Below are 72089 nucleotides of genomic sequence, written 5' to 3'. Positions count from 1 at the left end.
AAACTGAGACCTCACATAAGACAGACAGACACACCAACAAACTCTACAAACTAGAGAAACGCCAGAAGCCCAGCCACCCTCCACAACAACCCATGAAACAAACAGTACATAACATATCAAACAGGATCCTCACCCCAACTGAAACCAAAGTACTCTCCAAAGGTTTCAACTTTGCAGTCGCCCCGAGACGCATCCCCACGGAAAACATCATATGCGGAGTCGAAGCTAGCCTGACCAAAATCGACCCAGATGAAGCCAATAAAATCAGACTTGAAGTCACCAACATCCTCTGCTCCAGCAAACCACCCAGAAGCAATTTACACAAAGAAGAACAGAAAGCACTCACCAACCTGAGGAAAGACAACAACATAATCATTCTCCCAGCAGACAAAGGCAACGCCACTGTTGTGATGAACACATCGGACTACCAAGCAAAACTATCAAATCTACTCCAAGACCCTACCTACCAACCTATAAAAACAGATCCCACCACCTATCTGGAAAAAACCACCAAATCCAAAATAAAAGCCTCTCCTATCAGTGAAGAAATCCAGCTAAGAATCATCCCCAGAGAAAAATCATCCAGATGCCCCAAACTCTACGGTCTCCCCAAGATACACAAAGAAGGAACACCACTCAGACCAATAGTCAGCTCCATAGGCTCACCTCTACAAAATCTCGCTAAATTTCTCGCTAAGCAACTTCAGCCCTATGCAGAATCCATCGCTTCACACGTTACTAACTCCTTCCAGTTCATAGAAACAATAAAGAAACAATACCTACATCCCGATGACCTACTTGTGAGCTTCGATGTTGTATCTCTCTTCACTCAAGTGCCCATTAATGAAGCCTTGACAGCCATTCAAAACAAATACAACCCCCCCAAATACATCCTGGACCTGACCAACCACTGCCTAACCAACACGTACTTCATCCACAATGGACAAAGATACAAACAGATAGAAGGAGCACCTATGGGATCACCCCTCTCACCGGTCATCGCAAATTTGTACATGGAACACTTTGAAACCAATGCTTTAGACAAGTCAGAACACAAACCCAAACTTTGGCTCAGATATGTTGACGACACCTTTGTAATTTGGCCACACGGGAAAGAAAAACTAGATAGCTTCCTCACACATCTCAACAGCCTACACCCCAAAATACAATTCACTATGGAAATAGAAGACAACAACCAACTCCCCTTTCTTGACGTCCTAATCTACAAAAAACCTGATGGCTCCCTAGGACACACTATCTACCGGAAAAAAACACACACCAACCGCTACTTACATGCACAATCACACCACCACCCTGCACAAATAAACTCCGTAGCCAAGACTCTCATCTCCAGAACCAAACGCCTGGCTGACAAAGACCACTTGACAACTGAGTTACAGAATCTCTCAAATGTGTTAATCGCCAATGGATACCAGAAAAACAGGGTTACGAAGCTAATCCAAAAAGAAACACCCCCCAAAAACCAAGACACAGAAGAAAACAATGGCATGGCCCTCCTTCCTTATATCAAGGGCACTACAGACAAAATCAGCAAAATCCTCCATAAACACAATATCAAAACAGCCTTCTGCACCAACCAAAAAATAGCCAATATCCTCAGAAACCCAAAAGACAAAATCCAGCTGGAAAACCAAGGGGTCTATGAAATACCCTGCAAAGTCTGCCCAGCCACGTACATTGGACAAACAAACAGACGAATAAATGCACGTATCGCAGAACACAAGAATGCCGTCAAAAAAGAAGAAAAAACTTCCTCTCTTTTCCAACACATGAAAGAAACAGGACACGAAATTAATTTTGCAGATTCCAAATTGCTCTTTAACATGGAACATCACCACAAGAGAATAATCATGGAAGCCATCGAGATAGAGAAACACCCTCACAACATGAACAAGCGTGACGACACGTCCCGCCTGCCAGACATCTGGAAATTAGCCCTCCCCACAAAAACCGACACCAGAACCAGAGGCACACAGAACGCCGTCACCAATCAACCACACCAGACCCAAACCCAGACCCTCTCCACAGACATATTACAGACTCCATCCAGTAGCCAAACTATAGTGGCACCTCCGGATGCTGCACCCCCCTGCAATCCCTACACAGATCTGGCTGGCACAAGGCACAAAACCATAGCTCGCCCCTATACACGAAGCCAAGCCAGAGCACAAGTTCCAGTAACAAGAAGCCGAAAGCACCAGCCTGAAGATGACGAGTGAGACCTCGTCGAAACGTCGCACAGACACCCCGACTCTTACACGGGAAGACACCCGAAGACACCAAAACCTGCATTCCTGTACCCGTGAAAATCTACGAAAGCATATATATATATATATATATATATATATATATATATATATATATATAGCCATTTATGTAATGTAAATTTTATCTTGATTTTTTTATCTGGAAGTTGTCAAGGCCAAGGGCTACTGCAGCAAAGTTGAGTGCAGACAACAGCTGGTTTTGCAAGTGGAAAAGAGAGGCACTTTTCTATGTCTGGGGCAACGAAATGTTGGACTGCTAGGTGTTTAGCTGAATGAAGTGGTAGAATCCTGAAGTGGTAGAATGAATCATATCACTTCAGGAAGATCAGGCTGCAGGTGCCATTCTGTCAAAAGTAAAGTAAGTTTAATGGCTGCCATTGGGGTGTGGCATAACACAAAATGGCTGCCATGAAGGCATGTCAGAAAGGCTGAGCCAGTGTAAACAGAAGTTGAGCAAGAAAACCAGTCTCTCATGAATTGTGGTTTTTTGAGGGGATATTTGGTGAGTCCTTCTGCAGGTGCCATAGGAGGCACTAGACGCAGCGGTTCTCAACTTGTGGGTCCCCAGATGTTGTTGAACTACAACTCCCATCATCCCTGAGCTCTGGCCTTGCTAGCTAGGGGTGATGGGAGTTGTAGTTCAACAACATCTGGGGACCCACAGGTTGAGAAAGGCTGCACTAGAGGGAACAAGAGCACCCATGAGCACTGTGTTGACAACCCATGAAGACATTTTACAAACATATATTCATACATATATTCACCTGAGACTTTTATTTTCATCTGCAGCTTCAGACTGCAATATTCTTTTTGATAGAAAGATTTGTTTTTAACAGCTGTGTGACATAAATCAAATAGGTGCAGATTTTTCTGGCATGAAAATGTCATGATGGGAAATTTGAACTGTTGCTATGCATTTCATGAAACTGTTGAATGTGTTGTGTGTCAATCAGGAAATAAATACACCCATGATACATCTGGTGTAAGAAATGTGATGGAACAGAAGTGTACTAAACAGCAGTGTTAAAACTTAGAATAAAAACAGTGGCAATCAACACAACCACAGTTGGTAGCACAAAGGAGTGAAAAAAAGATGTTACTGAGAGTTGCTCCTTAGCTCGGCAACTCCCTTTTTAGGGGTCCATCAAAATTTATATGCAGATCCTTAAAATGAATCACAATGCTAACTTTTCAGCAGGCATTAATGGCTAGAAATAGGAATGTGGTCTTAATGTAAGTAGTTTTAGTGTATATTGCCTGTCCTGAGCCTTAAGAAAGGGATCTTCTGGTACAGAAATCAGTGGTTGGCTTACTTTTTGAGTTTCATTGAGGTAGAGATCACAAGGCTTAGAGACATATATTATTTGTAGACCATTTGAGCTAGGCATGAACTCACCTGAACCTTACTGCATTTCCTAAAATGGAACTGCACATTCAGAATCTACATGTTTGCTAAGAGCAGAATGTCTATTAATTTGCTCATTTGGCAAAGCTGTAAGTATAGGACCACAGGAACAGCTGACACATAATCTTCCTGAAAATATGCAAATGCATACTTTGTATCAAGCGGGGAAGCAAGCTGAAAGCCTGAAGCCTAGGTTAAACCACATTCTGGTTCTCCATGAACCCTTTTCAGGTGTCTGCCTAAAGATGTGTCAGTGGAGGAGTAGGACTGTACATCCTAGCCCTGCCTCCAGTATCTCTTTCCCTGCCAGGTGTAGCCTCAGAACTTTGCCCATTGGGTAGAAGGACTGAACATTCTTTGCATGTTCTACTGAATGGATTTAGAAGACTCCCCGTGACTGGGAATGCCAACCAGACTTAGATTCCTTCATATTTTCATACTCAATTGCAGAGAGCTTGGGAGTGGAACTGGTAGGGCTGGTGGATAGTGTGGGGTATGTGAGTCTGTGTATAAACTAGCCTCTTTACAAAGGTAAACATTTGCATTGGTTGTTCCACCCACTTTTGCTTCTGGCCCCACCCACCAATGTCAGGTGATTCATTATGGAATGTGGTCTTAAGGCTGAAGAGGGTACTCCACCTCTGTTCTACAGAATATTGTAACATTGATGATTGTGCACAAATGCTTATTATAAAATAAACATCCAAATTAGTTGTTATTATCTGTGAGAAATAATAGGCACATCCCTCTGAATTATTCCTGGATCATAAAATCCCTTTTAAATTGATGGGACTTTAAAATAGACAACTGTGTCTGATTGCAAACAAAGTAGCAGGTCCCTACAAGGATCAAATTCATTCGTACCAGGAATATTGTGTAAGGAACATTTTAATAGATTCATGTGCTCCCATTCCTAGATAATTATCTTCCAAAGTGAGTGACACAAAGAATGATTACTTTCTTTTCACCCTAAACCATAATGACCATGTATGCCAGCCCATGCCCAAAGCACCAGATAATTGGGAAATTAAATACAATTAGCAAACATACTTGAAAGAAAGAAATGCAGTGTGGAAATTGAAATGAACTTGAGGCTAGGATTAAAGGTGACCTAGAGAAATCTATTGCTCTTGTACAATTTCTCTCCCCCCCCCCCGCTATGATTTATTCTCACTGTTGGCCCATTATCCCAGCTAAAGTATTTTGGCAGGGCTCCATCCAAGCCGAACAAACAAAATGGCAGCAAAGGATTTTCTTTTCTGTGTCTATAATATTAGTGTGTCTCTAATGTCACCATAACTTTTTACTAGCAAAGCACATCATAACTTTAAAAGTAAGAGACTAGATTCACTATTTTTAAAGTTCTGAAGTATGTAGCTTGCATACAACCTGCATTCTCACATGCAACACTGATATTCCCTTTAGGATCTTTTTCACACTGAGGCTTGAATGCACTCCAAAATATGGCACCCCTGGGGTTAACAATGACAAGAAAAAATAAAAAAATTCCTTCCAGTAGCACCTTAAAGACCAACTAAGTTAGTTCTTGGTATGAGCTTTCATGTGCACGAAAGCTCATACCAAGAACTAACTTAGTTGGTCTTTAAGGTGCTACTGGAAGGAATTTTTTTATTTTGACTATGGCAGACCAACACGGCTACTTATCTGTAACTGGAACCATGAATGACAAGAAAGATAGAGTGTTTTTCTGTATATAAAAAGAAGTATTAGTTTATTAATTAAAGATGCTGAAACAAAGACAACTGGCACACCAACATGTGACTTCAGAGATTCTCATAAATAAGCCTAGTCACTTATTACCCAAAGATGTACAGTGGTACCTCGGGTTAAGAACTTAATTCATTCTGGAGGTCCGTTCTTAACCTGAAACTGTTCTTAACCAGCTAATGGGGCCTCCCGCTGCTGCCACGCCACCGCCACACAATTTCTGTTTTTATCCTGAAGCAAAGTTCTTAACCCGAGGTACTATTTCTGGGTTAGCGGTGTCTGTAACCTGAAGCATCTGTAACCTGAAGCATCTGTAACCCAAGGTACCACTGTAGCCAGAACAAACACATGACATAATCAGAAATCCTGCATTTCAAAAGCATTTTGTAGGCTGCACCCTTCCTTGCCAGATGTCAAATGCAATGGGTATATAGGGGGTGGAGAGCAGATGGAATTAGTGCAACGTATTGCTGGCCTATATATTGGGTGCTAAGTTGGCCATTCTAATGTAAAAAGGAGCAGTGAAAGAAAATGTTGGCACACAAATTAGACTTGGAGGAATCACTGCAATGGCACTCAGTTAAATAGTAACAGTAATGGAAGAGATCATATTAAGGCAATGGTATTAATATGATGGCATTTCCTTGTAGGTGGCAGTGAAGGCAGCAGACATCTAGCCCTCCACAGGTCATCCTTCACCAAAATTTATAATATTGATAACACCACAGGTTGGGCAGATTGTCTCCTTCATCTTAAACAGTGACTCTTTTTAGAATGAGGTATGGAGAACAGCATGCAGCACTTGTAAAAATCAGTCACCGCATTCAATGATTCTTGGGAATATCTCCACTACTGGTAGCATCTCTAATGCAGTGCATTGTGCATTGTGTCCTAGTGTAAGGGAGTGGCAAAGAGATTACTCAAATTATTTAATCTTCTTTCCAGTTCTCTGGTGTGGTTCTGTTTCTTTCAGGCTTTAGAGTCTTGGGGAAAATAGATTACCTTTGCCTAAGATAGCCGCTGATGAAAAGAGCCCACAGGGTAATTATATAGTTTAGCCTCTTGGTGACATGGGGCTTAGCTTTATTCTGAATACAGTAAAGTCTATCCAGTCAATTGTTACATTCCTAAGAGGGACAATGGCGTTCTCATGTGGTTTCCTTATAGGTGTGCCCGCTAAGCCTATGAAAGGCTATATCATAGAGACACCAGCCTTTTAGGGGTTTGTGGGCACATTTGGAATTTTGAGAGTATAATAGGCACCACCCTCTCCTCCTTTTCTGACACACTCTTTCCCCCACTCCTCCCAACAGTCAGAAAGAGAGAAAGCGCATGAGCACACATGCACACACACATTCTTTGTTATTCCATGGCGTCTGGATATGTCAGACAATCTACTAGAATTAAAATGCATTGTCTTGAATCTGCAGGATTTTATACAGGGTCAATCCCCCAAACACCATCAAATTAAAGTTTACAGTGTTGGGAGGGCACGGTAGAACAATAGATGTGGTACTTGCCAGCACCACAACAGATCTTCATAGATCTTCACATTTTTCGATGACAAAGAAAACAACAAATCACAGAACGCGTCACTGACCTATGCTCTGATGATCGATCATTTTGAGGGGATCCCTTGTAAACAATAATAATAATAATAATAATAATAATAATAATAATAATAATAATAATAAAGAATAGAGAATTCAGAGAATAGCAACATGTGCCGACATGTTTTTGCACTATAGCACTGCTGGAAAGCACAGAATCGGTGCTTGTTTGGGTTTAGCCAATGCAGACAGGTGTGGTCTGTCATTTGATAGTGATAATGAAAAAGCTATGCAATTTGAAGCGGATCTGCTTTATCGGTTCTATCTTATGCTTATGTACTTTCTCTTTTTCTCTCTTTGGTCTCTCTCCCTCTCTCCCCCTTGCTTCTCCCCTTTGGTCACCTCATTTCCTTCTCCCTAAGGCTCCTAGATTGCAGTCACTCCATCTCCTGCTCTGACTCTTGAATAGCACAAACAATTCTTAACTGCATCAATTATTTCTAAATTTACTTTGCATCTGTGCATAGAAGTTAGCATATGCATATACTGTGGTTGTCTTTGCCCTCTTTTGTCACCTGTTCTGTTGAATAATTTCTTCTTCCCTGGTGAGGCACAAGTGTCCTCTTACCTTGAGGGCTCCACTGTGGGAGACCTTGGAAGACCTGAGCCTTCCTGGCTTCATTGCAGTCGCGGATAACTAGAGAAGGGCAGGCGCCTTTAAGGGGAGCATCATCTTGCAGCACATATGGTTCTGATAGTTAGGGTGTGCCTGGTGCTTCTGCTGTGAAAGGGTTCTATCTCAGCTTCTTCCTTGCTGGAACAACTTCACAGCTCTGTATTTCCTCAAAGCCTTGACCTGTATCTAGCCTGAACTCTGTCTTCTCTTGTGCCCAGCCTGAACTTCACCTTGATGTACACCCTGGCTGAGCATTAACACACCACAAAGCAGGAAAATGAACCTCCTTCAGAATGGATCATCACACATAATAGGGTTTTAACCATTCATCATTTCAAGCATATTGTAAACAAATATTGAAAGAATGCAGTGATTTAAAATGCAATAGAGTAGTCTGTGATTTATCCTCTTCTGTATTATTAAAAGGGTGGCAATTATTATTGCTGATGGTAATGAAACAAGTGAAATAAAGCATCAGAGTATACAGAAATCCAGGAACTGAGCAAGAGACCTTTTGCCGAAGGTTCACACAGACCATCCCAGATGACCTTGTTCCTTGTTCCTTCCTCTATTTTAGTATAGCATTTTACTTTGAAATAAAGCCAAAACTACATGTAAGGGAGGAGTGAGAACTTTTGCATAACTGGTGCTGTGGGTAAAACCTCAGTGCCTAGGACTTGCTGATCGTATGGTCGGAGGTTCAAATCCCCGCGGCGGGGTGAGCTCCCGTCGTTCGGTCCCAGCTCCTGCCCACCTAGCAGTTCGAAAGCACCCTTAAGTGCAAGTAGATAAATAGGTACCGCTTTATAGCGGGAAGCTAAACGGCGTTTCCGTGTGTAGCACTGGTGCTGGCTCGCCAGCTACAGCTTCGGCACGCTGGCCACGTGACCTGGAAGTGTCCTCGGACGGCGCCAGCTCCCGGCCTCTAGAGTGAGATGAGCGCACAACCCTAGAGTCGGTCACGACTGGCCCGTATGGGCAAGGGTCCCTTTACCTTACTACAAGATTGCTAAGTGAAAGAAAAATGGAAAAATCAGACTGTTGCATGTTGCGTGCTGCTCAATTTCTGATCAGCGAAAGACTTCATGGGTTCCAGCACTTACCTTGGGTTTAGTTTCCTTGCAATGAAGACCATGGGAGACTGTGGCATCTTTATGAGATAATGTTTTATTTACACCTCTATGCAACCTGAGCATAAGATGGAAGGGCCAACAGCATTAACTCTCCAACAGATTTTGCTTCCCCATTAGATTCCCAGGGGAATCCTCAAAGCCATAGTTTTGGATTCAGCACATAGAGCAAGCCAAGCCTCTCAGTCTCCTGTAAGGATCAGATGGAGCTAGTTTGTTGTCACAATCTAGATCTTGCCATTCCTTTACTTATTCCTTTACTTACATCTGATATCCCTAATAATTAAAACTGGTCACCACATACCTATGTAATTATTACTATTCCAGTGCTTCAGAGAATCCAAAAATATTTTGCCCAATGGATAAATCAGTGTTAATTTAAACACTGCAGATGTTAGTGATGCTAGTGATACAGGGGTTATTTAGAAAGCCCTAAAATTTCTACTTGAATCTTTTCACCATTTCCCATGTCGTAATGAGCAACATTCCAGTTATGTATTGTCAGCAGACCACATCTGGCTTCAACATTTATCCTAAAAAAAGGTTCCCTAATTAGTCACCGGGGGTTTTTTTGCTTCAGGACAGGTAAGTAATTGCAACACAATAACTTCTATCTTCCCGTTTTAATAATAAATGAAGAAACTTGGATGAAAATTATAATTACATTAGCATTCCCATAAGTGATATCTCTCCACCTCAAACATTGAAAATGATTAAGGACTAGATCATATTGTCTGGCTTCTCTTCACAGTTACATTATTTGCATCCTGACCTTAGCAGTAGTTTTGTTTCAGCCACAATCTACTCTTTGGGTTAGCATGGACACATTACAATCTATCTTAAATGAAAAGCAAAGCATATCTATATCTATCTATTTGTAAATCTGCCTACATGAAGCAAGTACATCAAATTGAAATGAGGGCAAAAATCATCATTACAGTTTACCTGTTATATACAAAGCATATCATAACCTCATTAACACCTCTTGGCTACTTTGGAAGAGCAATGAATGACCAAATTCAAGTACAGAGAATTCTTCCAACATAGAAAGCTTTGCTAAGTTTGCTGACATTTCCCCCATACTTTACATAAATAAATGACTTTCAAGTCTAATATTTCCTAAATCTGCATTGCAGCAATTCACAAAAATTGTCCACCTCTCAACAAATTTTGTGTTGTAAAGCACACCATTCCTCTTTAAAGGACAAGCGGGCGCTGTTTCTTGAGTCCTATGGACCACACAGCCATGCCGCAGGGATAGCACCAGGAGGGAGGCCACATAATGAAGGGGTATCCATCTTCATGCCTTTTAAGAGTGTCTAGTGGTCCTGCAAAAAGGGCATAGCATAGGAGAGTTGGACTTGAAGCAGATGCCCAAAAGAACACAGTCCCCCTTCGTGCCTAACTAAGAGCTACCTGTGGCACTGAACCACCAGCCTTCACTGCTGCCTTGTGGGCTCCTTGTTGGGGGTCCAAGGCAGCCCAGTTCCCCATTCCTCCCCACTTTGAGAAAATGCCTCCTCTCATCCATGCCAGCTCAGGACAAGAGGAATAGACAGCTTTGCGTATTATTACAGAAGAAAGCTTCTAATGCCGTTTCCATCTCGCTGCCTAAATGTAGCACTCTAATCAGCTAATGGGGACAGGCGCGCAATCATTTAATTATCATTAAGAATTAATATCTGCTCATAGATGTAGAGTGTCAGTTCCCATGGCTTTGTATAAATCTGTGGTGTAACAGCATCTGAAATATTCTGGACACTACTGGTTGGCTCATTTCAAAAAGTATGTTGCAGAGTTGTGCAGAAAAGAGCAAATTAAATCTTGCCCATGAGTATAGCTTAGAGTGCTCTGGCTTTGTGAGTTTAGATAAATAAGGATTCACAGGGTGGGAGAGTGAAGGGGTTTGCACAATTATGCATGATGTATGAAGAAAGGAGAGGAAGAGCCTTTTTGTCTGGCTCTCATGAAATGAAATTGATGATCACTAGCTTTGGGACAAACTAAAGAAAGTGCATCTATACACATCTATAGATAACTTGTGGAATTCACTGCCACAAGATATACTGATGGCCAGTACACAGCTTTAAAGGTTGGGTTTAAAAAGGGATTAGACAAATTATTAGAGGGGTTTGTCTGTCATCTGCACTTAGACATAATATACAGTGGTACCTCGGGTTACAAGCATCTCGGGTTACAAACACTTCGGATTACAGACTCCGCTAACCCGGAAGTAGTACCTTGGGTTAAGAACTTTGCCTCAGGATGAGAACAGAAATCATGCAGCGGCAGCACGGCAGCAGCGGGAGGCCCCACTAGCCAAAGTGGGACCTCAGGTTAAGAACAGTTTCAGGTTAAGAACGGACCTCTGGAACAAATTAAGTTTGTAACCAGAGGTACCACTGTATATAAGAAGAACCTCTGTGAAGTGACTCTCGGGGTGGCACAGAACTGCTACAATAGCTTCCCAGTAGATGAGTCATTGTTGCTAACTAGGAGAGAGAGAGAGAGAGAGAGAGAGAGAGAGAGAGAGAGAGAGAGCTGCAGAAGGGTTACTCCTATACTTCTGTAGAAGGGTTACTTCTATAGGCTGCAGTTCCTCAATTTGTCAAAGTACTTTATCTAACTGCCTTTCCCATGGAGTGAGTTTCACCAGCAATTCTTCCAGGGCTGACAATCCCTTCTGCCTTTTGGCATGGATGCCTCACCCCTGCCTCCTCATCCTCTGGTGAACCCTGTGGCTGATGATGTGGGCACACACACCCCACTGCTGCTGGGGGGGCCAGGTATCCACAGGACGGGAAAGCTTGTCCACATCACAGGCATGGCAAGGGTGTAACGTCTGAGTAGGAGATGTGGTGGTGAACAATGCACTCCTCGGCCCAGATCTGCCACCTGAGATGACCTCCTCATCTCGCCTCATGGGCAGGCCAGCCTTGGGCTGTCTTAACTGTTTAGATAGTCTGTTGGAGCCCCTGCTTTCAAAATTTTACAAAGGAAGCTATTGAATAACATCAAATAACAGAAGCAGAAAGAGTGGCCAAAAACCAAGCATCCATTCCCTCCCCCGCAATTACTTTATTCTCATGTTTGATATATTGCACACTTGCAGAACTTGTGAACTATATAGCAAGTGTAACCCACAGGTCATGCATGCCTATCCACCAGGGCCTCAATGAAGCCCCTGTTTTGCTTGCTGCAAAATGCCCATGCACACTCACAGGTTGTCAAGCACTTGGCAGACCACAATTAATGGCTGGTAAGCTATTTTTGGATTGGGGAATCACACACTTTGCAAAACTGTTATAATGCTTTTCCATTGATTTAGTATATTTTCTTTGTGGAATTTAATTTTGTTAGCTATCTTGAGAATGCTAATACAAAGGCAGGATTTTGAAAACATGAATAAATCAGATGGCTTGCTCTGTTCCTATATAATTCTACACCACCAAACAAGCGTTCCACATTTGCGAAGGGATGAGTGATGCTATTTGCCAGATTGGTAATAGTTTACCCAAAACATCTGAAAGCATTACTGGTTCTAATGTAGAAGTGTAGGGACACTGGTCTCCTGTTTGATTTAATGACCAAACTCAGTTAATTTTTTCAATGAATAACTTTAGAAAAACCTCTAAGCAAACACTTCATAATATATAAGGAAGGCTGACACCACTCCTCATCTCAGAAAGATGGATACTGGCAGATGATGCAGAGAAGGCTAAATAACTTGGTGCTTCTTTGGCACTATTATTTACAAGATAATATTTCAAATGCAGATATTGCATTTGAAAATTCATGATACTGGAATGTTTCCAGGAAAATGGATAATAGTAAATATGGTGTTGTAGCAGAAATGGAGTGTGTGTGTGTATAACTACAACCCAGTCCATTGCTCTGACAAGAGTCAAACCTAAGAAAAAGTGCTTGTTGTTTATTTAAAAGTTTGTTTAAAAGAGTTTTACAAAAGACTCCTCCCATAATTTGGAGGCTGATAGTGAACATGCAGCTTTAAACCTCCTTTCTCCATGATTCTTCCCCCCATCCTCACTTTCCACTCAATGACATGCTAAATTCTGCATCTTACATATTAAATCATTTTAGGACAGTTTGATGTTGTTTGGTTTTCTGTGCTTTAGGATTCCACTTCACTCTCAACTCACAGCACATCAGAAGGGAAAAAATACTGGGACATCCAAGGAAATACTAGATCACAGGATCCTGATGCAATATGACCCGTGTTTCTCAGCCAGATCCCTCTACTATTACCTACAGTAGGAAGTGAAAGCTGCCTCTCCCAGGGACCACACAACTTGCTGATCTTTAGTAACCACCACCCCCCCCCCAATATAGCATACTTCTATAGCATGAACCTTACAGGTGATTTCAGAGAAGAGGCCAGGCCAAAATGGTTGCTGAATAGTGGAACAGCTTCATTGCACAATGAACAGTCTAAACCGCAGCTTGACTCACACAGTGCCACCTATAGCTGAAGTAGCAGCATAATGGTTAACTCTACATCATGGAACCCAAGCAACCTACTGGCATGAGGGAGACTACAAGAATCCTTGAGATTGGCAAGTGACACACTCTTGACCCCCAGCAGCCAAGTTTTATGAAATTTTATTAAGAAGGAAGGTAAGAAGGCAAGTGCACAAAGCAGGTTTAAAGTGACAGGAGTGCTGTAGATCTATCTATGCTGGCCTCGAAAGTTGAAAACAGGTTCTCAGTCGACTGATGGGTAACAGAATGTAGATGGTTAGCTCTTGAAGGATGATGAACCAAGATGGCAGGGTGGTGGTGGCACAGACCACTTTTAAGGATTCTATTCCCCATATTGGATTGACAACTGCTGTTGAGTGACCAACTGGAACCCACACCTGACTGGGACTTGGGAAAGATGTTAGATACCATCTGGGGTAGAGGAAAGTGCTGGTGAAAATTCTCACCCAGATCTTTCCATCTCCCTGCTAATCTATAACTTGTGGACTTGGAGACATTGCAGATATTACATGTTTGGCTAGCTCAGTTTTAATGGAGGGAAGGACTTGCCTTGCTTAGGATTAACAGAGAGCAGAAGACCAGTGCTTTTTCATCCGGTGATACCCATTAACTTTATAAAGGTCCATATGGCAGCAGTTTGAGCATCATACAGTTATGCTTGCCCCACTTCTCTGAGACGTGAGAAGTTCCAGGAACTCTGCTTTTACCTAGACAACTTTTCAAAGGTCACCGGAAATTGTTGATATTTCCCATATTTGGCTTTATTTTCAAATATACAGATTGAACATAGGGAAAGGCACAGCTTAAATGTCCACTGCTCCCATATCAATATCCTGGGAAAGACAGCAAGCACCCCAAAATTCTGTTCAGCCTCTGACTCAAACTGCAGTCTTTCCAGGCAGACAGGCTCAAGTTATAAAAGCCCCAGCTGAGCGAACTGAAGAGAAAGGCATGTCCTCTTTCAGGAATGTCCTAACAATTAGTTCCTATGGAGATGCGTTTCCTGCAATTTGTGTAAAAAGCATACTACTAGGCCATTTTACCAGGTTTCCAGCAGTAGTTTTCTGAGTGGATCCATTAGCCCAGTCCAGTACAAACCTGCAGTACACAAGAGCCTCATTAGAACAGTGTCTGGACAGTGATTATAAAGCAAAGGAAGGGAGGTCAAAGAGATGGATAAATTGGCAAGAGGCTCAGGTATGCAATAATTCTTTAAATGTGTGTACACAGAATATCTGAAGCTTCTTAACCTCCACACTGGATATCAAGGGAAATCAACAATTGGCAGCAACCTTTCTGCTGTTTAACCAAATTGAATGAAATATGCAGGCACATACAGTAGATTGAAACCTATCAAGTTTCAGACAAATAGATGCAGGGGTTTTTAATGTAAGCAAGCTTTACATTTTGAGGTGTTTTGTTTTTTTTAAGGATTGCCTATAACTTTTTGAATTTTTCATGAGAATTCGAAGAAATTTGGAGTGGGGGTGGAAGAAGGGGTTAGATATTTGTTCCTGCTCAGTTGATGCTAGCCAACCATTTCCCTCTACATTGCATTACTGAAAGCAGAGGGGAAAAGGAGTGTCCAGGTAAAATGATCCCTTGGTTGGAAGCAGAGCTGTCAACCATAAAATTATACCTTTCTCCCTCCTACTCTCTGGTGCTTTCCTTACATAGAGAGCTTGCAGGAAAATCTATCAATTTTCACACATTTTCTGCCTGTGTCTCTGTGCCCTTCCAAATCTCTGAATTGGTCTCAAATGGGTTTCTGAACAGCCCAATTTGGCTTGGATGACTCCTGAATCTTTCTGAGGCAGCTTGCTTCAGTTCTTGGATTCACCTAAACTGAATGCACACCTCTGGCACATATCACACGCAGAGGCCATTGAAAAGAGGCATTATACTATTGGCTCATGTTCAGGTAATTCCTATATCCTCTTTCACCTTCTGCTTCTGTGCCAGCATTTAGCCATTTAGTGATGGCATTTATGCCATGCTCTGCAAAGATCAGCTGCAGAGCAGAGCGGATGAGCTGCTCCCTGCAGTCTATGTCCATATGTTCTTCTTGTCTCCTCAATCTCCCCACACGTTTTTGCATTTGACCCCTTCTTGTTGTAACACTGTAGGATATACGAGGAGCTATGGTAGGCCAGTCCAGATGTTCATCTGGCCTGGTAAGTTGTTTTATATTGTTTTTAGTATTGTGTTAATGTGTAACACATCCTGGGACCTGAGGGAGAGGAGCAGCAATCAATCAATCATCATCATCATAGTATTCAGTTTCCAGCTGAATACTGGTAGGGTGCGAAAACAGCAATGCTACCCACATTCATGTCTAAGCATATGGTATTTTGAAATATACCTTCTACTGTATTCAAATGTGTCCTGTCTTTATTTTGTTGTTATTAGCCAATATATCAATTTTATTTTTTTGTACCATTTCGATTCAGATTTGTTTTAAAAAATCTGTGCTCCAAAGCACTTTGCAGTGCCAATCAATTCTGTCTCATTGCTGTTGTGTGTCTTACCTAGTCCTTAATTAGGATGAGGCAGAACCCCAGAACTTGAGTGGAGCAGAGAGTTCAAGAAGTGCCACAGAGGAAACAAAGCAGATACTTTCCTCCCAGATATCATTCACTCTGTGCATCATAGGTGGTTCTTTTCAGCCAATTAGAGCAGCGAGAAACCAGTGTGGATTACAGCTTCCTATATGTATGAGCTGTAGGCATTCAGTTTTCAGAATTACACTTGGTTGAAAAAATATGGCTTAGGTAGCTGCTGACAGTCCAGTATCTGTTTTTGGCACCTGCTTGCCTAATTTCCATATATTTACGTCCCCCCTTGGGCCTTGCACGTCAAAATACGTTTTGATAGGCTTAAACGTAAATTTACTTGATGGCACTATTTGTTAGTTTTAACAAATCCCTTGAGATGTCCTGTGCATTCCTGCAAAGCTCTGCATCGCAAACTTCTTCCCGATCCCAGTGTAAGGCTGTTTCTATTTTCAGAAGGTCTCCTTCCTGCGTCTCTTTGGCTGGCTAGAATCAAGTGCTCAGAACAGAGCATCCTTTCTGTATCCCGAACTCCTTTCTTCCTTCCCAGATAGACAAGAAAACAAATACTGAGAGCAGCACGTGCGCAAGCGTCGGGTGCTGCTGCTGGATCTGCCTTTACGCTCGGCTGCCCAGCTCGGAGGTGCGCCCCGCCGCCGCGTTTGGATGATACCTTTATTTGCAAAGGCGAAGAGGCAGATCCAGCCTAACCCCCCCCACCCCCACCCCTCTCCGATCTGAAACGGACATGTCTTTGGCCATCCGCTTTCCTCGCCTCCTCATTGTTGCACGCGCGTTACGTTGTTGCCAACAAAGGCGATGTGGCAAAACCACACACAAGGGGGACAAATGATCATAGCAGCGAGGAAGGAAAAGCCCGTCTTGCGATGTGTCACACATCCATGAGGGATGCTTCTGCCTGGCTTTTGCATAACCCTGATTTGCCTGCCTCTTTTTCTCCTCCTTTTCTGAAGGAGGCAGCGCTGGAGAAGCGGGGGGCGCCGAGCGGGAGGGGAAGAAGACGGAGAGCCGAGAGCGAGCGAGCGAGGGGGCGGCCGGGGGCTCTCGCTGCCCTTCTGCCACAGAACGACCTTCCCCGCGGAAGGAGCTGCTGTGGGTGCGCGAGAAACCGAGGGGGTGGAGGCCCCTCACAAAAAGAGACCCCTCTGCCTGCGCGCTCCGTCAGCCCCGGCTCTCCTTCTCGCCCACCCCAGCCCGGCCGAGCGGCTCCGACTTCCTCGGCGAGCGGGTCGAAACCGCGAGGCTTTGCTGCAGGGGGGTGGGGTGGGAGGCGAAGCGGGAAGACCGCGGCGACACCAGCCGGCGTCTTCCACAGCAGCAGCAGCAGCAGCAGCGACCCCGCGCGCGCCTCACATCGCCACCAGCAGCCCAGCCACCCTCTCTCTCTCCCCCCCCCCACCTCGCTCGGTCGCGCGCCTGCCGGTCGCGCGCGTGCGCGAGCCCCAGGCTGAATCCTTTCTCTCTCCGTGTCTCCCTCTCCTGCTTCTCTCTCTCTTTCTCCGAGCCTCCTCCATCCAGCACCGGCGCCGAGGATGGGCAGCGAGAGCGCGCGCCGGAGCAGCCCCGGCTCGGCCGCTCCCCCCTGCGCCCGCTCTTGCTCGTGCTGCTCCTCTTGCCCCGCTGCCCCCAGGGCGGCGCCTCGGCTGCGCTCCCGCCTTTTCCCACCGAGGACGGGTGAGTGAAGGAGTGGCTCCTCCCTCGGAGCACCTGCTCTAGCCGGCGAAGGGGGGGGCGGCGGGCGAGCGAGCGAGGGGTGAATTTTGGCGCGCTCTCGGTTTTCGGGGCAAGTGGCGGGCGGGCGGGCGGCTGCCTGAGGGGGACAAGCCAGTCAGTCAGCGGCATTCCTGCCCCGCAGGGAAAGGGAGCAGGCTCGCCTTTGGGCAGCCCCTCATAGCTGAGGGAAGGAGAGCGAGAAAGGGAGCCTGTTCTTGGGACGAGGATAGAAACAACAGCTTCCCAATCTCGGGTCCCCAGAACCCTCCAGCGTGGTTTTTGACTAGCACGTGTCCCTCTTGGCCTCTGGGGTCACTGGGCACCCAGGAGGCATTTCCCTTCTTCCACTCGCTCATCCTTTTTTTTTACCCATTTTGAGTCCTCATCCCAGCCGAAGAGACCTTTCTCTGAGAGCTGCTCCTTTCAGAGCAGCTATTAACTTTTCCTGATTTTTTGGGTGGTTGTTTCAAAAGAGAGAAGTGGGTGAAGAGGAGCTGTGGAGGTTTTCCCCCTCTCGACAGTCCCTTCGTGCCCTTGCAGGCTTCTCTCCTTTCCCTCCTCCTCCTCCTCCTCCTCCTCCTGCTCCTTGCCGTACAATGAAGTCTTTAAAAGAGATTCCTGCTTGCCCGCTAGCTGGCTGGGCTCGCGCCAGGAGTTCTCCACGGGAGCGCTGGACCATTCCTCGCGACTGAGCAAAGAATGCCATCTATGCAGAAGAAGAGGGCACCCTGCACACCTGGCTCCCCAGGGCTGCGGTGATGTGATTGGGGGCCATAGGTAAGCCGTTAGGATGCTCTCAGGGCGAAGGCAGGAAGGAGACGCCAAGAATGAATGGCCAAAGCACCCCACCCCTCTTCTTAGGTCTCCTTCCAGATGGGAGAATGGGGATGTTGCATTACTGAAATGCCTTTTTCCTCTTCCCCCTCCCTTTATATCGCTGTAGGCTGTGTAGTATTTTCAGACTATTTTCAGTATTTCAGTAGTGCTCTGTGGAAGGGTTGTTATGACAGCAGTTTCTCTCTCCGCTCACCCCCCCCCCCAACACCCCATCATTACTTTATAGACAGCATCGCTGGCTACACTAGAAACATAGGTTTTTGAGCCTGTTGCTGAAGTAACTCTGCAATCTTGTAATCTTTGAAATATGAGCATACACACACACACCTGAGTCAGTGTTTATTGTAATAATGGTTCTGCTGAACTGAAGAAATTGGAGCATGTAGTAGTAATCCTACTATAATTCCTATTTGGGTTTTCGGTTTTCAGTGCATGTGTGTCTGTCAAATATGACAAAGGGACTTTTCTTCGTTTATACTGCAGCAGCATATATTTTGGATTATAGGACGGAATGCTTTAAAAGCACACACACACCACATTCACACACAGTAAGTTTCACAGGCACAGTGAAATGTCTTTTTGAATACTGGTATCTACCTAGAAACCAAGGTTGTAGCACTTGATTTGTGAACCTGCGCTTGATTTGTGAGCATTGACAGTAACTTTTGAGAGCTCCTGGATTGCTGAAAACTAGGTAGTAATTGCTAATAGTTGAAACGTTGTTGGTAGTTCAAAACTATAAGTTCCATGGGTTTTTATGGCAATGAATCAGTCTGTCATTATTAGTAATGGTTATGTCATGGAGGGTTTGCTTTTCTATCACCATATTAAGCTGTAGCTCAAAAGCTATTGCTCTGATTTCTCTTCTCAAAAAAAATATTTTCAGAAAAAATATAGCATTTGTATATATATGCATACAATGGTGTCACATGTGAAAAAAGAGAGAAGTGGTTCCTTGTTCTCTTTTTTCACACGCGACACCATTGTATGCATATATATACAAATGCTACATTTGTGGTTCCTTGTTTCATCTTAACTTTCATCTTCCCCTGCCTTTTTAAGGTAAGCATTATTTCATTAGCCACATGTGAAGGGTTGTAACTTAAACATAGAATTCTACCTCCCCCTCGTTTTAAAGGCTTTTGCATTTGTACCACTTCAGCCTAGACCTATGAGAAGTTTACCTCCATATATTTAGAAACCTTTGTCCTATGGAGAATAGAAAAGGACTACAGTACAATAAAATAACTAGAGGAAGAAATAAAATGGAAAATGCAACACAGTGCCTTTGTTTGCAAAAATAAAATAAAATAAAATAAGTGTCTAATATGTTCACCATAATATAGGGAATGAAAAATTAAGTAGAATAATTGTTATGTACTAGTAATATAGGGAATAAAATAAGAAATAATTGCATCTATAGACAAAGAAGAATTCTGCAGACTTGCCTTAGTACAAACACTGGTTAGATAAAGTAATTTATTAATAAATTGGAATTAATTGGAACATTTGTTATTGGATTGTACATTACATTAAAGCAAATATCAGCTGGATCTTTTATCCCTTAAACTGAACCAGCATCATGAACAGGCACCATGATCCATGTAGCAGCAGTTGCTTCAGATACCTTACAGTTTGACATAAGCCTGTTGCTGCTGGTTCAATAAAACTCTGATGACGGTGCTTAGTTAGGAAAACTCCAGGCACTGAACCCAATCTAGAGATCCTCTGTGTGTGACAGGTGGCTGCATGCCTGCATGCTGTTGTGCACGAGGGCTCTCTATTTGCACCCACCATACAGATAATTAGCTCCATTGGAGTGAGACTAAGGCCAGACTAGGGGAAACAATTTTAATTCATTGATCCCACTTCTTCAAGCAAATGCCAGCCAACCTACTGTTAAGAGATTAACAGGCTTAATTCTGCAAAGATCACTGATATGACAAAACAGCCTTGGATGCTGAATAGAAAGGTTTAGCCCCCATCCACAAGCACATTTTAGGTATATGAGATGCACTCATTATGGTGACCTGCACCCAGATTGGTATTGCCAAATCAGCATGAAATTCTAGTATGCCATCTACACCTGGGGAATATCTGCACCAGAATAATCACTGACGGGGTGAAGGTAAATTTTAGCATAGACTGAGTTTAGGATAATACTTCAATACAGGTATATGGAAGATGCTTGGGGCTTAATTGACTTTTAAGAAGGATTGGGCTGGCAATTCGTACTTCTGTGTGTGTTCTTTATTTATATACCTTGGGTTTTGATTTATTAAAACAAAATGTCAAAGTTCAACAGTATATGCTTATCTCGCTTTGGGTTTGTAACATCTCTGTCAAGGTAAGAAGTTAAGTCGTCCAAGGCCAATGGCTGAGCATTATGGCTGAGTGGATGGCTGAAGTAGTGGGGGGGGGGTGTTCAATCATCTCACTGGTTTATAAATGTGTATGACTAAATTGGTTAATTTTACCTGCAAGGGGGTGGGGAGGAAGACATATGCTGGATAAAAGAGATTTCCACTCCTAATGCTCTTAAATGATAGTTTCATATATCTGAAATATATGAATTATATTTCATGAAATAATATTTTAAGTACAGGGGGTTATATAGCAAAATGTATATTTAAAATAATACTACGAGAATTTACTGTGTTTTTAAAAAAACTAGAATGCAGCTGAGTCCAGATGTTGATTTGGGGGGTGCGTTCTGGAAAATGCTACTGAATTCTAATCTGTGATTCTGTGTTAATCATATGCAATCAGTTGGTTGGAACAACTGAAGAAGATATTATATTGGAAACATTATTGAAAACATTAAAATGGTGTGATACAGGTAAAGATATAAACTTCTGTAATGAATTAGAGAACAGTGGCTGAAATTCTTCACTGAAAAAGAGGCAATGGAAAGAAAAAGTCCTTTCGAGGTTCCAAGGGCATGAAAAGTATTAATGTGATAACCAGAACAGACAACAATAAAGAATATAATAAAAATAACAATACTGTAATACTATATAATATTTGGAACTTTCAAGTGTTTAAGGGTCTTCTCAGGTTTTGTTTCAGCAACCCTTATCTCCAGAATGATTGCAGTTAATACAAATTCTTGTTAAAGATTACATGAATTTTCACAAATTATTTGGCTGTGGGTTTTTTCCGCCTTTCTGTGTTTTTTCTCTCTGTACCCAGAGAGGATAACAACAAAGTTTTCTTTAAAACATGCATATATATTTTTTTCTACTTAAATCATAAACCTTAAACGTTTATATCACATTAATCATCTCTTTCAGAATAACCAATTTCAAATCACTTGGGATTTAATAGAATGGGTGACAGCCAACATTGTGCCTAATACAATGGGATTTTCCCTTCCTCTCTTGCTCTCTGCAGCCCCCCTGCACACTCCCCAAATCTGCTTGGTAGTGTTTGTGGGACCCCCTGAAACACATATGGGGGGCATATGAGGGATAACAGGGAGGGAGAAGTGTTGGGGAAGTCATGTTGCACAAACAGAAATTAATTACACAATCAGGTGGACATCACTTACTTATAATGGAGCTGGTTTGGGGTTTTGTGGCCAATGATGTCCCTGTATATGCAAAGTGCATATGTCCCCTGTATGAGAGGCATTGATTCAACCTGTTAAATAAGGGAGACTTTTTAAGCTAGGACACTGAATCCCCCACGTTTCAGTACAGAATTTATGGGATATGGCAGTGCTGTCCAAACTTTTTTCAAAGAGGGCCAGATTTGATGAAGTGAAGGTAGGAATGAAGCTGCTGAGTTTTTTTTAGGATTGAAGTTGTTGAAGTTTTTTTAGGATTTTACCCCCAGGAAATAAACTACCACAGAGGCCGGATTAAACCAACCGGCAGGCCGGATTAGGCCCCTGAGACGGACTTTGGACATGCCTGGGATATGGAGACACTCCATGGTCATGTGTTAAGAGTGCTTGGGAGTTCCATCTCTTTTCTTTGGGTGCTTAAGGAAGAAATGCAGATATAATGCTCTGGGGCATGGTCTCCCCCTCCCTGCTCAGTCCATTATCCCAAGCTTACAAATGTACCCTACATTTTCCATAAAGGTTACACCCTTCCTTTTCCCCTAAATATAAAACCACAGAACAGTTGAGAAATCCTAAAACACTTGACAACACTTTTACAACTGTACAATAAAAACTGCAACTAAAATAATAAAACTAAACAAATAAAGCAATGGAATAAAACTGGAAAATTCACCTATGATTCAGAAGAACAGATTCCTTCATATAGCATAATCCTGCAAATAGCTTGGAGCATGATGTCTGGTCCTTGCTTGGTAGCACTGACCATCGAGTGCTGGATTTGATGCAGCAGGAGTGGTGAGCAGGATGACATTGTCCCTTTCTATGAAGTTATCATCTTTGGGTCTTTCAGTAGTAGTGAAACGTGGTTTGAGATACATTTCTTGTGACTTTGCAGATTCCTGTCTCTGCAGTGTCCATTGTGTTCATGTAGAGTAGCTTCTTTCACTAATAGCATTGGGCAGGCAGCTTCAGTGTACTCCTTTCGACACTTGCTAAAAATGTTTTTGTTTTGGCAAGCCTATACAAACATGTAGATTGTGGGCATGTGTTTCAATCTGGTTTTTAGTTTATTGCTGATTTTAATTGTTTTTGAGTGTTTTACATAGTTGGATTTTTTTTGCTGCTATTTCTGTTATTTTATTCTATTTGTAAACTGTTTTGGGGTTTTACTGCAATCACTTTGTATATAAAACTTGCTAAATAAATAAATAAATAAATCCATAGCCGAGACCCACTTCCCATTCTTATAGGCATGGTGTAGCCCTGTGCTATCATAACTGTGCTGTTTTGCTTTGCTGGACTTATATACTCCTGGTATTTTGTCAGGATTATTTGATTAGTTATTTGGAATCCTCTTTTCTCATGTAAACAAGTGTGGCGCTGTGGGTAAAACCTCAGCGCCTAGGGCTTGCTGATCACATGGTTGGCGGTTCGAATCCCCGCGGTGGTGTGAGCTCCTGTCTTTCGGTCCCAGCTCCTGCCCACCTAGCAGTTCAAAAGCACCCCTAAAGTGCAAGTAGATAAATAGGTACCGCTTTATAGCGGGAAGGTAAATGGCGTTTCCGTGTGCTGTGCTGTGCTGGTGCTGGCTCGCCAGAGCAGCTTCATCACGCTGGCCATGTGACCCGGAAGTGTCTCCAGATAGCGCTGGCCCCCGGCCTCTTAAGTGAGATGGGCGCACAACCCTAAAGTCGGACACGACTGGCCCGTACAGGCAGGGGTACCTTTACCTTTACCTTTCTCATGTAAACAAGAAAGCAAAGTGTTGAGAGCTGATGATGGAGACATTCACATTGGTTTCACCATTGGTTTCGGTGGGAGTGTTTTAATTTAGCCCAAATTTGCTGTTGGTTTGTCACATTATGTTGTAATTGAGGAGAGTATAAGATCAAAAAGGTTTGGCATCTCCCTTGCCACTACTCCCCAACTTAAGCAATTACAGTGGCATTGCATAAAGCCTGCACAATGACAATGTTATGACAGTATTAATCAACTACATCATGCACAGACATAAGGGATCTAGTAGCAATATTATCCATGTCCATTAGGAATTACTCATGAATACTATTGTCCTTGACTTATGCTTGATGATTTAATAATTCCATCCTGCAACACCTTCATTCTAAACAAACTTTTTTGAAAGTAAGTTGCCCTGAAATCACTGGGGATTATTTCAGCTGATTGTTAAGTAAATGGATAATCTTACTACAGTGAGTAAATGAAGACACAATTGCAGCATTTTAAAATTATTATTATTGCATAGGCTAAGTAAGATGGTGAGGTACATCATGAATAGCATGAATTCAAAGAGGTCTTGGTGGAAATCACAAATTTGGTATGTACTCTGACCAAGGTCAGGGACGCAGGTGGCACTGTGGTCTAAACCACTGAGTCTCTTGGGCTTGCTGATCAGAAGGTCAGCGGTTCGAATCCCCATGATGGGGTGAGCTTCCGTTGCTAAGTCCCAGCTCCTGCCAACCTAGCAGTTTGAAAGCATGCCAAAAAGTGCAAGTAGATAAATTGGCACCGCTCTGGCGGGAAGGTAAACGACGGTTCTGTGCACTGCTCTGGTCACGGTGTTTTGTTGTGCCAGAAGCGGCTTAGTCATGCTGGCCACATGACCCAGAAAAACTGTCTGCGGACAAACGCCAGCTCCCTTGGCTTGTAAAGTGAGATGAGCGCTGCAACCCCAGAGTCCTCTGCAACTGGACTTAACTGTCAGGGGTCCTTTACCTTTACTTTTACCTTACCAAGGTCAATATAATTTTGCTGTTTCCATTGCTTCTCCTTTTTTCCTCTTTGTATTTTTTCATTTTGAATGTACTTTTACATAACCAGTTTTCACAGAGAATGATGAAATAAAAAATCAGTTCTTTGAAGCATGCATTGATAAGTTAAATAATTCAAAACCTGCATTTTGAGCGTTCTAAAATAGAATGTAACAAGTGGCACCTGCAACAAAAACTTACACTGTGTGAATTCTTGTGCAAGGTTATGTGCAAGTGTGGCAGAACAACACTAGTGTTTCTTCCCTTATTTCCCCTAAAGACTATCACCCAAGTTGCAAGTGAGGTCTACTTCACACACTGCCAAGCAGCCTTAGAGTAATTCATGTCATGAAAGCATTGATGCCTCCCTTAAGACAGCTTCTGTGTCTATACCTTCTGCATGGCAGACAGAAATTCAACAAGTGCACTGATGGGGACATGATCATCTGTGAATTCTGCCTGTTCAGCTGTTAAAGTCATGGGGAATAAAATATGGCAGCCCTGCAGACTGATGTAATGTTATGAGAATAAATGTACCAGCTATGCAGTGACAGTTTTATTATATAGGCATTAATTGGCTGTGTTCAGATATTCATTTTGATTTCATCTGCAGCCTGTGAACTAGTGCCATGGCTCCACACTCCTCCCTCCCCTCCCCTCCTCTACTAGTACTGTACATCGGCTTCAGGATAGAGATCATTGCTTACATTAACCCCAAATTCTTCATTGCATCCAAACTTAGGAACTCTAGCTTAATGTTGATTAACAAACCCATGTAATAAACTAGGATCTGATCAGGGCTTATTATTCTGCCATGTTACCCAACATTAAAACAGGCTTCTTACAGAAATGTAATTGCAAGTTAGGAACAACTTTTGCAAACTGAGTTTTCTAATGTTTACAGATTCATTTCCAGTCCTTTCTAGCAACTTTCCCCAGAATTAGAATAAGTAAAAGTGCCACTTGCTTTAATAATGAACTCAGGTAGTGAGTGCCAACAGGATTGTAACCCAAATGGGGAAACAAGGGGAAGGTACCAGCTCGACCAGTGCAACCAATTTGTCCAAATTCCAAAGCAAATGAGCACTATTTTGCCCAGAACTTTAAGAGACTTTTGAAGACTCAATAGTGCTTTGAATGGAGGTTCTGGAGGCTACCTGATACCATTGTGAGATCAGGTGATCAGTGGGTGGGTGACTCCAGCAACCTTCCATTCTTGGACTTCGAGGGGTGTGGGAGATAATAATGTGACCTACTGGCCAAGTCCAGTTCCTTACCCCGGTCATATAGTATCCTGGATGAATTCATGGCTGGCTAGCAGAAATCCTGAACAGGAGCATTCTTGTTATGAGGGGGAAACTACTACAACCCACCTATGCTAGATCCGGAGTCTCCAAGGATTAAACCCTCATCCCATATGGTCCTGGCCACCAGAAGCCAGTTCTAATAAATATGTCTTGAACTGCTTCTGGAGGATGGCCAGGCAGCTCTGGCAAGATGCCTACTTAGATGTGTTAAGGATTTTCTACTGTCTCGAAAAAAGTAGCTGCACCTAGGTTAGAATACACAGATAAAAGCAAGTTAAATTAAAATTTCAACGAGACAAGACAAGAAAATAATCAAATAAAAAAAATACAGCAAAAGAACGTGCCAATATAGTACAATCACAAAAACAGCAGCAGCAAACTCCTCCCTCTCCTAATTTAAAACACTCACAGAAATAGTCAGGTAGAAAAGGTTTTCACTTGCTGTTGACTGTACATAAGGATGCCAAGGTTCAACTAAGGAAGGACAAATCTGTGAATTTTGGTTTCTCTCACATTGTTATATTTCCAATTTTAGGTCCGCTTCTCCACATTCCCACATCATTGTGATGTTAAAAAAAAGAAGTTCTCATTAAAATTCACCAGCAATTTAATGCAAATTTCTCCTGATACACATTTTTTTAAACGTTGCTTGTTCAGAGAGAAGCATGAATTTCGAAACATAGCTGCATTTCAGTTTGTGTATTTTTTCATATTAATTAAAGAGTTTTGCACTGAAATGTGAACCGGACCAAATTTCTTCCGTATGCTGGTTCAACCCAAAAAGATTAAAGATTTGTCAGTGCAATTCAAGTTCATGGAGCAACCACCTTCTGTCCCTTTTCCCTTTCCCCATGGACCCAGAAACTTACTGGTAATAGTGTTGGAGGCAGCAGCAAATACTGACAGAGAATATTCTCATGCCAGGGATGGGACTGAGACCATCCTATTGGCATAATTTCTGCCAGAAAGAATGCCCTCTGAAAAAAGCAGCATCCCCACCCACCCCAGATTTATGAGATTAGTGGCTCCAGTCCATCCCCAGCTGGAGATGACACCCCTAAGACCACCTTCTGTCTTTCCTGTTGCCATAGGTAAATTGCTATGCCTTAGGGGAATAGGAATGGTCATTTGGGGGCAAGTAGAATCTTGGGTACCATTCTCAGCTTGGTATGACTCACAAGGCTGTGAATGCTCACAGTATTCCTAATATGAGAGTTGTCTAGCTACGTGTCCCTTGGGCACAAGGTGACTATTATCCAAAAGCAGAGTTATATCATATAAGTTCTTTACTTGAAACATGATATGTTGTTGTTTAGTTGTTTAGTCGTGTCCGACTCTTCGTGACCCCATGGACCAGAGCACGCCAGGCACTCCTGTCTTCCACTGCCTCCCGCAGTTTGGTCAAACTCATGCTGGTAGCATCGAGAACACTATCCAACCATCTTGTCCTCTGCTGTCCCCTTCTCCTTGTGCCCTCCATCTTTCCCAACATCAGGGTCTTTTCCAGGGAGTCTTCTCTTCTCATGAGGTGGCCAAAGTATTGGAGTCTCAGCTTCAGGATCTGTCCTTCCAGTGAGCACTCAGGGCTGATTTCCTTAAGAATGGATAGGTTTGATCTTCTTGCAGTCCATGGGATTCTCAAGAGTCTCCTCCAGCACTATAATTCAAAAGCATCAATTCTTCGGCGATCAGCCTTCTTTATGGTCCAGCTCTCACTTCCATACATCACTAGAAACATGATATACATACTAGCATTGTCCAGCAGGAGGAGGAGACACAAATCAGAGGGTACAAGTTTTGCTTTTTCTCCCCTACAGCACAATAAAGAGAATTTTGGTGGGCATTGTATGTACTTTCCAGCTTTCTAGAGCATCCCTTCCCTCATTAGTGTTTTTAAGTGCTGTTGAAAGCATGCGAGTGAAGCTCGAGTTTTGTCTTCATCACCTTGAGCTTCAGGAGTTGGGACAGTTAAGGATAAGATAATTAGAGTAACTTTTTGCTCAGTTACAATTTTTGAACACATATCTATATACTTTGTTTCTTTAAAATGCTATTAAATGTTTTCAGTATAGACATTAGCAACACAAATATAATAGTGTGATCTTCAATATTTGAATCAGGGAATTGCAATCTCTTAAATACTTATTAACATATTCATACAAATTAGCAGTTGTTGGTTTTATATGTGTGTGTTTGTGTGTGTGTGTGTGTGTGTGTGTGTGTGTGTATTGCATTACTTGTTACAGGAAGCCATACAAAATGCAAAACAGGAATTTATACTGATGAAATTGTGGTGATTTATGTTATACTGAACGCTCAAAATGTTATGAATGTTGGCAGGCACATGTAAATACTGACAATACTGGTTGAATTATGTGAATATCAAAATTTAGACATTGACTGCAGCATATGCATATTCAGATAAGAATGAACAGATTTCCCTATTTATATGACTCTTTCTTTCTTTCTTGTTTTCGGGGTTTGTTCTGCTCTTATCTAATTTAATGTAGAAAATTCTTAAAATTAATTCCAAAGTTGGCACGTGGACTATTGGCCACAGTTTAGTTGACATCATTTTTGGTATTGCACTGTTTAACATTATTCTATACAATAAGAGTATTTGGGTGGGGGGGGTAACTGATATATTTTAAGAGCATTATTAGTAATCAGTATAACATATCCATTGCTTGTCATGGACTAGTTGGATGCAGAGAGGTGGTGGAAGGAAAGATGGCTTAGAGTCCAAGTTGTCTTGGTGGGACAATGATGAGTGGGCAGAGGGAGAAGAGGGAGAAGAATTGGAAGAGGAGGTTTTGGAAGCTGAGGGGGTTACAGGGCTTAGTGAGCTGGGAATGTCTGTGGCAGAGATGTCCAGAATCAGAGGGAAAAGCTGAAACAGGGTAGGAGGGAAGCCAAGAGGCAAAGATGAGTCAGACTGGTGAAGAGTCACAGGTGTGACTCAGGGGGTAAAAAACTTCTATGCACTCACCTCCTGCCTTGCCCAAAGCAAAATTGCCTGGCAGTAGATATGGCAATTTCTATCTTATATTATCTGCCACCACCCATTCCACGTCATACATGCATGGTAGAATTGCCTTGCTAGTGTACTATTCTTCACATGTTTACTCAGTACTATTTGAGAGCCACAACAGCAGCAGCAAGTTTGAAAAATATTTTGCTTAGCTCCTGCTTCTCCATCTGCACTACTAGATGCTATCAAGGTAGGAATCCTCACCAAAGGAATTTATTATTGTTAATGTTCAAACATAATGCTATATCCAACTAAGTCCCTTTAAAATCAATGGCCTTGTTAATCACAACTAACTTGAATCCATTGATTTCAATGCATCTACTCTGAGTATGGCTTAGTTGGACACAACCCACAGAGAATAAGTTACACATTTTACTCTTTTAAACATTGTAACAGTACCCAAAGCCTCAACCCTCTTGTCACTATGTTTGCTAGAGGCTTTGTTCCTCCACAACAGCAAGCGACAGAAATATCACCTGAGGTGTGCATAAATCCAAAAGAAAATGGTTTCACTGAGTTGATCCAGATGAAACATCTGGATCAAAATGAAATATCTTCTCAGGTTTAGAAAATGAAATATCTTCTCAGGTTTACACCTCATAAGGTTTCTTTTGCTTTAATAACTATCTTAGAGACCTGAGGTTGAGTATTGAGCCTTTGCTTGGGCAGTCTTGCCCACACTGACTATTGCCTCAAGGCACTTAATTACTAGGAGGAGAGCTGATCTCTTGCTCTTCACTTTGAGATACTGTAGGTCTGGATTCTATGTGCTCAGACTAAAGTATTAAAATACAGGTGGTGGTGGCACTACCATCTGTAAATTACACCAGGGGCATTTCAGCAGTCCTTAATCCATCTGAAACTGAAGCTCTTTAATTGGCATACGTGCTTCCCTTCAGTATATCTTTCTGTGGCATGCCTGGCATTTGACCTTTTCCTCAAACTACTTCATAAACTGTTTAGGATGGTTGTCATTTTATTTGGTCTGGTGCAGACTTCTTTATAGCATAAACATTTGAAATGAATAAAACTATTTTCAAAATAATGTTGATTATTATATGTAGTTAGAAATGTGATTAAAATCCCACAGTAGGGGTAAAATCTATTTATTTTAAAAGTAAATAAATTTATAAGAAGTTCTCTGAACAGTGAAGAATATGCTGCAGATAATTGTTAACACAAAGAAGCATTTAAATCAGTGATAACATGCAGTTTTAATCTCTGTTGAAATCAGAAATTTTCTTGTATAACAGGAAAAGGTTAGCCCGTTAGAAATAGATTCTGTATAGCAAATGAAATATAAATTATGTATTTATTATCATGGGCTCTATATTTCACTCTAAGACTAGCAAGTCACCTATAGACATTAGGCTTCATATAACAGTCCACAAATAGTGTCTGAATTTGGACAGTTTCAGAGAAGCTTTTAATGCAGATATATTATTTTGAGGGGACGCAGGTGGCACTGTGGGTTAAACAAGAGCCTAGGACTTGCCAATCAGAAGGTTGGCAGTTCAAATCCCCGCAACGGGGTGAGCTCCCGTTGCATGGTCCCTGCTTCTGCCAACCTAGCAGTTCGAAAGCACATCAAAATGCAAGTAGATAAATAGATACCTCTCCGGTGGGAAGGCAAACGGTGTTTCCGTGCACTGCTCTGGTTTGCCAGAAGCGACTTAGTCATGCTGGCCACATGACCTGGAAGCTGTACACTGGCTCCCTTGCCCACTAAAGCGAGATGAGCGCCACAACCCCAGAGTGGGTCACGACTGGACCTAATGGTCAGGAGTCCCTTTACCTTTATTATTTTGAGAGCATATATACAGAATCCAGGTGAACATGAGACTAATATCCCTTTATAGCCAGTGTGGTGTAGTGGTTAAGAGCGGTAGTCACGTAATCTGGGAAACCGGGTTCGTGTCTCCGCTCCTCCACATGCAGCTGCTGGGTGACCTTGGGCCAGTCACACTTCTGTGAAGTCTCTCAGCCCCACTCACCTCACAGAGTGTTTGTTGTGGGGGAGGAAGGGAAAGGAGAATGTTAGCCGCTTTGAGACTCCTGAAGGGGAGTGAAAGGCGGGATATCAAATCCAAACTCTTCTTCTTCTTCTTCTTCTTTGCTCCATTGACTGTTTTGTTTTTTAATAGGGCTATCATGGCTTCTTATGTAGCAATGTGAAGTAGACCCACTTTTGACAGCACTTTCTAGAAGGGATGTCATCTACTGGGCTACCTCACCCAACATTTCTACATTGCATTATAATAAAAGGTTCATGATTGAACTAGAAGATGCAATTTTGACTTTTTTGCTTTTAATTTGAAAATGTCACAGTGATATAATTTTCTTTTGCTTTCCTTGAGTGTTTATTGCACTCAGCAATTATGATTTTTCGCCTTGCTGTGCAGCTTTGTAAAATATTTATTTTTCCCTCATAATAATTAATTATACAATTAATGTTTTCCTTGCCCTCTAAAATATGCTGTGCCCATATTATTATTTGCAAACTGTGAGGTAGAGCTTTAAGGGAGCCATGGTCAGAGTGTTTGTTGTGGAAGGCATTCCATTAATTCCATCCATACCACGTATCATCTTACAGATGGGTAGCCGTGTTGGTCTGCCATAGTCAAAATAAAAAAATAAAAAAATAAAAAATAAAAAAATAAACTATGGCCCCACAGTATGCCAACATCTTCATGGCAGATTTAGAACAACGTTTCCTAAACTCCTACCCACTCAAACCTCTCTTGTACCTGCGATACATTGACGATATTTTTATCATCTGGACACATGGTCAACAGACCCTGGACACCTTTCACCAGAAATTCAATGATTTTCACCCCACAATCAACCTTACAATGAATCAATCTATGCAAGAAATACATTTTTTGGACACTACTATAAAAATACAGGATGGACGCATAGACACCACCTTATACCGTAAACCAACTGACCGACAAACATATCTACATGCCTCTAGCTACCATCCCAAACATACCAAACAGTCCATTGTATATAGCCAGGCACTACGTTACAGCCGCATCTGTTCCAATTCTACAGACAGAGACTCTCACCTAAGAGATCTACAGCAAACCTTTTCAGAACTAAAATACCCAGCAGATGAAGTTAGACAACAGATCAACAGAGCCAGACTGATACCCAGAGAGAACTTGCTGCAAGACAGACCCAAAAAAGAAAATAACAGAACACCACTAGTCATCACATACAGCTCCCAAGTTAAAACAGTTCAACGCATCATCAGAGATCTACAACCTCTCCTGGACAATGACAGTTCTCTTTCTCAAGCTCTGGGAGGAAGACCTTTCATTGCCTACAGACAGCCACCCAATCTTAAACAACTCCTAACCCACAATAATACTACAACCAGACTTAACACGGACACTGGCACCAGAGCCTGCAATAAACCCAGATGCCAACTTTGCTGCCACATACACCCGGACAACACCATTACTGGCCCCAACAACATCACACATACCATCTCGGGACTATTTAATTGCTCATCGTCTAACATTGTGTATGCCATCAAATGCCAACAGTGTCCTTCAGCTCTCTATATTGGACAAACAGGCCAAACCTTACGCCAAAGAATAAACGGACATAAATCTGACATCAAGAATCACAAAACAGAGAAACCAGTAGGAGAACACTTCAATCTCCCAGGACATTCTATACAAGATCTCAAAGTAGCTGTTTTACTACAAAGGAATTTCAGAAATAGACTGGAAAGAGAAGCTGCTGAATTGCAACTCATTACCAAACTTAAAACAATGGAGACACCTGGTCTGAACAGAGACATTGGATTCTTATCTCATTATATATGACTAAAAGCCACTTCTCACCTTCTCACCCCTTGCCTTTTCCTGTAAGACCTACTACAGTCGTTAAGAGTCGTCAACAGGCTCATCAGGCTCATCTCAGCTATCTGCCAATCTCCGATTCCCACCACCCTTCTGAGTAATACCCCTCCCCACCTTCTCTATATATAGAAGGATCTGGCAACTTCTGTTTCAGTGTATCTGAAGAAGTGCGCATGCACACGAAAGCTTATACCAAGAACTAACTTAGTTGGTCTTTAAGGTGCTACAGGAAGGAATTTTTTTATTTTGACGTATCATCTTGTCATTGTTTTCCTTATTTTGGTAATATTTGGATACCAAAAGTACATGGAGGGACACAGGAAAAGATGTGTATTGTTTGACATGGCTTGCTGTTCTAACTGGGCAGGGCTTTTCCCTCTTTTTACATAGGAGTACTCATTTTCAGCATGTTCTTGTGCAATCACATCTAGTTTGTTGCTAAGCCACTGGCAAAGGTTGGAGGAATGACTGAAATATTCTCTGGTGGCTGGTAAGCATTTAAGCATCCCAATTTAAAATAAATAATTGCAGGGCTCCTTCTCTTTTCTTTTCCAAAATTATTTGACATTGCAAACCTGCAATACTTAGCATTTGCCCTGTGTTTTATGTGACAGGTGGGGAAATGCAACCAGCCAGAAATTACCAGCCTTTCACGGATCACTTTGGCATACGGAAAGGGCCACCCACCTGTCAATCACAAGGCATCATATAACACCAGTAGATTGTAAATTTTATCTGTGACTTGTATTCAAGTTGGAGCTATAAAGGAAGTATCAGGGCAACAGAAAAATGTGCAGAAACTCAAGAAGCACTGCATTTTGCATGCAAAAGAAGAATCATGAGTGCACATTGCAGGACCTGCAGGTTGAACTTTCCCATACCTGGTGTCATCGGGCACTGTAAAGATAGGTGTGGCTCACTAGCAATAGCTTGGCAGGCCAATCTTTGAGGTTTGGTGTGGCTATTAGAAGAAGAGTTTGGATTTGATATCCCGCTTTATCACTACCCGAAGGAGTCTCAAAGCGGTTAACATTGTCCTTTCCCTTCCTCCCCCACAACAAACACTCTGTGAGGTGAGTGGGGCTGAGAGACTTCAGAGAAGTGTGACTTGTGGTTCAAGGGCCCGACCCCCGCTTAGTGGAATGAAGACACCGGACACGTAAGATAAGGTTAATGGGCAAGAAAAGGCCACAACTTTATTGATTACAGCAAGTGAAAAGGTATTGGCTTAGGCATTGGATCACAGCAATTGACTCCACCCATTTGGAGAGGGGTGAGCCTAAAAAGGGGAGTTTAGGTGAAGCTTGTAGATGCTAATTCAACTATAAGCTCTCCCCTGATGTCACCGAGGGTCGTGCCATGGCCCCCCACCACACAGGCATCGGACAGGATCCATGACCGCCAGATTCCTTTAACGGAATACCCAAAAGTTGAAGGCATAGGCGATGGCCACACCTAGCCCTTCCACACACCACAAACACATTCCAATGCCTAACCTACCCACCAATACCACAAAAGTTGTGACGGTTGCTACGAGGTAGGTGAAAAAACCACAAAGCCTAATGCCAAATGGAAAAATTCCTACCAGGCCCCCCGGACAACCAGGGCAACCAACCTAAGGTCCATAGCAAGGCCAAGAGAGAAACTGGAACCTTGAGCTCTAAGGGAGTGGAGGGTAGGTGACTCGCAACGGGGAAGGCGGACAGTGAGGCCGCATGGCTGGCGCAGCAGCAAGTTAAGCTGCCAACCACGCCCCCTCCAAGCTGCCCAGTTGGGCGCTCATCTGTGGGTGTGGTGTGCCAGCCAGGTGAGTGGGTGGCAGGGGGCTTAACGCCAGCTGCGTGAGGCGGGCTTCGGGTCCCACCCACAACCATGATGATTAAACCCAAGTGTAGCAAACGACAGAAACCCCTCTGTATGCAATTTCATTAAATCACAAGTAGATGCCTTCTGTCTACACAACAATAATAAAAGATGCAATATTAAACTGAATTATTCCATAAATAAGTAGATTTGTTGTAAATAACATGCAACTGTGTCTGGCTGTAAGCAGATCCTTAATTCTAATTATATCAAGTTGAATTATCATCGTTGAAGACAGCTAAACCACTGAATTAAAGTTAGGCTTTCATTTAAAAAAACAACACTTTTATGGGCTTGAATCTTGGCATATGAATGCAGCAGAAAAAATATATTAGAAAATTGTTATTAGATTAATGCAGCCTAACATATATTTTAGCAGTGATAATTTAAAAATTGTACTCCTTTGGGTGGCTCTTGCTGCAATACAGCAAAAAACAGTTCTTTCCTGATTTTGCTCTCTAACATTCTGATGGAGTCCCAGTAACTGGAACTGGGTATGTCTGTAGCCTCAATACCTTGCAAATCTTTAGCATCAACAATCTTATAAAAACCTCAATGACTTTTTGCACATCTCTTTTCAAATTTTGGGCTATGAAGTGATTAAGAAATTCTCCTTTGTGTAATATCTACTAAACTATTATTAGAAGATAAGGAAATGTCAGGTCTCCATTGTGAAGTTCTTACTTCCCATTTGTCTAATATTTAAACTTTCTTTTCAATAGCTTTAAAGGGTCAGTGGTAGTGGAGAATGTAACTGATCACCCTTGATTTCACCTTTGGAAATCTGAGGCACATTTAGTTGCATTCAGTTTTGTTCCATTTTGCTTCTCCCGTTTGTCATTAGGTAAAACTTTTCAAGTTCCCAGGAAAACAGTACCTCCTTATGAACAGATGCCCTAGACAAGCTTTCTTTTGTGTGAATATGTTTCATTCAGTAAAAAGGGTGGTATAATGAACATGTCAGCTTAATTTTCAGTAAAAATGCTGGATTTCCTTTTGCTGAAATGAGAGGAGCAATCACAGGAGTTATGAAAGGAGAACTCTGTTCATGAGCACTGGAAGTTTGATAACATGAAGTGCAATAGTGGGAAATGGTCAGGCTTTGAAGCAAAGGACAAAACTACTTTGAGTAAAGCAACTGAGCACTATGGAAGTTCCACTGAACAAGGAACAAACATATAGACATTAAATTCCGTACAATGGAGCACAACGCTTTGTCCAAAACATTGGTGGCTGAATTAATACATCTTCTCTAGCTCTGCAGCAATACCAAAATGACATCACCACAAACTCCATATAATACAAGGGAGGCACATTTAAAAAAAAACAAAAAACCCTAAATGTAATGGTATGACAACTAATATTTTGTTGGTTTTGTGGGATGAATAAATATAATGATGAGGAATAATATACATTGCAGAACATTTTCCTATGATGTGCAAAGTTTCAGGGACTTTCCTACATTAAACTAAAAGAGAAAGTAAAACAATATCACTGTCATAAGGAGGGGGAAATAATTTGTGCTAAGGACTCATTAGCACCCTAAAGCTATAGTATAATTTATTTAGAAATAAAGGTGTACATGATTGGGATTTAAGTCCCTGTCACCCAGTAGCTCTGTGTTCTCTGAGTCAGCACTTAGTGCTGAACCATATAGAGACTGCAGATTAAAGCAGAAGTCACCACCCACCCTTTTTGTTCTCAGGTACCCATATATGTTTATTTTAGGGAAAGTTAAATTATTTGAGCTCATCTTTTAGTAGAAAAATGGCAAAAATTGAAAGGATTAAGTATATTTCCCCCATGTAGTGGTCTTTATAGTCAAATGCAATGTGTGGGGCAGTTGTGTCTCATTTTTGTATGAGTTTGCCTTATTAATGTAGTATAAAACAAGGATGAGGATCTAGTTGCTGCACAATCAAAGGAGTTCACAAGGAAAGAAACAAAATCCAGCCTTCCTCCATCTTGCCTAGCTAAGTTGTGCTCTTTTAAGTCATATTTTCCCCAGCCTACCTTTAGTACTGGAAGTGAGCCAGGCAGGGAGAAAATGCCATAAATCTACACAGCACAGCAAGGTGTGGTGAAAGAAGGAACAAATTTAACTCTGTTTTCTCACATGCTCATTTTGCAGTATAGAGTAGACCCCTATCCCTGCTTTATAAATTAACAATACAAGTACGCGTTTTAAGATGTTTCTTATTTTTTTTAAAAAAAAATAATATTTATTACTTTTCCAACAATTTAAACCCTACAAAAAAGAAAAAAACACAATACAATACAATATAAAAACACTACATAACACTTAACACATTAAACTAACAAAACAAAACAAAAAACACATCAAACAACATCAAATCAACATCAAACAATTTCAATATCTTATCTTTCATTCACTTATTTCAACGACTTCCTCACACCTCCCTTTTTGTATTCCACTTCTGTTAATTGTTTCAGCAATTCCTTTCCATCTTCCTCTGTTTTCTATCCTATAATTCTCTTAACACATTCTAACCTTATTTTTTCCTTTAATACTCTATTAATTGTATACCTAGTTCCTTATAACATTTCTACTAAAGCCATATAACTTCATTCCAACATTCTTCTAACATTCATTAATTTTACAATATTTCTGTAAATAGTCTTTAAACTTATTCCAGTCTTCTTTCCACCGACTCTTCTCCCTGGTCTCGGATTTTGCCAGTCATTTCCGCCAATTCCATATAGTCCATCAACTTCATCTGCCATTATCCAACAGTTCAGTGTTTTCAAGAAGCAGCCATTCTCTCAGCCAGCAAAAAGCAGCTGGTTCACAACAAAGTTTAAGGTCTAGCAGGGCAAATCCACCTCCTTCTTTAGCATCAGTCAATATCTTAAATTTTACTTGAGGCTTCTTGCCCTGCCAAACAAATCTAAAAACATCCCTCTGCCACCTCCTGAAACAATCCATCCCATCCAAAACTTGCAATGTTTGAAACAAAAGCAACATCCCCGGTAACACAGTAACACTCATCCCCACCACAGCAACTCGGCCCAACAATGACAACTTCAAATTTGTCCATATTTCCAAATCCCCCTTCACTTCAATTCAACGTCCTTTACAATTATCCTTAAATAGATTCACATTTTTGGCAGTCATGATAACCCCCAAATACCTCTCTTTCTCAACCAATGTTAGTCCTGTCTCCTCCTGAAGCTCTGTCAAGCTTTCCTTTCCCAATTCAGGTAGGGTTTCTTTAAGTTCCATCATATCAGATGTCAACTTATGTTCATCAAGTTGCCTTTGAATGGATGGGGCTCTCTCACACTCCAGTTGTATTGTTTTACATTCAGCAGCAGGGGCCAGACTTTCCTTTTCCAATTCAGGTAGGGCTCTGATCCTCAAATTCATCTGTTTTTCTTTAAGTTCAATCATAACAAGCGTCAACTTATGTTCATCAAGTTGCCTCTGTAGGGCTGGGACTCTCTCTCTCTCCAGTTGTGTTGCTTTACATTCAGCAGCAACGGCTTTCTCCCTGGCTTCATCCGCAGTTTGCTGTATCAAAGTAGATTTCTTTATCAATTTCTGGATGGTTTCTGTATTGGTATTCACCTTTTGTCCCAGATTATTTATACTTTCTGCAATTAAGTCAATTTTAATATTTGCAGCATCCACTTTCACATTTATCACGTCTGTTTTCTTGTGAAGCTGTTCCAGCGAATTGTTTATCTTCACTAATGCAACCGCTAAGGCCTCTTCTGTCGACATTCCTCTTGGTTTGGGGTGTACTGGTACAGAAGAAGCAGCCGAAGAGGCAGCAGTTGACTGGTCTGTTTTTTCCTTTCCATTTGCCATAACACTTAAAAGATTCAAGGTCAATCCCAGAGTCTCACAGTTTTTTAGTTGTTGTTTTTTTTTATCTTGCAGCTGGAAATTCCCCTAGCCCAGCTCTTGTAAAGCAACCAGTCTCAAAAGCTTCCACTAGGGGGAAACAGTTTCTATTTGTATTAATCAGTAATGTCCTCTTTTAAACACAGTTCCAATAATCCAAAGTTAGTTTCAGTTTTCAGTTACTTTTACTCCCTTTTTTTAAAAAAACAGCCAGAGGCAGTAGAAACAATGTATTCTCTTGTTTAGCTTACTGTCAATGAACATTCCAAAAGACATCAATCCTACTAGCAGCCCGTTTCCAGGGTCAGAGCGGCGGTATTTTAGCTCTCTTCGCTCTCTGCTACAGGCATATTCAGTCCACCACTTCCCCCCCTCTTCTCCTGTCTCCAAGAGGGGGTTTAATGTTCTTTGACGATGGAAATTTAGTCTTTTACAAAAGGCTTTCCAAGACTTCAGCTTGCAACCTCATTGCTTCACTCTATTTACAAAAGGGGGAGGCAGACTTCCTGTATTGAACCTCCCCGTTTCGATGCCAAATTAAACGTTTAAAAATCCAATTCTCCCACTTCAGCTCTACTCACGGGTAATTACTTTTGGCGTCAAATTGTCCACAGGAAAAAGTCAGTGCTCTCCGGCAACAGCTATGCGGCTTTGCTCCATGGAAGAAGCAGACGATTCGAAGCACCGCGCCGCTCAACCTACCTCGTTCCGGACCCCCGAAACCGGGTTTCCCCGCAAGTAGGGGAGGCGCAAAAGGTGCCCGCCGAATCCCACGCTCACAGGCTTCTCCCGCCTGTGATTTTTTTACGGGTCTCCGCCTTCGCCGTGGCGGCCAGACCCAAATTCCCATGGGGCAGATGCCTCCCGATCAGAGGAATTCCGCCATTACCAGAGGCACCAACCCGGAAGTCCAGCGTTTTAAGATTTATCTTAATTTGCTCTGCACATCTAGTTTGCAGAGTCTGAAGATCCATTTTGCAACACAGAAACCTTCATGTGTTTAATGACTGTCCACACAGTGGCCTGTAATTCATATACTCCAATGGTCTGCTTACCACACCTCAAGCTGACATGAACAGAACATTTGCAAAAGGCTTATGCTTCTAGTTACCTTCAGTTAATCTGGCTGGAGTGTCATTTTCCTGAGATCAAAAAAATTGTGCAAGATGCCTTTTGCATTTCATCAAATTAGGACATGTAGTTTCCCACAGTGGTATTTTGAATCCATTTTTGTTCGTACCTTGCTTTTGTTAAATCAGTAGCCACTAAGACTTGCTTTTATTACGCATCTAAGTCCATCAGAAAATGACTGCTAATTATTTCCCTATGTCCTAGACAGGTTGAAACTGTCACTTCTGTTTAGAAGATGCAAATGCTCCTTATTCACCTAACTATAATGGAACTGTCAAATTATGGTTATGTCAGACCAGAGCCAGGACACACCAATTCAGAAGATAGAGTCAGAAGAATCTGTTTATTCTTATTTGTATCTACTGAACTCGGTGCTTGCTTTGTATATTGCTATTTCATTAGAAGTTATGGTTTTAATTATACTTGTAAACCACGCTAAATGAAGTGCATGCATTAGAATAGTGGGGTAGAAGTTTGCATTTGAATAAAATAAATGAACTTATTGGAGGATGGGGGTAAAACTTAGGAGGAAAGGCTTGGTAGGCCAAGATAGAAATGAGATACTAAACAGAGTTCAAGAGGCAAAAACCAAGGCATTCAACATCATGCTATTACAAAAGTTCTGTCTTCTGCAGCATATCATCTTGTCAAGCAGAACAACCCCCGTCCTGCCATGTGCTGTTCTAGGAGTTCTCCCTACCACCACCCCCCAGCCAATTTTAGGAATCACATGGGCATATTTTGTTTTATTATATTTCTATGCCACTTTTCATTCAAATGAATCCCAAAGCAGCTTACAAACAATAAATAACAATAACATAATAGATTGTAATAGAATATCACAAATACAGCATAAAACATATAGAATAATTAACAAATCATCAGTGAGATTCCACAAGTCTCTAAGGACAGACCATCTATATCAGTTTCTCCACTGTGAAGGAGGGAAAATGTCACCAGCATCTCAAACCTCACCAGGAAGTCATCCATCAATTCAGAGCTGTTGCTTTAACCCCAAATCATCAATATTTGGGAAGTGCCTTGAAAGGAAAAGATCATGTCTATTAGAGTAATAATTGATGTTAGTCAGACATCTGAGAGGGTTTTTTTTTTTTATTTGGGAAGACCATAGCCATTTACAAAATACTGCAGCAGTAAATGTGGAAAAACAAGTAGTAACTTGTATTTACTGATAGATTAATCTGTATCTCTCCTTTTTAAAATATTTTTTAATGAATATTTCTGGAAGAACCTAAAGTAGGGTGCTATATTTTCAAATTATCCTCTGCCTATGCCAATCTGGCATATTGTTTTTCTTGTAAAGGTAGCAACCTGAAAACTGAAAACTACTATCCCAGCAAACCTGCTAACTTATAGACATGTTTAGGGTGCAGTTCTGAGAGCATTGTATTCAGTCAGTTGTTTTTCACAGAAATTGGTTCTTTCTCTACTATTTTCCATTGTGTACACAACTGTAATAGTCCACAACCAGGTGAGAATCCAATTCTACACATCTTTGTTCAGAAGTGAGTGATAATGAATGTAATAAATAAACCCTACTTAACAAGTAAATGTTCATGATTGGAGCCTTATAATGCCAGCCACGTCATTATCATTGGTGGTTGTCATTGCCTGCATTTAACACCGAGGTGTGCCAACAACTGTTTTAAGAATGTCCTACCTGCCTAATTCCTTTCTTAATTGGGAATTAAATATCATATTAAAAGGTCAGAGATGGAAATATTATGCTAATTTACAATGTTATATCCAATGGTCTTTTAAAGCAGACACTGACATTCCACAATTGCTCACACAAACAACATCAAACGTTGTAGGTTGTATATAGTAACTGAGAAAGTTAATTCATCTGAAATAGATGTGAGTTACACAGTACTCATCTTCAGAGTGGACCTTTCATCTCATTCCAGGATAAATGATGCACAGTTCTATTCCACTGTAAAATTCTGGAACATTGTAATGAATGCCATTTGCTGTGGCTGCCAGTATTACGTAGTATCATCACACTGTGCATTCATTTGGCAAAATTGTAGTCAATTGACATTTAAAATTCAGTGCTGTTCACTTTTGTGGTTCTGCTTCCAATGTGTTCAGTCCTCCAGTTGCGTTTTGTCTTGGCATCCCCTGCCTTCTGAAGAATCCTTGGTAGATTGCTCTCTGTAAGAATAGTAAGCAAGAGCAGACATAGTAAGCAATTGTTTGGCTGAGGGCCATGATGTCTGTCAGCTGCACTTTGGTCAAATATGATGTGATTGAACTGCCTTTCATTTCTTTAGATAGAACACATCTCAAAACTTTACATATATACTGAACAGCAGCTGATACTATAATGGACAGACAAGAGATAAGTTCCAAAGAAAACGGTGAATTTTAATTTACTGAATAACACATTTTTCATGTTCCTTAGTTTGATTAAGGAGGCTGTAATGTAGACAGTGAGATATTCCTTAATTACATTTTTCTCTAATAGTGTTTGGGCTTTATAATTGGAAATAATAATTTACAGTGAATGCAAAAAAACTAAATATTTTAAATACACAGTATAATATTTTGTCTGCATTCACAGTGTTATACCCTTATTTTAAAACATTTCCACCATCTAATAATTTAAAATTTTATACCTTGCTTTTCTTTTTAGATTAAATTCAAAGCATCTTACAAAAAATAATCTAATACATAAACCATAATACAATAAACACAACATATGCTTCAAATTACAATGACAGTCCATTTTGCAGTATTTGACAGAAAAAGCTTTAGGTGATAGACACAAAACATGATTTTGGACTAAAGGTAACTCTGATATGTTACAAGTTCTGCAAGAAGCAGTGAGCAAAACCAAAGAGCTAGCAGGCTAAAAGTGAAACCGTAATGTAGGACAGCCCTATTAATGGGCAAACCCATCTCTGATCCATGCGTGTCATAACCTGCATGATGTAAAACAAGGCAAGGAGGCACTAGTTGGCTCCAACCGCACCAGAAGGTCTAAATAGCTAATCACTGCCGCCTACCTGATTGGCCAGTATGCCCCATGTGGCAGGGAATGAATGCTCTTATGTTCCATAGTCATGTGTCTCCAGCCTGACTTCAACCAGAACAGAATAAATCCATCTCCCTCTTAAGTACAGAGGGATGGCATTTTAAAACTTCATAGCATGCAACATAAGGATAATATTTTGCCTTTAGCATGTGTGAAAAAGTGACCTATAGAAATTATTTGAAATCTTAACTTCCTGCTCCACCAGAATGAAACCTCTGCTTCTGTTGCTAACATTGTTGTGGTTATCAGTGGCAAAAAGTTTTAAAAGAAAATAAATCAGAGAGGGGAAACCACTCAGGAGCTACTAGGAGTTATTCTGCAAGCAGAAAAATTTATAAAAAATTAAAAAGAGAAGACCTGGTGAGGCTGTTATCCTTAATGGAGGCCCTAAGCTCTTCTTATCAAGATCTTAACCTTGAAGTAATATTGTTTGACCATCTCATAGAATTAGTTATTATACAGTCCCTAAGTTTAGTTTCTGTCTTATTCTCTCCCACCCCTTCATAGATCTGCAGAGTTCTGTGAATCACAGTCCAGGATACTTATTTCTTTTCTTTAGCTTTCCTGCTCCAGGGTGGTGAAACTTCCAGATGTTGGCCTCTGCAAGCTGTGGAGCTTCCAAAGTATAGGGCTGTTGCTTCCCTCTCCCTATTTGCCTTATCCTTTGTCTACTGATTAGGGTGGCACTGAGGCACCCATTCCTTTCTTGTCACTATGCCAGCCAATTTCCAGACCGACTGTGTTTATACTTGACTGAAGACTGGAGCTTCATGTCAACAGTTTAGGATAGGCATTGCATTCATGGTGTCCAAGCCTTCAGTGTAGTATTTCATAATATATATACAAAAGGAGTCAACAACTGGCTGCCCTTGGGTTATACTTTCCCTGCGAGGTGCTGCTTGTCCACCAGTTGCTTCCACAAAAGTAGAGGAGGGAAGATATGAAGGGAGTGGCAGCTGTGGCAACTAGCCTTCCAAGAATCCCACTTGGCTAGTACTTCCTCCTCTCAAAATGACTTTTCAGCAGAACTGGTTATTGAACAGGGTTATTCTCTGTAGAATAATTTTATTCTCTGTTATTCTCTGACTTTTCAGCAGAACTGGTTATTGAACAGGTTTATTCAATGTAGCCATTGCATCTGGAGCGGAAATAAAATGTTTCAAGAAGCTAAGTTTTGAAAAAGAAAAAGAAATCCAGTCCAGCAATGGTAACCTTGTGACAAACTGCCACTTTTATTTACCCTTCCCAAATGGTGTGGAGTTCAATGAGCTGTAGAGTATGGTTACCATGTGTATGTTCATCATTCACTGCCTATCGCATAAAGTGATGACTTGCATGGGTGAATGAGCTATCAAAGATCAATCACCACAGACAGGATTTCCATTATCAGCCAGTGTTTCCACCTCAAATAATTACGTCTTGAGTTGATATTTGACACATTCGACAGGGCACTATCAAGGGTTCAGCAGTAATCAAGTGATCTTGATTTAACTTCTTAGGCACAATATTTGACTTCTACATTATGAAAGCATTGCTTTGGTATTTGCTTATATAAGATTAATTTTATGGCAGCATTCTGAGCAGGAAATTTGCAACAAAGCATGAGCATGTGAGCATATGGTACATAGCAGAATATCAAAAGCTTGTTTTGTGGAGGTAAGCATGAGGGTTTTCGATATTAATGTTGGTAAATAAAATACTGAGCTCCTTCTAGCAAAATAAAAATAGACAGTTTATTTCTCATGACATGTCACTGAATGCTGAATCTCTTAATAGATTTTGCCAGCAAAGAATTCATTTAAATACTTTCAGAACAGTCTGCTCAGAGGTACAGCTGTGACAATGTATAATTATTATATTTTTAAAGTTTAAAGAGAGAACAAGGGGAAATAAATTGTAACTCCTAAGGTAATTAACACTTTTATACATGCACAGTAAAATAGAAATTTCCTAATATTTTTTAAATTATTTGGTTTCTGTTGTGTTATAAGATCAATTGTCTCTTTGCAAAAGGAACTAGAATTTAAGAGAAGCTGCCTGACTCATGTAAATGAAGGCACAAAGAAGACGAAAGTTCACATGTATGCAGAAGCAAATCTGTAGAGAGGTCAAATTTCCATTTAACAACAGTTTATTTCTTATTAGCTCTATTGTTCTGTATCATAGGGTACTTCAGTATATATACCCTAGTCCTTCAATTTATCTGGGGACCTTACCCTTCTTGGACTACCTTGTTTGGCTTATAAAGCCTTGCAATCTGTTGAGCATAATGGCCTTGTCTCTTTCTGAGAGTCTCCCTGAAATGTGGCCTTCTGAACTTTCCAGGAGACTAGTTATTTGATACTAGTCTTCTTCAATGATTACTTTTCCAGGTTAGATGAAAGACAAGAACAATGCTTTCAAACAGGAATAAAGCTCCAGGAATCCTGGCAACTGTAGCATTGCATAGCAGAGACCTGTCCTATGTTGCAGTTGCTGTTACAATTGACAAAACAAAGGCAGGAAGGCTGGAGGAAGAAGGTGAAAGAACCTGCACAAAAAGCTGAAAGGACAGTGGGGGAGCTTTCCTGTTATTTGCCAAGGTGCCTGTTGAAAGAGAGAAAACTAACTGTGGTTCAAGGCCTAAGTTCTACTGAAGGGTTGAGCAAGAAGCATAGCTTCAAGGCTTGGGTAGAGCTGTAGCTTCTTAGGCACAGGCATATGAACACTAAACCACACCGCTTTGCTTTTGGAAAGTGCTCCTTGCTATCTAGGACAAGCACAAAGTTGGTGACATTTTCTATTTCTTTTTCTATTTTCTCATTTATTTCTTCTTCTTTTTTTAGAAGCTACCCAGATCCTTATTTAATATCCTTATGCCCAACTGCACAAAAAACTTATTTCACACTGCACTTTTTTCTTTTTGACAGTGCGCAAAAAGGCACTGCAGGTTAGAATAAACCCTGATACGGGCAGAATGGAAAGATGGCTGGAAGGGCTGATTTAGCGAAAATCAATTCTTCAATAGCACCTCAAAGGTTACCAAAAGTTTACATTTGGTAATTCCATACAAATATTTACTTGTTTTCTCTGCCAATGTGAATTTTGTTGCTAGGTGGTCTGGAGAAGTTAGCAAATGTTTCACTTGCAGTGGCATGTTAGAAAGCAAATTCCATTTTCAGTCTTCAGAAGCGTGTTTGGTAATCAGACATAGAAATCTGACAACTTGCAGTTGCTTCTAGTGAGACAAAGAATGACTATAAATCGTTAACAGTCAGATACATGACCTTTCGGTGTTCCATATGTTATTAAACACAAAATAAACCTTTATCTGAGATTTTATAATGTTTTGGTTTTCACTTTATGAAAGCAAAAGGATTCAAAATTATTATTCAGTTATTCTTATTCCATAAAACAAGAAAATGGACTTCATCACTTACCGGTACCTTGCTGAAGAAGCATTCTGATAATTGTTTGTTCTATTTCCATCCCTATACCCACATCTCAAAAGGACTCAAATTGATTAGATTTTTATTTTTAAAAAACCATCAATTTGCACTGCACAGTATAGTAATTTTTGATGCATCATTATGACGTACTGGCATGTCCATTACTATTCATAAACACTGGATATTCATGGTCTTTAAAATTAGTCTGAAATTAAATATAAATTTAATTGTACATTAGTTTTATGTTATGCAAGCAGTTAAACATGATTACTACTAAAAATATATCTCACAGCTGTTCACAGACTACTTAAACAGAAGCACAATGGCATTTCAATTGGGCCAATTTTGTTTAAATCAATAGGAGTGTTTTCAGAGACAAGTTCAAAAATTTCATGTGGTATTATCCTGTTCACAATTCACATATGCTGTTTCCCTGTCAAACTCTCTGGAAACTATACAGTACTAGGATCTGTCTGCCCCATGTGAAAGCTCTACACCTATGTACAGCTACTACCTCAGGGATAATAGTCTTCTCATTGACACTATAGCTTTGCACAGATAGGGAGAATGGTGTGGTGGATGTTTTCAATTGAATGTCCTTCGCTGAATCTTTTGAAACAATGCAGTCCTATGCAAGACATCCTCAGGCATCTGTGAACATATGACTGTCCCTGTCATGAAATGAAAGTCTGCCTATTTAGATGTGCTCTGGACTGCAGTTTCTAGCTATCTATAATAATAAAAAACCTTTTCAAAATAGGTTCAAAACTCAAAACTCAAGATAGCAAAAGCAGATAACATCAGCTGTGCTGAGAGCTTTTTTCACTAAACTGGAATAAAACATCAAAAACAGGTGGGAGAGAGCAGCCACATAGATAGAATGCATTAAATTACACCTAGGTTTAATTTTACAGGGTGATTGGTTTCTTTCTCTGCTGATTACCATATGGGTGTTCTATTGATGTACTATTTGTTTATTCATTGTTGAGCTGAAATTTTCTTAAGCTTGATGTAGGATAAAAAGTACAAGTCTCATTTGGGAACAAAAAATGGGATGAGCTACCCAAAGTTCACAAATTCTAGAGAACTGCTAAACAAGTGCTCATAAACTTATATACCACTGAGGGTGAGGAACAACCTCAAAGCAGTTTACAAAAAGTTGTATGATATCACTTTGGGGGTGCTAGAAATATGCATATTGCAGTAGAAGCCAAAATTAAATTGACCATTTGAACTTTTCTGTTTAGTTTCAAGATTCATATTTTTAAATATCTACTTTGCATGCATTCCACAAATTAGAAGACTGAAAAGGTTGTTTCCTTATATGACATCCTTCCTGACTTCCATGCAAAATTGGGACATTCCGACTTCTTTAGGAGATTAGCTGTAGGCAGCAGGGATAATAATCACATTTCCCCATCCCTTGCATGAGACCCAGAAATGGATGTGGGAAGAATCCAGCTTTCTGTCTCTTTTTATCTAGTGTAACATGGACATATGAAGTGGTTTGGATTTCAGAAATTATTTGCTTTTTGATGTTGCATGGTTCTAGAGCCATTCCGTGTCAAAACTTCTCAGATCTGAGTGAGCATCTACTCCAACCATGTTTACTGTAGCTGCTAGGAAATAACTGTAACAACGTCTTTGATTTAATGCTAGAAATAAAACTTACCCTGATACAGTACTTGAAATTATAAGAGCTTACCAATACAGGAAAATGTTATCTTCAAAGAAAAACGTTCCCTGAATTTTATGACACTTCATAAGTGACATTGCCAAAAAAAAAAAAGTGACATTGCCGTACCCTGTTATAAATTGCTGAAATATTATGAATTCCAGAGTGATTAATTTGTCTTTATTATGTGTAGGGACACACACACACCCTGAGACTAAGATTTTGTGATGCTATTTCAAGTGCTGAACACTCATTTAATAATAAGTATCTAGAAATACAGCTAATTTAATAAAGTTCCTCATGTTATCATTAATTCCTTTGGCAGACCATTTCTTAAAAGCCAAAGTTATGGCAGCAATTACAAAACTACACAGCTCTTTAGAGCTTGGTCATAAGAGACTAAGTTCCATCCCTTAAAAATATGCAATTAATTTCAGTTTTAATAAATGCAGTATTTTGTTCCTTTTGCAACAGAAGTGACTGTTGCAGAGAGGAATTATGTTTCGGTGAAAATTGAAGTATGCTGATACCTGCAAGATTGGGTTTTGTTTTGTTTGTTTGCTGAATTTTATTCAAATGCAATAAAGGAGTTTTCTGCTGGAAACAACAATTCCATGAATCCATAACATGCATTATTTCTGTCTTATTGTCATTGAATGGACCCAATCCGGTAGCAGTTATTACATGATCGGGCCTAGATGCTGGGTACAGAGAGAGAGGTGGGGTGGCATGAGACTTTATCCTTTCATATGCATACATACATCTAATAGAATGAATGCAAGCAATTTCTCTTAGTGGACCGTATTTTTGTATGTTATTTTCACCAATGTATTCATTTCTATGCACAGTGTTAACTAATATATGCATTTTCATAAACATTGGGTGGGGAACTGCATTTCAATTTTTTTGCATAAATGCAAATTTTGAAGGATGGTTGTGTTTTAGAAAGTGTTAATTATTTTGGAGGCTGCAAATTTAATTGATCCACCTTTAAAAGTGAATTGAATCAGATTTCTTTCCCATTCCCACTAGAGGTCACATTGTTTATCCAAGCCATCTGGTATTTCTTTACAGAGCAATGTAAGATTCAGCCTGGCAGAAGGGTTCTTGTGCTGCTCCAGTGGCCCATGAATTGGTTCTGTGACATGGAGCAATGCTACTCTGGAAGATCTCATCTGTAATGAGGGCTCATATGGAATGTAATTCTAAGTCTTAATAATTCATCCCATTAGTAATCCCTTAAGCGACTATCATTTTATATTATAGACCTATTTTCTTTCGCTTGTATTCTTGCCATGTCTTTAATGAGCTCCCATCCTTGGTTCTTCTTAATGAAGATTTGTAGGGAAAGCCACAATATTTCCCATCAAGCTTATTTTCTTTAAGCACACATTGTTAATACCCTAGACACATAGGCTTCTTTACTTGACCTACCCTGTCTTGACACTGCATCACCCCTCAGACCATCTCTTGTGCTCTTTCAGATCCATTTTATCCTTAGCCAGGGGCAGACAGTGCAGTGCTTACTTGAATTTTTATCTCCAAGGCACTTTTCAAATTTTAACACATTTTCTTCCCACACACAGTGGTGCAAAGGGAAGATGCATCAACCCTGGTTTGAAGTAGGAAGGAGAAAAACAGTGACAGAAACAGAGGGAGAGGAAAGCCATCTAAATTTAGATTGTGTGTAAAAATAGACTGCAGAGGTCTGAAAAGATTTTTTTTCCCCCTTTTAAAAGGAGGGATGGGCCATACACAACAGCATAAGATTTGGGAGAGGAGGAGAAGGAGTGGGAAGGGACCAGAAAAGCACAAACTGAAGAAAAGAACAGCCACTTAGCTGTCATATCTGTGGCCAATATGTGGGTATTGACAGAGATGAAAAGCAACTAGGTATTGCTACAAATGTTCTGGCTATTTTAAACTGGATTTCCAAACCAGACATGTTCACCTTCAGCTTTATCTAGACGTCAGTCCTAGAATATACAGTGGGGCTTAACATCCAAGTAAGTATGCAAAGGATTTCATTTTTCCTAAAGCATACATAGGTTTTCACAGATGTAAATCCCTTTTAGTCCTTCTACTGGCTTTCATTTCATTTTATTTTATTTTTATTAATCAGATTTGTGAGATGCCTCATAAAATATATTTTCTGATTGTCATGCAGAATAAAAGAATAAAATATAAGAATAAAATCATATTATAATAAAACCACAATAAGCTTAATAGACAATCAGCATAAAAACTCAAATACAAAATGAGCATAATAAAATACCATATTTAGCACATAACATTAAATATGTAAATTAAAAACATTCCACCATACCACAGGGATTTAAAACCAGAACTTATAATTCTTAAACAGGAGCCAGGCAGGCTTCCTTAGGCATTCCATAGCCAGGGATTCACCACTGAAAAGGCCCGCTCTAAAATGGCTGCCCCCTGAGCTTCAGACTGAGGGACATAGGATACTAATCTTACCACTATGTTTTGTTGTCATTTGGACAAATAATTTTTGCCATAGTTTCATATCAGCCATTGTCCCCTTTCCTTCACCTTTTTGTTTTCTTATACACTCTATACGTACACAGTTCATGACTCTTGATAAATCCAGAAAGATATTTCAAGGTCTCTGTCCTCCCTCCCTCCCTCCCTTCCTCAATGTTTTGCTTGTGGTTTGCTTGTTTTTAGACCACAGCAGGCATTTATGCCTTTTTCAAATGCAAGCCCATCCAACGAACCAAGAGGGTGTGAGAATATGTACTGAGAATACACAATGAGTTGCAAGGGGCAGCCTGATTCACAAATGACTAGCTGAATCCATGGACATTGTATCTAAAAGGAAAACGCTTTGAAAGTTCAGAATCTGCTATTTGTTCTGTGAGTCTAGTAAATTCTAGAGTCTAGTAAGCTGGTCTAGTAAATTCATTCACACATACACGCTAACACTTACTGTTGCAATCATTCAATACTGAATATGCAACTATAAATTTAATATGAAAAACCAGAGAAACAAAGAACCGCTGTGGAGAGTGTATAGTCATACTGATTAAAGCTGCCCAGAATGGATGGGGCAACCCAGTCAGATGGGTGAAATATGAAGAATAAAAAGTAGTAGCAGCTGTTGTAACTATTACAACCTTTGGCATAAGCTGAACCAGGAAGATATGCTAACTGGTAGGACACTTAAACTCTTACACACACACACACACACACACACACACACACACACACACACCCCACATTGTATGCAGCAGCACCATGCTGCACTTTTCAAGTAAGTGAATTAGAAATACAATAAACCCTGAGGAAATGATGTTTGTCAATTCCTTTATGTTATCAGCTGCTTTAGTGCAATTTACTTGCTTTCTCAAATGACTCGGTACGATAAGAACATGTATTGCTCAAGTAAAAGCTACATGCAGATTGATAAGTAATAATTTGGTAGATGACCATCACATGTAATTTTAGTCTCTCAATAGCAAAATCACTACATTACATGAAATCAAAGCTGATGGGTTTTAGTACTGCTAAAATTAAATGTGTGTTCTGCCTTGTGTAGCCAAAATGGTACCACACCCACATGAGATACCTTAATGCTTTGGAGGACCCAAAGGTTTGTGGAAGTACAAAAAAAAAATTGCATGGAGGGCAAGGATCTTAGTGGGAAAGACTGGCAAGATCCGAGACCAGGGAGAAGAGTCGGTGGAAGAAGACTCGGAAAAGTTTAAAGACTATTTATAGAAATATTGTAAAATTAATGAATGTTAGAAGAATGTTGGAATGAAGTTATATGGCTTTAGCAGGAATGTTATAAGGAATGAAGTATAAATAAATTAATAGAGTATTAAAGGAAAATAAGGTTAAAATGTGTTAAGATAATTATACGATAGAAAACAGGAGAAGATGGAAAGGAATTGCTGAAATAACTAATAGAAGTGGAATACAAAAAGGGAGGTGTGAGGAAGCCATGGAAATATGTGAAAGAAAGATAAGATATTGGAAGTTTTTTCTTTTTTCTTTTTTGATGTGTTTTTAAATCATTTTTGTTTTGTTTTGTTAATTTTTATGTAGTGTTTTTGTATTGTAGTGTATTGTTTTTTTCTTTGTTTTTTGTTTTTTTATAAGTGTTTAAATTGTTGTAAAAGGAATAAATATTATTATATAAAAAAATTAATAGAAAGCATTATAATATGCTACAATTTGCATAGCACATTGGCCAAGGGGACCAAATTCATTGACACTAATGCTCTCAGAAGAAGGGCAACTTATCTATGCTCTTTCATAAAATTGCAGAGAAATTTATGTACTATTTATGCAAAGAGGCAGCCTTAGAAAAAGACCGTCACGTTTTGAACCCTTCTTCGTAAATTGCTAAGATCAAAACTACAGATAATATGCATGTGTGAAACATATTTCATCCAAAATCACAGATTTGCCAAGTGCAAATTCAGATAACTGACTATGGTCAACAGTGGGGGACTTCCTTACAGTGTGACTTGAACCAGAGGTTCACTCCATGTCTTATTGGCTGCTATCTTGTGGAACACACCACCCACTGAGATTAGAAAGACACTAAGATTGTGTTTATTCCCTTGAATGCCAACCTGCACTCCACATTTATTTTTAGAGGTTTTTCTTAGAAAGATGAGCCTATTTTAACTGATAGCACTTGCTATTTTTTCAAGTACTGTATTTTATTGGTTTTGTTTTATTGTTGCACCCAGCTGTGATATTATCTAAATGTTTAGCAGCTTATTACTATTTCTATTTTTATTTTATTTTTTGGGGGGAAAGCTGCTCTACTTAGTTAAAATGAAATCACCAATAACACCATTCAAAATAGTATTATTAAACAGAGAGATGAAGAAAACTGAGTGGGTTTATAATGAAGGATTGGTGACTTGAAGAAAAGGTATAGTTCCATCACCAAGGCCAGGAAAACTTGCATGTTCCCATAAAGGGATAATTAGTTGCAATTCAGATTGCATCTCTGTAAAAAGGGAAGTGAGCTATTTCTTTGATACTTAGATTTTAGTGGGACAGAAGCCACTAAAAACTATGTAGCAAATGTACTAATCACAGTTTCAAAACAACAGGTTAAATTAGTTTGGAGCCCATAACTGTCAACACAGCAGACATTGGGGGGGGGGGGGATAGAGAATTCAGATGGTGTAACTTCTATAGTTGGATGTACATGAGATGCACTTCAAACCTTTCTTAAAACTGAAATATGCATTGGTGGCTGCTTTCAAAGGACTGCAGTACAAGGCTCCGCCTTAAGATTTGGAAAGAAATGCTGATATCAGGGAACTGCTTGATCAGAACATAGCTCAGTGCCCAGTTTGCTCACCAGCGTGCTCACCAACCGGTACAAGCAAGAGATCGGAGTCAATACTGAGCTAGGGAGAGGGAGGACTCGGCTTACCTGCCTGCCGGAGTGAGACAGTCAGAGGACGTTTGAGTTTGTAAAGGGCTAGGAAAGAACGTGTGTGTGTGTGTGTGTGTGTGTGTGTGTGTGTGTGCTGAGTGTGAGAGAAGCAAATGGTTTATGTGGCTTTGAAATTGGAGCAGAGAAGGAGCATATCGGGACCAGTGGCGAGCATAACGGCAGATGTGAAATTGTATGTGTCTAGGAGAGAAGAATGTAAGGGTGAAAGGGACTGGCTTTCATGCTAGGCATATCCTAGAGGGAATTTACTGTTGGCAACGCTGAATATCCATGGAGGCAGGGTGATGAATCTTCCTGGTGTAGAAGGCATAACCAGGTAGTCGAGTATAGTATTTCCAGATTCTGAGGACTCGGAATGATGTACAGTGGCCCAGGCCAGTTACTGAAAGAGTGTGTTCGTAACCACTGGAAACTGCACACACATGTGTGGTGGCAGCAATAGTAGTGGTGATTGCATCACTTCTTTCCTGTTTTGCACTACTTTTGTATATAAAGTCAAGAATTCTCTTTGCATGCTCGTAGATCTGCAGGTGTCTTATTTTTTTACCAACACACAAGGTTGTACATTCATTAAACCTTTTTTTTTACAAGCGAGGTGAACAGTTATTGCTCTCCTTTAAGAAAAGATACTTGCCTTTCCATATTACATTGAACTGGTCTACATGAGGCTGCAATTGTGCCACTTAAAAGGTAAAGGACCCCTGACAGTTAACTCCAGTCATGAACGACTCTGGGGTTGCGGCTCTCATCTCACTTTACCGGCCGAGGGAGCCAACGTTTGTCCACAAACAGTTTTTCCAGGTCATGTGGCCAGCGTGACTAAGCTGCTTCTGGTGAAACCAGAGCAGCGCACGGAAACGCCGTTTACCTTCCTGCCGGAGTGGTACCAATTTATCTACTTGCACTTTGATGTGCTTTCGAACTGCTAGATTGGCAGGAGCTGGGACCGAGCTCACCCTGTCACTTAAGAACTTTTTATACTCAGTTGCGGAGGATAGAACCAGTTAACTAATGTACACCCTTATTTCAATGGAAAGATGAAAGGGTCACATTGTTGTACATGCGTTGAAGATTATTTAAAACTTTTTTTTATTCAGATGTAGAGTATATTCTAAAACAAATAAGCAAATATAATGACCAAAAAAAACACATCTTAGTGCTGTGTGTCCAGCTATGTGCTGTGGGTTCTGTGTGAATGAAATACAGAATATTTTCAAGATTTAAAAAGTGGGGCTGATCATATCAGAACATGATACAGCACTAGGGGTCTAGGCATGTGCTGTGTGAAATATGACCTTGGAACTTGATACTGCATGGCTGGGATTGAAAGGCTGTACCTCATCATCCATGAGTGCATTGAGAATTTTCAGACTCCACCTTCAGCACCAGAACCCAACAGCCTTATGTTGAGAAGCCTCTGGAGCAGCATTCAAATAGGCTCAGGAGGCTGCAGCAAAAAGGGAAATAATGGCAGCTCCTCTTCCTTTGGAAAAGGAAACTGTGTGGTTATATTCAAAAGTATATTCACCTTGTTTTTAACATAATGCACTATCAAAATGTTTTGCATTTTATAATGACTTTTGCCAGAAAACAATATTATGGAAATCAAAATGTAGTTGTAAATGGAATAGAAAAAAATGTAGACATCAAACATAAAAATGTGTCCCTGTGTTTTTTTACAATAGTTATTAAAATTAGTGAAAAGAACCCCCTGTTCCAAGGGAGTAAGGAAGCAGCCCTCATTCTCATAAAGGCTTGTCTGTAGACAAAGGAACTGGCACTGATAAAATCCTTTGAGGGATAGAATCTTTGTGAAGATCAAATTAAAGGAAACTCTTGATGGGGCAATGAGTGCAGGTTCAAGTGTATACACAAGAGATGAAGGAAAGCATTTGATCTTTTAAGAACCAATATAGAAAGTTGTAGAAGGAAATGCTTTTTTAATTGAATACAGGCTTTTACAAAGAAGGGGGATTGAGATCTCTTCAGCCATGAAAGTGGAATGAATATGATACTGAAGAGATAAGCAAATTGGATATTCAAAGTATACCAACATTTCAAATAATGTCACAAGTGTATCTGCAGCATTTTCTTTCCATTTACAGTGAAGTTGACATTGTCCTTTAACAACCTACTGGTAATCCTTTAAGCACCATGGTTTACATTTTTAAAACCACATGTAATTCTAGAACAGAACAGAATTTGAATGTTACATGAATTGAAATTGAGTCAAGTTTTCGAAACATGAGACTGTGGTTTTTAGAAGTTTTATTTCTGAGATTGGTATACAAAGTTCTAAACCTCTGAATATTTGTCAGTTATTAGAAGATACATTTTTTTCAAGTGTGTTTTCCTGAAGTTTGACCTACTTGGAAATAAAATATTTAGCAGCTGTCATTTTGTGTGTGTGTTGTAATTTTACTTTCATGTGTTTTAGAGTCTTCTAAGCTTCTTTGTAAAGGCAGCATCTGGGCTAAAAATTGGATTAAAAAAATAAAATAAAGAACTTTAAAAACTCACAATAAGAAAAAATAAAACACAGAAGTATCAAAGATACACAATGCCCAAACTGCAGCAACCTCAACACAACATTAAAATAAATGAATCCAAAGTCAAGAATTTCATAGTCCATATGTTTCAAAATAGAGTTCACATATAAACTCCAGATCTACTTAAATATTTGTTTTCTATCAAAATTTACTTCCATGCTTATACTTTCTGTGTCACATGCCTCACCCCAATCAGTCATGCCACAGTTTTGCCCTGGCACTTCCAAGCAACCAAAGGCAAAAGTGAGACCTGCACACCTAAATTAGATTTGCGGGGAAATGGTTTGTGTACATTTTATGCAATCACTGTTATTTCACATTGATTTTATCACAAGCAGCCGTTTGTTTCTAGAGCTGCTTGTGAAACAATGCAACCCGACCAATGCACAGATTGAGATTACCCTATTCCTCCGATCACTCATAAATGGAAAGCTTTTTGATCAAGTGGTCTATAAATATCCTAAATAAACGAATAAAATAGCAGGTGAACCACTGTCAAGATAGTCTCTTTGCAGATCATTTTGGCCCTGATTGCTTCAATGGCTTGATTTCATCTGCTGTATGTTGAGCAGATTGCAACCTAGCTTTCTATGCTGATTATTTAACAAGCATTGTTCCAGTTAATATCAAGAATACAGTGGCATTTTATTGAAAGTTGGACCTGTTCTTGGCTGGCTTTAAGAATGATTGAGACTCTTTAATCGAGTTGTGTGAAATACGCCTGCAGCCTCAACATTTATATCCCTGACAATAGCCATTTGTTTCTGCTTCACTGACTCCCAAAAATGGCAGCTTGAAAGAGAACATCTAATCCTAAAGCAGCCATAACTGCCTCAACTCTAATCCTAAACACTTTGTTAGGAGTAACTTCTACTGAATTTAACACTACAAATTATATGATCCAGTTGCCATTTCTATAGTTGAAAATTTCTAGGCAATTAAAAAAAAACCAGGCCACTTTTCTTAAGAGTAATATGCATTGACCACTTTTACATAAAATTTTTGAGTTGGTCTAGCAAAACTTAATGAAAAGGAAGTTATAAATTGCTTTTATTGTTTGGGGGCGATTTAAAACTAGACAGGAACATAGTGTATAATTATGAACTGTTTTTCCGTAAATTAACTAACCAAAGAAGAACATCATATACTTAGCATATTTATTGGGACTGGCTTTTATCAGACACATAGCTAGGTGAAAACAGTACTGTTTTCCTGAAGGAAACTGCAAACTCATCTAATGAAGGGTAGCTGTTTGGAGCAGGCAGAATATTTCTCTAGATATCTATTGATCTTCAAATTGTAGTTGCTGCTGTGATTTATTTGTATGACTGTGTTTCAAATACTTTTTAAAATAGCCTTAGGCTTCCGATACACTTGACATATTTTTAGAATTGTAGTCATATCAATATAAAATGCACATCTTTTCTTTTCTGGGAGTTGATAACACTATACCTACTTTCCTAAAATACATAGGCATTTTAATTTACTACATCTCTCATACACATTCCTATTGCTCAGGGCTTTTATTTCCTGCCAGAACTCAACAGAACTCAGTTCTGGTACCTCTCAGGTGGGTGCATTGGTATTATGAGAAAACAAGGGATGTGTTCACGGTGAGTTCTGGCAGATCTTTTTCTAGAAAAATAGCACTATTGCTGCTTGTGGCAGCCACCCTATCCAAGCTGTCATACAACCATTTTTCTTTACTTTCATAGAATCCTTATTTATTATGTCTCATTCTGAAAATTTCTGTATTAAAAATGCAACAGTGCTGCTTTGGAGAAAGCTGCTACAGAAGATTCCTATTTACAATATAGATCTCCTATTGAACAGGGGTATTCAACATGGTTCCTACATATGCTGTTCATCTACGTCATCTACCTTGACTTATAGGAAGCAAGTGGCGCTGTGGTCTAAACCACTGAGCTTCTTGCTGATCAAAAGGTCAGTGGTTAGAATCCATGTGATGGGGTAAGCTCCTATTGCTCTTTCCCAGCTTCTGCCAACCTAGCAGTTCGAAAGCATACCAATGTGAGTAGATAAATAGGTACTGCGGCGGGGGGAAGTTAAATGGCATTTCTGTGCACTCTAGCACTTGTCACGGTGTCCCGCTTCACCAGAAGGTGGCCACATGATCCAGAAAAGTTGTCTGTGGACAAACGCCTGCTCCCTTGACCTGAAACAATTTAAGTGCCGCACCCCATAGTCACCTTTGACTGGACTTAACCATCCAAGGGTCCATCCAAGTGTACCTTTTACTTTTTACCATCCCTGACCATTGACCATGCTATCTATGGATGATGGGAGTTGTAGTCCACAATATCAGGAAAGCACCACATTAGCTGCCCAAGCTGTGGAACTCAGGTAGCTGTGGAATCTAGTAAAAGCTGTTTGCTATTAAACAAGTTGGCAAGTTGAATTTGACACATTTTTCTGTTGCTGAAGTTCTCGAATTTTGTCCTATTGAGCCTTGTCAAGTCAGGTGAGGAAGAAAATTTGACTAAAATTGATTAAAATAAAAGATAATAAAGCAATGTGCTAGCTGACATATATAGTGCTGTCAAGCTTTCTGTATACTGCTGTCCCAAGACATTCTGCTGCCTCAAGCAGAGATGCAAGTGCCCTCTCCATCTAACCAATACTTTAAAAGTCTTATTTGCACCCTGCAGAAACCAGCTTAAGCTTTTATCTACTCTCCTCTGCCTGCCCCCAACTTCAAAATGTCACTTCACCTTGCTGCATGTCAGGACCAGACCTGATTATGAAAAAAAGAGACTATAGACATATTTGTTTGCCCTAAACCCTTAGGAAGGGCTTTTCTAACTGCCTACACAATGTTTTCTGGACGGAATTGAGTCATAGATAAATTCTACACAAGTTTGGGTCTTGAATAAGCTTTGACAAATGCAAGTCTTGCAGCTGAAACTTTTTTGTTATGATCCTTTGTGTGAAGTAGATCTCATTACAAGGCAATGGGGAGGGGAACAACTTCATGGTGAAAAGAAGAAGAAGAAAAATCATTTGAGTCCATCCTAAGATTTAAATGTGTGTTTTATTATGATGTGCAGATTTTTAGATGTTGATAGCTTCCCCATGGATTTACATTAAAATTCAAATCTCTGTCTAAAATTCAGTGGCTTCGTAATACACTGCACAACAGTTCTATAAGCAGCTTTTAAAAATTAATTTTATGTATGATTTTGTGCTGCAAGAAGTATAAAGCAAGCACTTGCTGACCTTTAATATTTAATCTTCTGGTTGCACATCATCATATTTTCTTCTTAGTACTTTTCTTTTTTTAGCTCCAGTACCAGAGGGATTCGGAAGGAAAATGAAAATTACCCCTTTACTGAAATTCATCAAAGATGCCTCCTCCATATTGTCATTCTAAAAAAGGACATTAAACAATATGATGAATCCACTGAGAGTATGTTTCCTTAGCTTTACAATGGAAGATTTCTAAATTGCTATAGAAGAAAACAATGTACAGTGATAATGGGCTACCTACATGCCTGATCAGTGATGCAGCACACATAACACAGTAGCAGAATAGGATTGATTTGGAAATGTCAGTCTTTTGTGAGACACGGGGCTTATAGAAAGGGAGAAAGAAATCAAGAAAATATTGAATGCCTCATCCTAAAATTGTATTAATTAGGATTGATGCAGGATATTATGAAATGGTTCTTAATGGCAAGAAATAACAAGGAAGATTTTCCAAAAAAGCAAGGAAGATTTTCATTTGAGCTGGCTCCTACATTGCTTATGGGCCTCACTAATTCCTCACCACACCCACCCTAGTACAGTTGTGTACCACATGCAAGACCGGAAAATCCAACCTGCCATTGTTTTGTGATTTTATTCATTGCGTTTAAATTATTTACACCTTGCCCTTCACAAGATAGCTTCAATATGGCTTGCAATAAGGAGGCTGAAAATGTCATAAGATTTACAAAACAACAAAAACAGAATAAATATCTATATAATGATGAACACATATAAATATGAATACATAGAAAAGCCAGTGGGCATGACAAGGAAAACATGAACATAAGTAAAATTTGGAGATGGCAATTAAATAGAACCATTCCCATGATAAATAGAAGATCATAAGAACCTACTGGAATAATCCAGTGGCTCATGTATTCTAGCATACTGTTTTCACAGTAGCCAACCAGATGTCTATAGAGAGTCTGAAAGTAGGACCTGGAAGAGCTATCCCCTCCTGTGGTTTCCAGCAAGTGGAATTCAGAAACTATGAAAAAATGGAAACTATGACTGATAGTCAAGTTCCCAAAGCAATTGAACTGGTGATCTAAACTATACGGCCAAGTGTGAACTCTATCCACTGACCTTTGTAGATCACAAGATTTCTTTTGGCATAAGGTACATTCTGAGGAAACAACCCTTATTGTTGATGGTCACACCTAAATAAACCATTGCTGATCCCTTTTTATTGGCTTCGATGCCGATGAAATGTGAGACAAAAGTACAAATATGAAGAAAACTGAGGCTGTAAAACTGATATGTGAAACATATTATCAAATTCTCTACAGGGATACAGCACTGATACACTATATCAAATACAGCCTGCAGGCTGTCCCTTCCCTTTTTACCAAAACTTCAGTTTATCCAAACTGTGGTTAGTTTTAACTACAATTTACTCGAGTGTGCCAACTTCAAATCTTTGTTTATGATGTAGGCTTGCTTCAATCAACAATGGTTAATCAGAACTTTGTGCTAAAAATAACTGCCATGGAAATGTGTTGATTATTCTTAGAATTTGTAGAAATGACATTACAAAATACAGTTTATGACAGATTTGCCTTGGCAGCATGCCTTCCAAGAAAAGCCCTCTATTTTAGCTAAGAAAGGAACAGTGTGTAATCCTGGTGGAATAAAAGGAGAAATGGCTAGAGTGGTAAAACAACATCAGTTTCCCAATTACATATTCATGACTTTCACAAAACTCAAATTTAAAGTACCTTTCCACCTGACTTATGGGAGACTGATCATATTTAGTCTGGTTTTGAAATTGTATTAGAACTTTTCTACAGAAGCATGTTCAGTTTGCAAGGCTGGTATCAGAACAGTTGGAATTTATTCCATTTCATTTAACTTTATCAGCTAAGGATTATCCATCCAAAAAACGTATTTGGATGATAAAGCATTTTGTTCTATTTGTTATCTGAAATAATGTAGAATTCCAGTCAGGTATTACTATCTTTGGAACACTGGAAGTATAGAAGCTCTGCTGAGCCATCTGTTTTGCTCTTTAAAATGTTTAGGGGAGAGTTTCCCCCCAAAACTTTTTTCCTTTAGGAAACATTCCCACATTACCCTGTCTGCTATAGAATCCCTAAGCCTCTTTTCCAGAACCACGATGGATAGCTGTCTGCAATCATTAAAGGACCCATAGTTAATTCTGTAGTTACATTGAAGCTACATCCCTTGCTGAGGCTCCAATACTTTGGCCACCTCATGAGAAGAGAAGACTCCCTGGAAAAGACCCTGATGTTGGGAAAGATGGAGGGCACAAGGAGAAGGGGACGACAGAGGACGAGATGGTTGGATAGTGTTCTCAAAGCTACCAGCATGAGTTTGACCCAACTGCAGGAGGCAGTGGAAGACAGAAGTGCCTGGCGCGCTCTGGTCCATGGCGTCACGAAGAGTCGGACACGACTAAACGACTAAACAACAACACATCCCTTGCGTCTGAAGGTGAAGGGAAAGCCATATCCCCAGGCTGGGTTGGAGGGAGGGTTAGGTAAGAGTAGAAGGGAGTGCTCTGCAGGTAGCACTGGGCCATGGATGCTGAGAACATGAAAAGCTTTTCTCATGCTTCTTTCCTCCTGCGACCCTCTTCCCAACTTCTCTCGCAACATGTGTGTTTCCTGTCCCTGTATCTACCACCAACCATTTAGTTTGGCTCCAGCTTCCATTGAAATCTTACCTTGGACTTGATTATTCCACACATATTTACAGTCAGTGCAACATTCATTGATGTTATTTGCAAGATCTACATTCTCAAGCAAATCAAAAGCAATTGTCTGTTATACACTCATAACATAAATGTATTGTTTGTTTTTCAAGAGCGGCAATAAAAATAGCTGTATTACTGAGCAGTAAATAATTTGATGTGGAAAATTTTAGTTAGCTTCCTTACAGATGATGGTGGCTTGTAGATTAAACCTTATGTATTAAACAATGAAGTAGATCAAATTTTCATAGTATTTTTTAAGGGGGAAGGGAAGATTTTACATATTATAGTTTTCAATAGAAATGTTTGTAAAGGCATTTAATATTATATGTTCTAGTTTTCTGGTTTCTGTGGTACCTTTTCATTATATTTGTTTGCTTTGATCTGTTGGGGTACTTAGCTTTATGTACAGTTGTTGGACATAATCTACCATTATTGGGTGCAATCAAACACCATTAAATTCAATGAGAGCTATGCTACTGACTTCAATCAAATGTTTGATTTCTCTCACTGTAATCACTAGTGAATGATCTGACTTGTGTGACTCATTCTCATAACAGAGCATTATTGATTTTTCTCTGTGGGACTTTTCTCTCCTGAATGTAAAGACACATTTTTCTTTCTCTTTCTTCTTCTGGATTGCCTTTTCTCCAGCAATCAATACACTTTACTAAATTTATAGAGTGTCTTATTAAAAATAATTAGTCAGAACAAAATGAAGTTCTGCCTTTTTTACTCAGATTGTATTATCTTTTTGGGAAAACATAAATATTCAATAACTTAACTAGCATATCTTATATGATTTACACTGTATAAGAAACACAAATGTTTATGTTGTTAGGATGAATGAGAGAAGACAGAAACTCTTCGTGGAGGAATTTGGCATTTTTTTCATTCATTGAGATTCATTCTTAGCAAGAGGATTACAACCATGAGAACTTGTGTTGGCCTGCATCAATGGTAGAAATTTTCACAGTTTAACATGATGGTGGGTGTGCAAAGTTAGCATTCACTGGGGCTCCCAATTTGCAGCAATCAAAATTTGTTTGGGACATTAAAGGTGGTAGTAAGGTATAGAAACCAGGAGCAAAGTTTTGCACAAAGCAACAAGTATCTCTTTCCAACAGCAGCCAACCGGACTTGTCTCTCGTATTCTGAATTAAAGACTCCATGTACCTATCATAGCTAAGAGCTATTGATAGAAATCCCCATAAATTGAACTAAACCTTTCTGTAGAATTTATTAATTAATTAAATTGATCTTCTGTATCAAAAGAACATACAAAATGCATCAAACATAAGCAATAAGATTTTAATAAAAATCCCAATCACTGTAATTTGAGTATCCTGGGAAAATAATTTACTGTGACTAAAATTTACTGTGTCTTTAAGCTGCCACAAAGACTGTTTTTTTGCTGAAATAAATAAATAAATAAAAGAAAAAAGAATATTAGACTGTTTATTTGCTATCAGGTCATTTTACTCTCCTTCAAATCTTTCCATAAAATATTATATTAAACTTATTATTACTATTATATTTAATACATGTAAAAATGTAACCACCCATCTACCGTATTTTTCGCCCCATAGGATGCACCTAGATTTGGGGGGGGGAATAAAGGGGGGGAATTATTATTTTTCCCCAGGCGTGGGGCTGGCGCGGGGGAAGCCCCCAGAACAGGCTGCAGACATCTGCCCGAAGCACGGGGCGTGCTCCGCAGCGCCCCCCGTGCTTCAGGCTGCAGGCTGCTGCCCGCAAGCCTTGCACGCCTGGTGGGACCTCCCGCCGGGCGTGCGAGGCTTGCGGATAGCTTCCTGAAGCCTGGAGAGCGAGAGGGGTCGGTGCGCACCGACGCCTCTCGCTCTCCAGGCTTCAGCGAAAGGCTGCATTCACCCCATAAGATGAGCACACATTTCCCCTTCATTTTTGGAGGGGGAAAAGTGTGTCCTATGGGGCGAATAATACGGTACTTTAGCAGAGTTTAATTCATTTCTGCTAAGGCAGCTGCTTGCAGGAATATTGAGGGGTTGTGGAGATAATGTTTGATAAAGGATTTCCTTGCATATCACTCCATCCATCTGACATATTCTCTATCCAAGGGGGAAAATGGGAAGAAGTAACAGTAACTTAGATGAGATGTAAATTAGATTCCAATGTCCCTTGAAGTATTGATTTACACTTATGGAAAGAGATGTATCAATTACAAATATAGCTCAAACAAATGTTTCACCTGCTTTTTCCTGATATTTTGAAAATTTTGCCAACAAAACAACAACTCATTAGGAAATATTGGTGACTCAACTTGGGAAATCCTGCATGCAGAACAACTGCTCTACCAGTGAGCCATTTATTTACTTATAGGATTCCTGAAGCAGATTTTTCTCAGATGGTGTTGTTCCACCACTTAGTGGAACAATAATGTATAATGCATGACATTGTTACCATGGGGTAACATTACAATAATTTAACGCTTGATGATGACTTCCTATTTCCATCTTCCCTTCACAGATCAAATTATGACATCATCACCCAAAGGAATTTTCCGGCCATTTCTCTTTATCTTCATCGTGCTGGGGTGCTTCATGGCATGTCTGCTTATTTATATCAAACCGACAAACAGCTGGATATCTGGTCCCATTGAATCAGCCAGCTCTGTTCTAAAAATGAAGAACTTCTTCTCCACCAAAAATGATTATATCAATGAGACAACTATTCTGATATGGGTATGGCCGTTTGGCCAGACATTTGATCTGAAATTCTGCCCAACATTTAACATCCACGGGTGCCATCTGACTACAGACCGCACACTATATAACCAGTCTCATGCCGTTCTTATTCACCACAGAGATATCAGTTGGGATCTGACTAATTTACCTCAGCAACCTAGGCCGCCATTTCAAAAATGGATCTGGATGAACTTGGAATCACCAACACACACTCCACAAAAGAGTGGGATTGAGCATCTATTCAATTTGACCCTCACTTATCGTCGAGATTCAGACATTCAAGTGCCTTATGGCTTTATGGTAGTTAGCACAAGCTCCTTTCCATTTGAAATGCCGAATAAAGAAAGACTGGTGTGTTGGGTGGTGAGTAACTGGAACCCAGAGCATGCTAGGGTCAAATATTATAATGAACTAAGTAAATATCTTGAGATCCATACCTATGGACAAGCATTTGGAGACTATGTGAGTGATAAAAATTTGATCCCAACCATCTCCGCTTGTAAGTTTTACCTTTCCTTTGAGAATTCTATCCACAGAGACTATATCACAGAGAAGCTTTACAATGCTTTTCTTGCTGGATCTGTGCCAGTCGTTCTAGGTCCTCCTAGAGAAAACTATGAGAATTACATCCCTGCTAGTTCTTTCATTCACGTGGAGGATTTTCTCTCTCCAAGGGACCTCTCAGAGTATCTTCTTTTGCTCGACAAAAATGATAAACTGTATGTTAGCTACTTCGACTGGAGGAAGGATTTTTCAGTGCACCTTCCTCGATTTTGGGAATCACATGCATGCCTTGCCTGTGACCATGTAAAAAGACACCAGGAATACAGGTCGGTTGGCAATTTAGAAAAATGGTTTTGGAATTAAACTCCTATCCCTTACTTGCACTTTACATATATATTTTTAAAATCTAACAAAACCATTATTCCAAGTGAAGATGGTGGGGGGAATCCCTCCAGAATATGTGACATCTTTGTTTCCTGGATACAACATATTCCAGTTACACTATCTCTGGATCATTCATCCAAAACTCTCCTTACTTTCCACAGAAAGGTATCTCATTAAAAAAGACTAATGATGTCACAAACATTGGCCATGTTCTGTGTTGTTGACTTATTTGGAGAGTTGATCATTTTATTTTATATAGATGTGACTTTGAAAAGGAATTAAGAGCTGGCAGCCTGAACAGAAGTTTAATTATTTTGTTAAAGCAATCAGCGCTATGGTGACTTCTTGTTATATTTTCATCAAATGCAAACACAAATATCATTTTTTGCAATGTGTACTGAGAAAACCTGAGAAGTAACTTATGTGGACACTTATTAGAGATCTGTATGTGAAAATGGTGCACCATGGTTGCACAAATTATTCCTCCTGAGCCACTGGCATGCTATCTTATTTATATTTTGTTGGAAATCCTGCTATGTATATAGCTGGTTATGTGCACTGAATAGTAATTTATTGTTTACCATTTCTTTTTAAAACTTCTCCCCATTTTTTATTTGTTTGTAATACAGCAGTCACTGGCCAATACATAGAGTAATGGTGTTTACACTGGCTCAGATAGTTTCTTTCTGGGAGAAAACAGGCTTAGAAAAAAAATTAAAATTTCTAGCTTAGATTCAGTATAGGATTCAAAGAAAAAATATTTGTGAGTTCAACTCTTTAGTGAAATACACATGTGACCTTCTATGCCATTTTATATACTGCGTACAAGGTACAGTTCCAAAAGCAGTTTTCTATGAAGCATGGAAGGCTTCCTCTGAGTAAAAATAAGTCTAAAGACCCGTTCAGCTCATGGAACTAGTTTCCTAATTATTTGAAATCTGGCCTTGGTAAACAAATACATTTTTTAAAAAATGTGCATTTTCCTCCATCTACTCTAGAATGCTAGTTGATTGACAAAGTGAACATTTTCTATCCTTGGCGAAGTATTAAGTGGCATGCTTTGAAACCACACAGTCAGAATTAAATACGAACTGAGTGCTTTGTTGAAATGAAGATTCAGAAGGCAGCAAATGAAAGTCTGTTTCCATTTGGGGACAAAGGAAGCAGCTTTATACCAGGTAAGACTATTTGTCCATCTAGCAGAGGCTGTTCGTCATTTCAGGATGCAGAAATATTTCCACATCAACTGCTACCTGATGCTTTTAACTGGAGATCCCACCAGTTCAGCCTGGGGCCTTCTGCATAACAAAGCTCATGCTCCACTTCTGAGCTTGGTCCCTCCCATAAGCAATAAGCAATCTTTTTTGTTGTTGTTTATCTGATAGGACCACTGTTTCAACAGTAGGTAGATATTTTGTCTAATGCCTTGAAAAGAGTAAAAGATTTATCAATTAGGTGACAATCTTATACCTGGGAGTAATCACCACTGAACTAAGTGGGAATTCTGAGTAGCTGGGTGCATAGAATTCTATTGTTAGCCTTGTATTTCTGACAGTTGCAAATTATCTACTTCTCAGATGTAACCATCTGACAATGATTCAGCCATTAGCAGGCTGCTATGATAGGAATATTCAGTCTCAGAAGTGATCCCTGAGCTCTGTGCACAATTAAGACAGTACTGGGACACTTACTGGTGGGAAATGTTTGAAAATTGCTAGATCAGGCTACAGCTGTTTGGGGCTTGAATTTAAGCCCATAGAATAGAGTTTCTCAGTGGTGATATTAATGCACCTCCCCTATGTCATTATGTTGTGATGATACTGCAGCCTTTTATTGGGGCACAAATATTTTAAGGTCAGAGATCTAAGCAAACATTTCAGTTCATATTTCTTTCTAAGTTGATGAATACAAATGCTTTTGATTACTTCATGTTTTAACAATAAACATAAAAGCATGATTATCAAGACCACAGTACAACAGAAGGCTGCAGAATGAATCATGAAGGCTGACAGAACCTTTCATCTGTTGGGAAAGTGAAAGAAGAGAAAGCAGGACAGCAACTAGAAGGTTGTTGATGTCTTCAGAGTTGTCAGTGTTCATTATCTTCCAAAGGGTTTGTGCATATAGTTTGAGAGTTAATGACAGATGTGGTGCTCCATGTTCTCCACACTTTCAGAAGGAATGAGCAGTAGCAGCCAGTGAGGTGAGGCAGCTTACCTGAATAGCTCTGGGGCAGAGCAGTGGGAAGATAGGGGCTGGCAGAGCCAATCCAGCACTTCCACCAGCACACCTGCACAGCCCTAACCTTGCTCCGTCCCTGCCCCAGCACTAGCCAAGTAACCTGTAGCAACACTGGTGTTTGGATGCAAAACTGTGGCACTGCCCCACCACATTGGCCACTATTGTCAGTGAGCAGAAACCTGATTAAAATGGTGGTTTATTTTGATGGGCAATGGCAATAGAACATTTTGATTTAGTTGGATCAAATTTATAAATGCCCCACATTGTGTGGACTGTTGGCACATAGGATATTGAATATTAGGTGATGGCTTTCTACTTGCAGAATACTTTTGCCCCTAAGATACATTGATCTACCTATATATAGCAAGTCCAATCCATGTGTTTCTTAATGTGTTTGGGGAGAAGCACCCATCCTTCTGTTTCAAAGGGTTTTACATTGTCTCAGTACTTTGTGGCTAAAATCTATTCCTGTCCTTTTTATGAATGTATGAATCGAGGGTTTTGTTAACACTAAATCAATGCAATAAAAAAGAACAGCCTTTTAGGCACTGAAAGTGGACACTTCCCCTGAGAGAAGGACTAAGCTGTTTGCTTAAATGTATTTTATTAAAAAGGTAACAATTGTAGGCATTAGAACAGGGGTCCCTGGTGTGGTGCCCTCAGACACACACACTCTTGGTGCTCAGCAGGGCCCCCTGCCCATCCTATTGTAGAAAGAGGTTTTTTGCTTTGGGGGAGGTTGGGTTGGGGCTCCTGTTCCTGTAAATTCCATCTACTTTGGGAGAAAGGAGAAAACGTTATAGCTGTTCTTAAACTCCCCATGATAGTGAATGGGGCACACAAAGCTCAATTTTATATAAAGTTGCTCAGAAATCAGATTGAAAAGGTGCACAGAACAACTCAGAAACAAATCTTTTTTTTTTAATGCACAACTACAAGATGATACAAAGCATTTGAATTTGAACCTGCACCCATCTACGAAACTAATATGTCTTTGTGCACAAAAGTTGTGCTTGGAACTCTAAGGCTCACATTTCAGTATGTGATACGTTTACAGTACTAGTCAGTAGAATTCAAAATGAAGCATTACCTTTCTCATATTTCTCAGCAAAAAAATAAAATAAAAGAGTTTTGGGGGCAAACATTTGGAATTCATTTTCTGTCAAGCCCTATTTGATGTCTGCCCATCAACAAAATTAGCAATCATATGAGAGGGAGAGCTAGCTTCAGATCCTCCTATCGTGTCCTTGCCCTTTACCATGCATGCATGTGAGAGCATGTCTGCAGAGGACACACCCTCTACACACATGGATTCTCCCCATGATGAGGGGAGATCTGAGTTCCACATTGCAGGAGAACCCTACATACTGTACGTAGAACAGGCACCTTTCTACGTACAGTGTATCAGGGCATAACCAGCAAGGGCAGGATCAGCAGACATAGCCCCATTCTTTTTAAACAAGTATTGGGAGCACCCAAATAGGGCTACAGTGTTTGTACAACTATGCATTGCGATAACTCTATCTGTGATTCAAAATTCTTTCCCCCTGTATTTGTTTTATTTTCATCCATACCCAGTCTAGCAACTTATGTAAATATGTCCTTAGTGCTTTATTCTTATGTGACCTCTGGGCAATAAGGATAATGAATAATGGATAATCTTTAAGTGATAGATATTGTATAAATGATCCTTTGTTATCTGAAATATAACGTGGGGTTGCAATGAAACTCTGTGTCTGTTAATCGTATGTAAATTGAGCTCATTTTTGTATGAACTTTGGACTTTCAAAATGATTTGCATGTTCCCCAGAGCATTTAGGCAAATGGTTCTATAATGCATCGATCTTTTCCATTTTCTTTGTTTGAGAAGATGGTAATTGTTTACCTAATATCTAAGTGATAAGACATGGCTGCAACAGCTTCCCCATTTATTTCAATGGAGGAAACCGATCTCAGTGTTCTTTTCTGAATGAGGAAGCATTCTGTTCATTAGAGCTCTGTTTGTACGCTACAGCAGTAGTTCCAAAACTTGTTTTCCCACAGAAGACCTAAAAGTTGCAGATTGTCTTAGCAGACTACTTAATGATTTTTCTATCTGTTGTAGCCATTGTGCCATGCTGTGCTAGGTGCTCTTTGATTTTTAATTGCATTTTATTGCTTCTATTGTATTTTATTTTATTACAGTTTGCATTCCATACAATAAAAATAAAAGAAGCAACAAAAATACAATTAAAAATCAGTATGAATATTCAATGTGGGCATGCTACAGACCACCCAAGTGAAGGTCGCAGACCACTAGGAGTCTATGGACCACAGTTTGGGAATTCCTGCACTACAAGAAGCATGGAACTCTTTATCAGGGCAGTATCTTCAAAGGTTTGGAAAATGTGACATTTAAGAACAAAAAGCTATTAAATTAGAGGGGGAAGCTGACACCTTTATTTCCAAGTGAAACTTTGATACTTCCCCTATGCACACACACATTTGTATCATCTGTGTGGGTATTACCACTGTTTCAAAAAAAAGCTCTATTGCGGGAAACTGTGAATCTCCGCTGTTCACCAGCTTTAACATTGTTACACTACAAGAGAAAACTGATAATGTGCATGAATGTGATAGAATGAAATCTTAACCTTCGTTATCTGAAAGGGAAATCCTGGCTTCGATTCAGAGGTAGCTACTGTGAGCTGAATGGCATTTCTGCTCACATAAGGGAGACCCATGATTTATGTAGATTCCCTGCTCCATGCACTGTGTCCTGTGCCATATTCCACAGCATTCAGAAACCTCAAAATTGGCTTTCAGTGGTGCTGGAAGCTGGAGTGAGGAGGTTGGAGTTGAAAAGCCCTGTCCTGTGAGTGAAACATTGTTCTCAGTCCTTAGGGCAAATTTTCTTTGAATGTGTATGTGTGTAATCAAATATATGGGCAATGTTTGTATGTTTTATGTGTTTTGTTTTGCTTTTTGGAAAGCAATATGCTGCAAAGCAAACTGAAGGTTGTATTATCAAATCTGTGTTATTTTGTGTTGGGGAAATGAATCCAAAAGAGCATACCATGTCGAAGTAATTTAGAACCTGAGCTATCTTCTTTTGAGTCATATTGGCATTATATTGTTTTCAATGGCAACTGATTCTGTCTTGTACTGAAGAACATATATTTGAATTGATAAACTAGATGGATTCCTTTTGCTTGTTCAAAATGTTAAAGTAGGTTTGAAGTTGTATAATTGCCTACAGGCTCTACCTTTCTGGTGCATAGCATAAAATCAAAACAAATAGCAAAAACCTAAGAGCAGATATCACAGCTTGAACAAATCCCCCTCTCCCTGCAAGCCCATGCATACCCCCTAAATCTGCTACAGAGGGTTAGGGGAACTCTCCAGAGCAGATTTCTGGGGTGCAAGGGTGATGAGAGGAATGGAAGTCCTGCTTGTGATGTCACTCTAGTTCTCTGAAGACCAGCAAAAACAGGCCCAGCAAAAACTTCAGTTGTAAGTTATGATGGACAAGGTCACACATGTTACAGTTATGCTAATTTCAACACTCTGTTGATTGCTGGAATGCGTGAAACTACAGCAGACCAATCTCAACTCTGAAGGATGCCGGCATCTAAGGCAATTTTTCAAGTGTGGTGATAATTTCCTGACACAGCTTCTACCCTTTCTTCCTTATCTAGATCCAGTGCCTGCTGTGACATAGTTTCACTGTGTAATTAGAAGCATGACTGGCCCAAAATACTTTATCAGAACTGGAAATGTCCTCCCCCCCCCCCATAGGTGCATAGTACCCATCTTGGCAGTTGATGTGAAAACAAAAATCCCACAGAGCACCCCTCCTAGGGAGCAAATAACACTATTATTATTATTATTATTATTATTATTATTATTATTATTATTATTATTATTATCATATACGGGAGGAATTCAATTGCATGCTCTTTTGATCATTCTTGTCAGTGTAAACATTTTGGCTTGCCAGATGAAACAATCCACCTCTTTACTCAGCATGCTCTTCTAGGAACTCACAGGTGTTTTAACAATGACATATGAGCAAGAGGGGGAAGAGATGTGCAGTTGTGGTAGCTGCAGATCTTCTGAAAAATCTACCGTAGTTCAGTCCCAAGGAAACTATTCTAAAGAAATTTGTTTTTAAGGTTTGAGGATTCTTCATTAGGGGTTCTTCATTTACATGGTAGGACTAATCCTGTTCCATATGTGAGGCTCCTGCTTCACTTCCATCTACCTTTTTCATCTGCCAGTTGCATTTTCCTGGAATATTTTCTA

The 72089-nt window shown here is 40.1% G+C and overlaps 1 protein-coding gene across 2 annotated transcripts; it reads left to right on the top strand.

Annotated features, from left to right (window-relative positions):
* Nucleotides 1-17058: 17058 nt before the first annotated feature.
* On the top strand, nucleotides 17059-68477 carry FUT9 (fucosyltransferase 9). 2 transcript variants are annotated; one of them, XM_082216670.1, is made up of 2 exons: nucleotides 17059-17524; nucleotides 64459-68477. In XM_082216670.1, the coding sequence occupies exons 1-2, from the start codon at nucleotides 17383-17385 to the stop codon at nucleotides 65541-65543; spliced, it is 1227 nt and encodes a 408-aa protein (XP_082072796.1). In that variant the 5' UTR covers nucleotides 17059-17382; the 3' UTR covers nucleotides 65544-68477. The 2 variants fall into 2 exon arrangements, with proteins under 2 accessions (XP_082072796.1, XP_082072797.1); XM_082216671.1 differs by lacking the exon at nucleotides 17059-17524 and adding an exon at nucleotides 17656-18340.
* The last annotated feature ends 3612 nt before the right edge of the window (nucleotides 68478-72089 follow it).

The sequence above is a fragment of the Podarcis vaucheri genome (assembly GCF_965113315.1).
Source record: "Podarcis vaucheri genome assembly, chromosome: 3".
Classification (NCBI taxonomy): Eukaryota; Metazoa; Chordata; class Lepidosauria; order Squamata; family Lacertidae; genus Podarcis; species Podarcis vaucheri.
The sequence above is the reverse complement of the archived record's forward strand: the minus strand, read 5'-3'. Positions and strand labels throughout refer to the sequence as shown.

Excerpts from the sequence above, each read along its gene's own strand:
- FUT9 (XM_082216670.1), top strand. The coding sequence starts at position 17,383 with ATGGGCAGCGAGAGCGCGCGCCGGAGCAGCCCCGGCTCGGCCGCTCCC. Across the intron at positions 17,525-64,458 it reads CCTTTTCCCACCGAGGACGG|ATCAAATTATGACATCATCA; the intron begins GTGAGTGAAGGA and ends TTCCCTTCACAG.